Here is a 72089-nt window from a genome sequence, read left to right on the forward strand (position 1 = left end):
TTCCCGTTTGTTTTTACATATATTTGTTTACAATGGACTTTTCACTCTTTAAAGCCAAACCATACATACAAACTCAGCATTTGAGCGGTTGTTTTTAGGTGCGTTTATGCCATCTTGCAGCTGGCAGCAGCATTGAAGAGAAGTGTTGAACGATTGTTCACACCTAGCACAAACAGAACGAAAGCTTGCCGGTACTTCAGCTGCAGATGGAATGTTTGAAATGCTTGTTTTTTTCACTTGTTCTTCTCCGCTTAGGATCGGCACACTGTTAGTCATGAATGGATCTTACTAGCCGCTAACGCGCTTCGAAAGCTTTTTGGCGCGCATTTCACGCCATACAGCGACGCCCGTCAAAAGTATTTGGAATGTTTTTCTTAGTAACCATCTCAGCTGGCTGCTTTCCAATAGAATAGCCGCAAATATTTTAACTAAGAGCTAAACATTTACTTGACTCATTTGCCACAGGTTGTGCTTTAGGCCCACACCGAAGTGGTTGCCTTACACAGCTTGACATATTTATGGCAGACTGCTGTAATATTGATGCTACAATTTGGAAGCGTCTAGAAAAGATTCGTTTAACTCGCACAACTCGCATTTAAATTCATACTACTTACGTACAGCAACAAAACGAAAGCACATTAACATTTTTACCAGTTTGGGCTAGAAAAAAGTTTGGTTTGCTGTTTCATAGCTTATTAATTTTTTTTTACTATAATAAAAGCAAACGTGAAGTTGCTGCATAATCACGTCATTTTCGTGCATTTATATATGAAGTGAATGCTCAACATCGTCAAGCAAAAAAATAAAAATAAAAAAATAACTAGATTTTTCAGCAGCTGCGCACTTGCATTTTAATGTACTAAAATTAAATAAGCTATACAATTGCATATCAAAATTTGTCCAGAAATTCCAACTGAAAACCGTGCTAGTAGATGAAAATCTTTGGTGAATTTTTACAAATTTCGTATACAATTTAAAATTTGGACGTATATGGTTTTTATTAGTAAACTAGATGACCCGGTGAACTTTTTATTGATTTTTGATTTTATTAAGTTAATTTTTTTAATAATCAAGTATTTCAATGAAGTCTTAATAGATTACACTCTTCAGTTAAGCACCTTGTGATACACACATTTTTTGTCTTATTATCAGGTGCAAGAACAAACAACGAAAATGGTTTTCCGACCCGTGAACATGCCACATATAATTGTCCATGTGAGAAACATTGATTTTCTAGATTCAGACCACAAACTTTCAAGGATTGGCCTTGTGATTTGTTAATGGTCATGGCGAATGCAGGACGGATCGGAAATTGAAGTCTTTTAAACTCAAACGGAAGATCGGTTGGGATCATCGGGATCCTCGGAATAAGAACTTCTTCACCTTCGAATTTTCCTTTGAGTATCGTCGCGTTATTCATCAATTTATTTACCACCAAACGCATACCGTTGCATAGTTTTGGTGGGCTTATGTTTCGAAGCACGATTACTACGGAGCCAACTTTTAGGCGTAATTTGTGCGGTGGTAAGCCAGGCACATCCAAGGAGTTTAAAAATTCAATTGGATAGTTGGTGGCTTCATCTTCAATTGTTACACAGTCAATGGATTTGAATGAATGCATTGTTCCAATGATATCATTTAGAATTATGTAGCTTAGGTCATCCACATCTTTATTCTTAGCCGCTAAAATTGCTCGCTCACTCAACCATTCATTATTTTTGTAGTTATTAATGATGTTTGGGAATACTTTATTAATAAGTTCGTCTTTCGATGAGACAAAGATACAGAAATTCTGAGGAAATGAAATCAATCCGCTCGATTCGTCGACAGGTACTCGACCATTACCGATAGTCAGTAATTGCACAGAGAAATCTTCAGTAAATGCAACTCTCATGTTTGTTGTCAGCTGAAGTTTCTTCACATAGCGTCGTCTTCATATTTCGTCGGCAGCTGTTGATCTTGGAATTACTGGTAGTATTTGGCGGAAGTCGCCAGACAGTAAAATCATTGCGCCTCCGAAACATCTCGAGTCATTGCGTATATCTTTCAATGTTTGGTTAAGTGCTTCTAATGCACGTTTATGCGCCATTGTGCATTCGTCCCAGATGATGATTTTCGATGCTGATAGAATTTTGGCCATGGCTGCGTTTTTTGAAATATTACATGTTGGTTCTTCAATTTTTTGAAGATTTAACGGCAATTTTAATGCTGAATGAGGCGTACGGCATCCTTCTAATAATGTGGCTGCTATTCCAGAAGAAGCAACTGCAAGCGCTATGTTGGATCTCGCACGAACAGTGGCTAAAATTACTGACATGACATGACAGGACATCAAGGAAATATAAACCACCATTTCCATCATCAATTGCCTTCATTAATGTATCATAAACTTTTGGCGATTCAACAGTGGTGCATTCGTTTGAACTACTAAATCTAATTCCTGGTGATCATATTCACGTTCCCGTTCCAACTCTCGATTAAATGCGTCATTCATTTCACGATTTGTGCGCTGGCATTCCAATACTGACTAATAAACTACCGCACATAAGGTAACACATGTCTTCGATCAAGAGTAAAGCCCGATTATGTATCTCCTCATTCATCTTAAGATCCGAATTTCTGGAATTGACACGAATTTGAGGTAAAATATCTTTTTACCTTATTATCCTTGTATTTATGTCACAGGTTAGATGGGTTAGATGGAAAGCATGTCGAAATGATGATAGCAAATAATGTGCATATCTGACTTGGAGATGTACGGATAATGGCTTCAACGATTGTCGTATCTCAATGGGTATCGTTTTCTAGTAAATTGAGTTCTTTACATGCACGATATGTTGGGACTAGCAGTCCGTAGTGACTCAAATGACTTTGACCCACGCACATTTACCAGTAACAACCGCAAATAGAAGCATTCACCATTCTTTGGATGAACTGTATACATACGACCAAGAGCATCAGTAAAACGCACATCCACAACGTTTCGTATCCTTCTTGCATTACGGCTTTGTCGTCTTGGTAGCGGCATTTATAATGATGATTCAAAGAGAATACAAATAACTGTGATTATAATAGGACTATGAATAAGTTCGTGCGGTTTTACAACAGATGGCGTAACTTGATTATTATTCCATCGATCCACATTTCCAAACATTCATTGGAGAGCTACTGTCGTAAGGCACAAACGTCAGTATAAGTTTTTTATTTGAAGCGTAAACAACAATATTTTTACCACACTTGAAAATGTCGAATTTCGTGCCAAATAATGTGTTTTTGCGGGGAATTCTTCTTCATTATTTTAATATGAAGAAAAAAGCAGCCGAAAGTCATCGTATCTTGGTGGAAGTTTATGGTGAGCATGCTCTATCTGAGCGAACGTGCCAGAAGTGGTTTGCACGCTTTAAAAGTGGCGATTTTGGCTTGGAAGACGAAGAACGCGAGGGTGCGCCGCCAAAGTTCATGGATACCGAATTGGAGGAATTGCTCGATCAAGATCCGGCTCAAACGCAAGAAGAGGTTGCAAAAACTTTGGGAGTTGATCAATCAACCATTTCCAAACGTTTAAAAGCCATGGGAATGATCCGAAAGGTAGGCCATTGGGTGCCGTATGAATTGAAGCCAAGAGACGTTGAACGCCGTTTTATGGCATGCGAACAACTGCTTCAACGGCACAAAAGAAAGGGTTTTTTGCATCGAATTGTGACTGGCGATGAAAAGTGGGTCCATTACGACAATCCAAAACGTCGGGCAACGTATGGATACCCTGGCCATGTTTCAACATCGACGTCGGCGCAGAATATTCATGGCCTGAAGGTTATGCTGTGTATCTGGTGGGACCAGCTGGGTGTTGTGTATTATGAGCTACTGAAACCGAATGAAACGATTACGGGGGATGTCTACCGACGACAATTGATGCGTTTGAGCCGAGCACTGCGAGAAAAACGGCCGCAATACGCCGATAGACACGACAAAGTTATTTTGCAACATGACAATGCTCGGCCACATGTTGCACAAGTGGTCAAAACATACTTAGAAACGCTCAAATGGGATGTCCTACCCCACCCGCCGTATAGTCCAGACCTTGCGCCATCCGATTACTATCTCTTCCGATCGATGCAACATGGCCTGGCTGACCAGCACTTCCGTAATTACGATGAAGTCAAAAAATGGATCGATTCGTGGATTGCGGCAAAACCGATCGAATTTTTCACAAAGGGAATCCGTGAATTGCCAGAAAGATGGGAAAAAGTAGTAGTAAGCGATGGACAATATTTGAATATTTCTGAAAAAAATTATATTATCAAATTTTCTACTTAACCATAGACAAAATTACGTTTAGCTGTCATTTGCGTTTTGGTATTCCATATCAGATGCGTTTTTGCTATACCACATTTTATAGTGACTTCACGGAAATGCGTTCGAATGGCATAAAAAGTATCCTATGTCCATCTCCTGGTTCTAAGTTACCTCTCCACCAATTTTCAGCCAAATCGGTTCAGCCGTTCTCGAGTTACAAATAGTGTAACTAACATGACTTTCTTTTATATATGGGCATTTTCACGGTAACGGACGCGACATTTGTACGCTTTTAAGCGCGTCCAAAACAATGAAGGCAAAGTAAAAGTTTATAAATATTGATATTGTTTTAAAGGGCTGACGGAGCGCTAGATTTTAGTATATACGGGAAAGATCTTTTACAAATAAGTACGTAGTTATAAGCAATTATAAAGTGATACGGACGCGACAAAAAATAGAAGTTTTTTTGAGGTGCATTCAGAAATATACAAAATTCAGCAAATTAAGGATTTTTATATATATACAATATATATGTTAATAAATGCGAACAGTTGACTGTTATTCGTAGGTTTATGAAATATGATAATTTTCTCTTCGTTTTTTTTAATTGAGTATAGAAGAAATACGGACGCGACATAGCGGACGCAACAAAATTTTCCATGAGCTAGGAAATAAAATTTTTTTCTTTATAACACTTTAATTTTATTGAAAATAAAAACTTAAGTAATATTACAGTAAAAACGGCTTAAAAAATTAAGAAGAAAGTTATTAGTTTTTAGGATGGTCTATTTTAATTAATTTCTTTAATGAATAGGCCGTCCGAGCAACTTCAATACATTTACTGTCGAAATATGAAAACCAATGCATACTTTTAACTCCTTTGATATTTGGAACATTTTGCCATAACTCTGACAGTTGATTAGAAAAACTATCAATTTGTGTTCCAGAGATATACAAAATTTTAACTCAATCAATGTTGTTCTTAGCACATTCATCGAAGCATAAGGCATCACCGAGAATGATATTTCTTGCTTTAATGATTTGCCAGACTTTTCGTTTAACTACGGCACATATTCCGTCTACAGCACCTTTGCCATGTGAAGTGGCGAAAAAATTCCACTCTAAGATTCCGCAATGAAATTCAGCTGCTAGTCTTGGAATACTAGAAAGAATAAATTTATTTTTGAATTGGGAAGTGCTTCCATCAGAGAAAATATAAATGCTGGTAACTCCTTTGTACTGGTTTTGTAAGATATTGATAATTTTGGAAATAAAGCAGTAAACGTCGAATTTACTGTGAGTCAATCTATCACTGATAACAGCATAGGACTTGGTTTCACCAAGAACGAAAGCTACGCACGTAAACACTGTTACTTGGTTATAACTAAAGTGGGCGTCTTGAATTTCGTTTTGGCATGTCAAGCGATAATTTTCAGCAAAATCAACTTGAATAACAATTTCTTTAGCTGCAAAATTTTTCTTTTTAATTTCAAAGTAATTTTGTTGGTGACGTTTAATAAAACAATGCATTTTAAAAGCTGGTAGCTGCATCTCTACATCATGAATTAAGTCGCTTAAAGGACCTATAGTGTAGTTTAAAGTTATGCGATCGTCTACTTTTCTCCACTGTTTCCATTTGAGTTGCGTATCAAACTGATTAATAAACTGTATTGGAACTATTGTAGATCGTCTTTAATATCGCGTACACAGCTGTCACAAGTATTAGCCATGCACTTTTCATTCATAACGTCGCAGCAAACTCTTGTAAGAAATAAATCAGCTTTGGCAGGAATCTGCGGTAGAAGATTTTTAAATTATAAAAACATTATAGTATTGCTTTGAATAAGGGAATATTACAAGGAAAAAAGTTGGTATATTTGGTCAAAAGAGTTAGATTTTTGTAAATTTTGTATATTCGTTGTATATTTCGGCTCAAAATTAAAAGAAAAGAAAAATTCTTTTATATTTATAAAGTAAACACATTTGAGATTTATTATTCATCAACAAAAAGTTTTCAGGAACAGTTTGAGTTTTGCACTCGTGGTTGACCTTTTTGTGAAAATGCCCATATATAGATGACCTATCTTATATATAAAAATTAATGTTTGTCTGTATGTCATCGATGAACTCAAAAACTGCTGGACCGATTATTATAAAAATTGGTATATACATACATATATGTATTTTTCCACGGAGAAGGTTTGTAGAATATGCTCATTGATGCCACTCGCCACCAGGTGGCGCTGCAGAGTAGCAACTTCTGCCCCGTTCAACCGATATTAGCAGCCAAAAACATCCATGTCAATACCATCAACTTCACCATTCAGCATGGAATAGCCTGTAAATCGACGACATATAAGTCCATCCATATTGTGGAGAATCAAGACGAGGTTGTCAACTATCCAACTGAATTCTTGAATTCGCTTGATTTGCCAGGCATGCCGCCGCACGTTCTTACATTGAAAATTGGCGTACCCATAATTCTTCTTCGAAACATAAATCCACCACGACTTTGCAACGGAACGGGACTCTCAGTCAAGAAAATGATGAACTATGACTGGAAAATTCAAAGGTGAAGACGTACTGTTGCCACGTATCTCAATGATCCCGACAGATATGCCATTCGAATTCAAACGTTTACAGTTCCCGGTGCGACTCGCTTTCGCAATGACTATTAATAAAGCACAAGGACAATCGTTATAAGTGTATGGATTAAATTTAGAGAATCCATGCTTCTCACATGGACAGCTCTATGTGGCTTGCTCACGTGTCGGATAACCTTCTGATTTATTCGTCTACGCACCAGATGGAAAAACAAGAAATATTGTGTATCCCACAGCACTTCAATAAACATCGAATTGAAACTAAACTTTGTTATGTCACAATTTTTTCGAAATAAACAAAATCAATAAAATGGTTTGGTAAGAATAGAATATTTGTGTACTGATTTTTCTTCAAAGTTATTTTTCTTAAATTTATTTTAGTTGTTGACGTAGCAACGCGCGCCGGGTAGAGCTAGTACTTTTATAAAAAAACAGTGAAAATCCAAAAAAAGGAGTAAGAAAAATAGTCAAAACTCGTCAAAACATTGATTTGCTGTCATATATCGCAGGTTGTGCATGCGGATTCTATACTACTCACGCCTATTTCAAAATTGGTCTAAAAGTGGGAGTGTTTTTTTTAAGTTTGTACTTAAAACACCTTTTTTTATTTATTTTGTTTTTTATCTGAATGCATTTCCGGAAGATTTGGCCACAACAACACTGTAATAGGCATTGATACAGAGAGAAACAAAGAGGATTGGGAGTTCACCAGATCTTTGCCCCAGAGCGGCGAAATAAATCCATTGTTTATTCATATTTCAAATAAAACAGAAAACATTAACTACTTGAAACAATCGAATTTCACTTGGTTGAATTTCGATCACTTGAATATGCTACTCATACGCCCTGGTGTACAAGTAATCTATACTAATATTATAAAGAGGAAAACTTTGTTTGTTTGTTTGTTTGGTTGTAATGAATAGGCTCAAAAACTACTGGACCGATTTTGGATTATATTTTATTTTGGAAATATAGCTCGAGGTATAGGTCAAAACGTGGGCCCGGGTAACCTTCGGATGTGTATGTACAATATGGGTATCAAATGGAAGCTGTTGGTGAATGCTTTAGTCCAGAGTATTTTTCATGCCGCTCCGTGACTAGGATCTCGAGATAGAGAAAAAAAAACCTGGACCCTAGAATGTGTTTGTACAATATGGATATCAAATTGAAGCTGTTGGTGAATGCTTTAGTACAGAGTATTTTTCATGCCGCTCCGTGACTAGGGTCTCGAGATGGAGACCAAAACGTGGACCCTAGAATGTGTTTGTACAATATGGGTATCAAATTAAAGCTGTTGATAAGTGCTTTAATACGGGGTAATTTTCATACCTATTGATGACTAGGGTCTCGAAATATATGCCAAAACGTGGACCCGCCGTGTCTTTGCACCGAATTAAACCAAACTTACACACATTATTAAGTAGGTATTGAAGATGATTTCCGTATAGTTTGAATACCTATTGGTAGATAGGGTCTCGAGATATAGGTCAAAACGTGAACCCGGGTAACCTTCGGATGTGTATGTACAATATGGGTATCAAATGGAAGCTGTTGGTGAATGCTTTAGTTCAGAGTATTTCCATCCGCTCCGTGACTAGGGTCTCGAGATGGAGACCAAAACGTGGACCCTAGAATGTGTTTGTACAATATGGATATCAAATGAAAGCTGTTGATAAGTGCTTTAATACGGGGTAATTTTCATACCTATTGATGACTAGGGTCTCGAAATAAATGCCAAAACGTGGACCCGGCGTGTCTTTGCACCGAATTAAACCAAACTTACGCACATTGTTAAGTATGTATTGAAAATGGGTTTCGTAAAGTTTGGTTGTAATTCGGAGCACTGGCAACGAGTACAGCGTTCTTTTGGACCAGCCATAATGTCGCTTACTTTTTTAACGCTTGGGGCGGAACTGAACTGTCAAATTGACAGTGTGAGTTACAATGTGTCAATATTTCTTTCTGATTTGGATGCCATAAGGAAAAAACGTAAGTGCAACATGTAAAAATTGTTTGTGAATTTTTTTGGTGTGGATTTTGGAACAGTGAATAATTTCTTACGAAATTTGAGAATTTAATGTGAAATCCGAATGAAATTATGTGTTCGTGGAAAAAAAAATTTTTTTCGTTTGTTTTTTGAAAAATATTAATGGATAATGGTTAAAAAAGCTCCAATGCTTAATAAAACATATAAATTGAAACGAAAAATTCATGGATGATCAGGAAAAAAGACGATTGTTTATTCATATGCGTTGATTTGAAATTTAAAAACAATCTTCTTTTTTCCTGATTTTCAATTTATATATTTTATATTTACTCAAAAACAAAGCGCTTGAATAAAGAATAAAGAATAAAGAAAAAAATAATATGAAAATCATATATTTTCTGTTCTAAACCATATCTATTCTATTTAAGTGTGCCCGGCGAAGGGGGCCGGGTTTGCTAGTATCTAATAAAAGTCGAAAATTCAACTAAATTATAGCTATTAAATCAATCTTCTGCACCTACTTGTGCACCTCTCGACATATTACAACCACCGAAAGAGAAAATAAGATTTACAACAAATAACATAGTTTCAGTTATTTATCAACTTAAACTTAAAAAAGCACAAGGTTACAACCAAATCACTCCAAAGATGCTAAAAGGGCTTGCCAATAATGTCGTTCTTCATATCACCTACTACTCAGAAGCTTGGAAATGATCTCAAATCCCTATGATCGGTAAACCTGGTAAAGTTTAACCTGCTAGTTCATTGTCTGTACCTTCGAAGCTATTTGGAAATATGCTCTTGCAGAAAATAATGCCCTTTATTCATGAAAACATTATTATTTCTTAACACTAATTTGGACTTAGCGCAAAACATTATACAACTGAGCAAGTTCATCGTATTGTGCCCTTTATACGAAAGTTGTTTGAGAAAAAACTATACTGCACTGCACTGTTCTTAGATGTAGCACGAGCGTTCGATAAGATATACTAGTTTATTACCTACTTGCTGCAAAACTACTTCACTGATAGAGAATTTGTTGCAAAGCAAACATATTTTTTCTCTCGACATGGTATGATAGACGCTTCTACTTTATACGTATTAAACACATCTGATATGCCAACGAGAGGCAAACAATGACATCGATATTTGCCGATGATACTGCAATACTTTGTCCTAAAACAGACCCACAAGTGGGTCTATTGCATGCAGCAGCAATAGAGGCATGACCTAAAAAACTGGAGAATAAAAGCTAATGAAACCAAATGCGTGCATATTTTTTCTGCTGTAAGGAAAGAAACTTGCCCTGCAGTTGCAATTAATGGTCAGAATATTCAACAACAAAAATGAAATAAAATATCTTGGAATTCACTTGGCGGATTCATATTGAAAAGAAAGTGAATAATATCAAGCTTAAAAAGGAAAACCTATAACGGATGCTTAATTCGAAATTAGCATTACCTCTAGAGTACAAAGAGTTACTATATAAAGAAATGCTAAGCCCAATATGGACAAATGGCATAGAAATGTGGAGAACTACTACGCCTTCAAATATCGAAAAACCTTCAGGGAGTGCAATCTAAAGCCTTGCGGATAATTACGGGAGCTCCCTTGTATATCGAAACGCTAACATTCACAGAGACATTTGCATACCTCGTATGGCCGATGAAATTGCACGATTGAGCAAAACCTACCTACAAAAGCTAGAAGATCACCCCTGTAAACTAGTCCGAAATCTACTTCTAAATGAAAGTTACACAGGATTGAGAAAAAAAGACATCTTCAAGTCTGCACTATCTTAATTATCTCATTGCGGACGCAGATCCGTCCACGAAGGCAACGAAATTTCGCACTTTTCGGCTTTCAATATGGCCTCCTCGCCATGAGAGAAACATGAAGTTTGAACGGAGACTGCAAATTAGGCCTTTCCGGATCGCTCTATTCAATTCACACACATCCATCCACAACCAAACAAAACAAAAAATCCCACACAATCGTCATGAGGGACAACGGAAGCTTTAAGGGAGGCTGGAAACCCGTTCTTTCTAGGTTCTTCCATTCATTCACTTCCACCACATTCACATCCGATTTAGTGACATATGCACATAAATGGCTTTATGGAGAGGAGACTACAAAGTTATGGTTTTCGCGGATGGCGTGGCACTTATTGTCAGAGGCAAGTTTTTAGATACTCTGATGGAATTGATGCAGGGTTGTCTAAATCTAGTTGTGAAATGGACTACAAATTGTAGTCTCTCGATAAATTCTCTAAAAATCGAGTTCGTCTTATTTACGAGAAAATATAAAATACGTAGAGTCTTTCTCCTTTCAATAGCGGTTGTTTCTTTAGTGCTCTTTGACAGAAGTATTTGGGACTCATTCTTAACAGAAGCCTAATGTGGAAGCCCAACATTGAGGAGAGAATTAGGAAGACAACAGTCGCCTTGTATGGTTGTAGTGGTACTATCGGCAAAAGATGGGGCCTCTCGCTTAAAGTTACACATATAGTTGCGTTATAAAGTCATTTCTGCTGTACGGAGTCTTTGTCTGGTGGAACTCGCTGGAAAGGATGGCATCAGTTAAGAAGCTGGAGAGGGTCCAAAGGTCTGCGCTAATTAGAATCAGTGGGGCGTTTCAGACCACTCCTACTCTAACGCTCAATACTAAGCTGAATGTGGTACTCGTGGACATTGAAGAAAAACTGTCGCTGCAAATACCGCAATCAGATTGAGGTGTTCGGACCTTATGATAAACTTAAGCTAAACATTCCAACTTTAGGTTCATCCCCATTGTGCTGGATTAATGTACACCCTTGCTAGATCCGGACGGAATTTTATCTATTTGTATTCCCACAAGGGAAGAGTGGGCGCAGTGGAAAATTTGAACGCAAGGCATTGCAAACATGTTTACGGATGGCTCGAAGTTGGGCCGAAGAGTTGGTGGGGGAGTATTCTGAGAAGAGCTCCCCATCAAAGCTCAAATTTAGGCATCCGGACCACAGTTGTGTTTTCCAAGCGGAGGTAGACGCAATTAAGGAAGTAGTGGGTTGGTGGCTTACTTCTGTAATTACAGGCAAAGAACAGCCAAGTGTCAATTAGGAGTTGTTTGTTCGTTCAAAATTAGTCGGGGACTAATGCCTGACTTCTCTTTCAATTGCTTTTAAATACATCGTTATTAGGCTAATTTTAGGGTTCCCGCTCACAGCGGTATAGAGGGAAACTGCTGGGGTGATGGGCTGGCTAGGCAGGGGACCCTAGAGATGGTTTCAGAACAACGCTTTCAAATTGAGGAATGTTACAAGGAAAAAACTATAATAATTATAAATCTGTTCGAGAAATTCATAGAGCCCTGGCGGCATCATCAGTCCTTATTTCTTTCGAAATGAGGAAAGAGTTGCCTTTACGACCTGAACATTTGGTTCAAACTTGCCATACAGTGCGCTTAACAAAAACTGGCCTCAAAACAAGTTTTGTGAAATTCAGCTGGTTAGAGTTTTACTAATACGGGCGAATACTTCTTCAATTAGGGAATTATGAAAATATTTTCAAAATGCAAAAGAGTTATTACGCATATCATATTACGCATTTCATCAAAATCAGATAGTCGTTATGCTAATTTTTTTTACTTGCCAATTTTTATACCAACGCCAAAATCATTCTACTAATACCAGCTAAACAAGATCGCAAACCAAATTTAATTTTCATACGGAATTACTGGCACGGTGTGAGTAAAACAGAAAGCGGCCAATTAATATGACAATAACCACTTTTTGCAAAATTAAAGCGCAATGTCATTACCAATAAAGGCAAACTAAGTATCCATCGGTATTGGATGATACAATTTCGATAAGTTTATGCAGTGCGGAAAGGCTCTGTCAGCGCTAACCAATAATGAATGACATATGGACAGGTACACTTACTATTAACCCAGGGCTTATTTATGTAAATTGTGTGTATATACATGCATACTTATATACAACTTGGTATACTTATATACGCCTGTGGTTACACGTGAGCGTTTTTACTGGCTTTGCCCCCACACCTGCAATTTTATTTATTTATATAAAATTAGCTTACAACATAAATCTTATAAGCTATTTTAAGTTAGGAGCTATAGCAGCGAGGCCTTAAGCTTGATAATTTTATATACATATGCATACTTCCATTCTTAAACTTAGTAGATACAATTTTATTTTAAATCTTATGGTAAAGATTGGTTCTTTTGAGGAATTTTGTTATTAGGGATATTGACTCAAGAGAAGGGACTGAGAGGTGTGAAATTGGGTTTGTGTTAGTGAATATTTGTTCTCTATGGGTAGCATACAGGGGGCAACTCAGTAGAAGATGAGTTACTGTGACTAAGATATCTGTGTTGCAAGTACAATATAATGGGTTTGTGTTATTCATAAGATGGCCATGTGTTATTTTCGTGTGTCCTAACCTAAGGCGTTCGAATTTTATAATGTCTAGTCGTGAAGGTTTTTTATTAGTTTTTTGTAGAAAATCTGTTATATTGGTCTTTGTGTAGTTAACGTTTTTATACCAGTCATTGGTTAGATTCCATTCAAGGAGTTGTTTGTTGTAGAAGTGTTGTTTAATATGATTTTTAATATCGAGTAAGTTGAAATTGTCTGTGCTAGTTACTGGGCTTCGATGAGCTTGTTTCGCGGATTGGTCAGCGAGGCTGTTCCCAACAATATTATTGTGCCCAGGCACCCATATTAAAATAATTTTTGGGTAGTGTTGTGTGATAATGTGTCTGATTTTGTTTGGGTAATAGTCGCTGTTATTTATATTGGCTATGGAATTAAGAGCGGAGAGTGAGTCTGAGCATATAGCAACCTTTTTTCTCTTGTGCTTTACTAAATTTATTGCTTCAGATATGGCAATAATTTCGGCTGAATATATAGAACTATAATATGGAATAATTGATATTTTTATAATTTCATTTTCTAGGGTTATGCTATATGATGTATTTTGGTTTATCTTTGACCCATCAGTATAAATAAAAGTATAGTTGGAGTATTTATTTTTAACTTCGTTGAACATTGCATGATATTGAATCGGATTTGTGTTGTTCTTGTTGAAGATATGCAATGAAGTGTCAATTGCTTTTGGGTTAAAGGACCATGGGGGATGGATATGAATATCGTATTTAGTTGGCTTTAAAAGTATACCTACTGCTGAGCAAAGTACTGTTGTTCTGCTTATAGCAGGCTGTATTTTAAGGGTGGTTGTCCTCTTTTTTAGGTTATTGACGATATTGTAAAGCGGGTTGTCTTGCTTTGTTATGAGAGCTTTAAATAGTTTAGCAGTTGTTAGGTCTCTTTGATTTTCGAAATTCAATATTTTTGATTCAAAAAATAAATTTGCGATTGGTGTAGAGCGCAGGGCTCCCAACGCGGTTCTTATTGCAGCGTTAAGTAATGACTTGATTTTGTTTATGAGATAGTTAGGAGCATATCCGTAAAGAAAAATGCCATAACTGATTTTGGGTATAAATAATATTTTTACAATTGTTAAGATAGATTGAGTGTCGCATTGAAATTTTGGGGAGGCTAGACATTTCACAATGTTTAATTGTGTGACCAGGGAAGTGCTTAGGTGATCGATGTGGGAGTTCCATCTGTATCTCTTATTGATAATGATTCCTAAAATTTTTAACTCATCACAGGGAAAGAGGTTTATGTTTCGTGAAAGCACAGTACATTGACAATTGTGCTTTCGACAGAGATGAATGTACCGATTTTTTGTTGGTGATAAGTTTGCTCCTGAGTAATCGCACCAAGTTAAGATGTCGTGAAAAAGGTTATTCAGGTCAATTATTGGACACTTTTCTTTATTTGATTTAATAATAATGTTAAAGTCATCTGCGTAGGCGCAAAAGTCAATTTCTTTATGGAATGATATTACAGAGCATAGTTTTTCATACGCAATCAAGAACACAATGACAGATAAAGGGGATCCTTGGGGAATACCATTGTCTGTTGACCAGAAATCAGAGAAATGGTTATTTATTCGTACCATAAACTTACGATTTGACATAAAATTGATAATATAATTGGTGATTTTGGGGCCAACCTTCCATTTTACGAGTTGGTCAACTACCGTGTGTATGCCGATTTTATCATACGCCTTTTCAAAGTCAAGAGAAATAATTGTTAAATGGCTTTTTGATGAGAGCTTGGCTGCAGCTAGATAGTCTAACAGTAGTAGACTATCTGCTGTAGATTTTCCTCTCTTGAAACCCATTTGTCGGCTATTCAATAATTTGTTTTTTGTTACAAACCACCAAAGCCGATTTGCTATTATCCTTTCTAGAACCTTAGCGAAGCATATGTTTAAAGATATCGGTCTGTATGATTTTGCTTGTGTTTTATCTGACTTTGGTTTTGGTATTGGTATAATAATGCTGTGTTTGAAGGACTGCGGGATAATTTTGTTATGAAGAATCGCGTTGAATAAATTTAAAAGGCGCTTTTTAAAAATTTCAGGAGAGTTTCGAATCATTGGATATGTTATCCTATCTAAGCCTGGAGTTTTTCCTTTTAGCTTAGTTAGTGCAGATATCATTTCCAGATGATTTATATCTTGTTCTAATATATTCGCATCTCTACAGGGTTGTGCATACACTTGAGATTGTAAGGTCGCTCTTTTCCTGTTTTGAAAGCTACTTGGAAAATTTTGGTCCGAAGCTGAATTGCTCCAGTATTTAGCCAGCTCATTAGCGATATCTTTTGGATCTGTGTGAGATTGATTGGGATTGTTTAGGGACTGTAGGCAATGTATACCGTGGGGGAGTTTGTATCCACAAAAGCGTCGTATAGTCATCCAAATTTTCTTTGTGGGGGTGCTAGGACTAATTTCTGCTGTAAACTTTTGTATCGAACATTGCTTGGAGGTTTTAATTTCTCGTTTAAAGGCAGATTTTGCTTTTTTATACTCAATTAAATTTAGTTCAGTCATGTTCGATCTGAATATATGAAACCGCCTGTTTTTCTCAGCTTTTAATTTACCTAAGTTATGATTCCACCACGGCACTGATCTTTGTTTTTTATTATTTAAAGTTTTTGGTATAGATTCATTAGCAGACTGTAGAATAATTTTCCTAAGGTTGGGTGCTTCTGCATTAACATTACGGCTGATAGGTCGGGTTGACTCGAACTGTCTACATTTCTTTTCAAATAGTTCCCAGTTTGCAAGATCAGTTTTGAATGAAGTCTTACTTGCTGCGTTCGGTTGGTTAATAGGTGGGAAGAGAGAAATGAAAATTGGGAAGTGGTCGCTTCCGTTTAAATCATTGTGAGTCCTCCAATCAGCGTGAACGGCAAGATCGGGGGTACAGAGAGTCAGGTCTATGTGCGTGAGTGTATTGTGTGTGGAAAAGTGTGTTGGTGATTTGTCGTTTAGTAGAACGAAGTGAGATTGATTAATAAAATTTGACAAGATGTTGCCCTTCCGGTTGTTGACGCGTGAACCCCAGCTTTGGTGCCAACAATTAAAGTCGCCAGTGATAATGCCTGAGTGATTAGTTTGATTAAATACAGTTTCTAGGTTGCGGTAATGAAGATTGTAAGATGGGGGACAATAGGCTGACGTGATTCTGAATTTTTTTTTTTGAGTGTATTTCTAAAGTAATGTTGTCAAAGTCCTTTTCAGTTTGAATTATTTCGTGTTGTATAGATTTATGTATCAGTATAGCTACACCACCGTATGATGGGTTTGAGTTGAATGAATACAAAAGGAAGTTGTTTGGAATTGGGACGTTTTGGAATTGTGTCGGAATGTGGCTTTCTTGGATAGAAATAATTTTAGGTTTATAATTATTAATAAGAATTAGCAGTTCATTATAATTATTAATATATCCGTTTATGTTCCATTGTATGATAAGTAGTGTCATGATAAATTGTATGAATGAGTTTATCTATATTAAGTATATATGTATGTGTATAAGTATAAATGTATAATAGAATCTAAGATATAAATTGAGTAACTAAGTTATTGATCTGTAGACATTGATTCTGATGAATCAGAATCGATATCTGCAATAGGTAATGTTGAATCGCAATCTTGCTTAGAATTTCCCTTCAACTTGTTGATTTTTTTTAACATGGCTTTTGTTCTGTTAGAAATGTTTTTAGGGTAGATTTTAGTTTTATTATCTTTTGTTATTTGTTGCAAAGTGCTTTTAGTTAAAAAGTTACTATTGAGTATATCTGAGTAGTCTGTTTGCTCTCTCGGTTTGGTACATGCTGGTTGTGTTGGTTGAGATGTGTATGGTGGATTCGAAGAGTTGAGTGGGAGTGTGGATTTACTGCTGTTGCTGGAATTTGGTATTATACTGTTTACTGAGGTGGTTTCTGCTATCATTCGTGAGAGTGTTGGAGAGTGTGGTGAATCTGCGCTCTTGTTGTAGGTAATTGGTGGGTTTGTTTTTGCTAACTTTGATGCGTATGTTGCTGTGTTGAGTGGGTGACGTTCTTCGTATGTGGCTATCGCTCTCCGCCTATCGACTTTCTCTAGTGTGATGATCGCTTGGATTTCTTTCTCTTTTATGAATACCGGACATTTCTTATCAAGTGCATTGTGGTCAGCATTTTCTGATCCATTGTTGGTACAACTAACGCAAGCTGATGGGTCAGTGCACTTATCATTAGTTTCGCGGTCAATGTGAGAAGTTTTGGCGCAATTTGCGCATATTTTAGTGTTATTGCAAATTTTTGCTGAGTGACCATATTTTAAACAGTTCATGCATCTTAGTGGGAGAGGGATGTAGGGTCTTATTTTTATTTTCTCATATCCGATCAAAATGTGATTTGGTAGTATGGAGTTGTCGAATGTAAGAATAAGTAAGCCTGTTTCGACTAGAATGCTGTCAACCTTTTTCTTGATTTTCCTTACTTCGCTTACTCCTTGGTTTTTTAGTTCGTTTCTTATTGTTTCTTCTGATATACCTATTAATTCACGGGAGAAGATGACACCTTTTGATTGGTTGAGGGTATTGTGTTCACATACTTCCACTTTAATATATGGGGATAGGGCAGACAGTTTTATTAATTTGCATGCCTGTACAAATGTTTTTGTTTTGATTAGAATACTTCCATTCCTCAATTTCTTGCACATTTCAACTTCGCCACCACATACTGAGTCAATGACCTTTTTAATAAGAAAAGGGGACACTTTTGAGAGAGATTCCGCGCTTTCGATTCTGTTAATTATCAAGTATTTAGGAGTTTTTGAATTACTGGTTAATAATTTATTTTGATTAGTTTGGTACGAGAGCTGTTCTACAGCTTTGTCTCGATCAGGAGGATCAGCCATTTGGTTAAAGTTTGTTGATTCGTTATATTTACTTGGGTTTTCACTCAAAGAAGCGATAATGTGTATATTAGTAAGTGCCGACAAGTTACACGAGAAAACCGAATGAACTTTTCCGCGTGGGAGTTAGGCGTATACTGACCTGCAATACTGCTGGTGTTTCTTTCGTTTGCTTGCCTTTCAGCCTTGGTTTAATATTGAAAATTTATTATCTTTCCCGAGGAGTGAACATAATTTTTAATTAACGACAATTTAATTGGCAATCAAAAGCGAGAGGGAAAGTGAGAAAGTATTAGTTGCAGCAAACGTAAAATTTACTAAGAGTTGGGTAATTGTGAGAAAGTGTTAGCAAGCTCACAAAGATATGAGGATATGAGTTGCGGGAAGAAACTGCTGATAGAAAGTGCAAAGCGTACATCTAAACCGTTTTATTTTATAGAGCAGTGTCGATTATTTTTGCTAGAAGCCATTTAATAATTGCTACTACACAATGGAGGTGCACAGTGGGCTGGAAACAATTTATTTGGGGATTGAGATGAAAAAATGAGTTGCCTGGGAAATGCGTCCAATAATAAATTTAAATTATATAACGGGTGATCAGATTGGAAGTACTTTTTTCAGTAGGATTCTTTGGACAGATCACGCGTGACTACAGTCAAACTAAATACATAATTTTTTCATGGAAAGACTTGGGACTCAACAAAGTTTATAAATCGTTCAATTGAATTACGAGAATCGACACTCTGTGAAAAGTGTACAACGCGTGCACTATTCGGAATACCATCGGCAAAGTTGAGAATAATTTTACATTACTGGATGATACTCAACAGGTTAGACCACGCACAGCCCGAAGTGAAGAGACTATTCCGGCTGTAAATAAGAGTTTTGCGGAATACCCGGAAGAATCGACTCGGCGCCGATCACAACAGATTGGCCTGTTTTATAGCATTATTTGGGTAATTTTACGCAAAGATTTTGATTTGAAAGCATATACAATAAACTACAGCAAGACCAAGATTTTAAGTCGGCCGATCTTCAAAAGCGTCATAATTTCAGACGTTGGGCTATTGAAACACTCGCCGAAGAACCACATTTTGGGACCCGAATTTTGTCCAGCGTTGATGCCCATCTTTGGCTAGGTTAATAAGCTAAGTTACCGCATTTGGACTGCAGTGCAACTCGAAGCCATTTAGGAACAGCCATTAGATCCATTGCAAACAACCGTCTGGCGCGATCTTCAACCACGAAGCTGGTGTCAATGTAACAGTGAATGGCGAACGCTATCGCGCCATGATAAACGACAATTTGATGCCAGAAATCAAAGCCCGTGGTCTCCAGCCGTCAGCGCAACAAGACGACGCTACTAGCCATACAGCCCGTGAAAGAATCAACTAACTGCGTCGTCGTTTCGGTGAGCAATTCAACGTTCGTCTCGGACCAGTGGATTGGCCACCAAGATTGTGTGATATCCACCTTAGGACTTTCATTTGTGCGGATATGTAAAGTCTAAATGCTTTGTGGATAAACCAGCTTCGATGGAGACATTACTAAAGTTTTTCACGAGATGCCGACCGAAGTCCTCCAGCTAGTCTCGAGTCATTCAAAATCGGTGTTTACGGATGGCCGAGTTACGACGCAGTTGCTGTCAACATTTTAAAGGGATTATCTTCTACACAAAGTAAAAAAGGTTGCCCAATCAATTTGAATTTTCGTATTTTAATTTAAATTTAAAATCACATACCTCAAAATTTATCACCCTATATAAGTGATATTTTAAAAATATTGTATGGTTTTTTATGATGATTTTTGTCAATGTTTTTTTCGATGAGGTGCCATACTTTTTCTTCCATATAAAGCTCGGATTTTCTAAGAAAAAAAAGCCTAGCACCCTCAACAAAAAAGAGTGCGCGGTGGTAGAATTAGGATTAAAAGATATTAGGATTACAAAAAGAGAATTAAAAGCGAAATTAAAAAAAATGTAATGGATTATTTCAAATGTTGATCGTTAGGCGGATACACTCTTAGTATCTGACTCCACGCCACTCGTCGGAAAAGTGACATCGAGACGCGATTAACCCGGCAAATGATATTATATTTTAGTGCTGTGATGCTCGCTGGATTTGTTTGATAGACTTTACTATTGAGGTCCCCGAAGGAAAGAAATCCATAGAGGTGACCTTGGTGGACAGGAAGCCACAGGATATGTCACCGAAAGGGTTTATCAGTTTATAAGGGAAGAAACCACGTAGTATCGCCATGGTTCTCTCTGGCCATGAGAGGCGTGGATGCTGAAACCATGTGCCATGTGTAGTGCCGCCTCTCGGCAGATAATGGCAAACTTCCGAATGTATTTCTGCCATATTTTTTTGGCTGATATGTTAGGTTAGGTTAAAATGGTTACCCAGGGAGAGGGCACACCTTGACGAAGAAATCAAATTTGGCCTTTGTGATAACATTGCAGAGAAAATAAGGAGGAGGAAACTAATAGAACGGAAGAAAGAGAAGTGGGATTTATGTATGGTGACCGAACGATGACGGAATTAAGGTTGTATCAACCGCTCCATGCTGTTTGATGAAGTTCATCAAGTGGTTAATATTCAAGAATGCTATATCAGTAGGTGTAGCAAAGAAATGAGACCTAACATGTATAGTATAAAGCTTAGCCTCGCGAGGGTAGCGTAATTAAGGAGAGTGTGCTGAGATGATTCCCGCTCATCAACCATATAGCTGACGTAAAGAGGATTCGAAGCAATGTTGACTCTCATATTCTGTTGAGAATATTGACGATGTAGCGTGAAGTGCTGCTTAACAACATGCAACATCGGGTGGCTAATAAGTATACTTGGGCAAGAGACCTGGTCTTATACTAGAACAGAATGGCTGACAAAAGTGTTTAGAATCCGATCACCACGCATACAATTTCTTTACAGATGGATCCAAAATGACGGGGGGAGTAGCAGCGGCTAACATCTGTCCGCAGTTTGACCTCCAAAAGTCTTTTAGACTTCCTCCTGTAGCATATCTCAAGCTGAGATCTACGCTGTAACCAAAGCAGGTGAATTAGTGTTGGAATTTACTCTCCTCGACACTCGCACAAACATCTGCAACGGTAGTCCAGCTGCTATTAAAGCAATAATGGCTGTAATGACTTGCTCGGAATGCGTGCAACGCAGTAGATCGAAAATGGACGAGCTCTGCAAGAATAGACAGGCTACAATTTACTGGGTACCAGGGTACAAGGGAATAGAGGGAATTTAGAGAGTTGACGAGTTTACTAAGGTGAGTACCCGCTTGCTTAAGTTGGGTACCTCGAACAAGTACTCCTCACTCCCAACACAAACTCTGGAAGCACAGTCTATATCGGAAGCCTCAACCTCCCACAGGATTACCAAAATAATGCTACGCACTTGTAACATGAAAACAACCGACTTTATTTTATCACTTCCAAGAAAATAATACAAAATACTTGTTGCACTACTGACTAAAGAGGGGTTGGCCCAGAACGACGCATATAACTTATGCGAAAAAGGACTGTTCTGCTCTAAGCAAAACTCGTTACAACTATATTACCTGGGATCGGTATATTTTTCATCTCGGAAGAGTATTGCTGACAAAAATAAAACTCGCCAAGACATGTATCACGAACTACAAATATATTGTATTTAGCACGACCCCTGCTCCATTGGTAATACTAAGAATCCTTATGGTCTATGTGAAATCTATTCAGATCAGTCAGATATATCTAAACTAACCTAACATAACCTTGAACATAGATATCTCGATGTTCCCAACAACTAGGCATTCATGAATCGACTGTTTGGCGGATTTTACCTGTAGCCGTGCGCATGGTGGACGACATTTAAATGATGTAATTTTTCATAATTATATAATTGTTAAGTGCCGTATTTTACATGGAAATAGTGAAACCTGAAAGAATCTAAATTTACTGAGAAAAAAAAATACTAAATTCGCCTCGAGAGTCTTCAAGTTGCTCAAGTTCTTCAAAGTGGTTTTAACAACTCTATTCCATTTTATATGAATTATTCATTTTGTTGGATAACTTTTCTTCACTGGGCACTGTACTCTACTGGCGCTGTTGTAGCAAAGTCAGATATGCCATTCGAAATATATTCTTCCCCTTCATTGCCTCAGTACGTAAGTATGTTTGTGTGTCTGCACTCATTTAGTTATGTATGTAGTTATGTATCTGTGTACAATATAAATATAAAATATAATAAGAATACCCTTCAGGTTCCCTTCTAGTTGAGGTTTAATTGAGGCATGAAATTCATTCTCATTATTTCTCGCGCGCTTCAATGGACCTTCAATGCACCAGCAGCTTTACTCGACACTATTCGCTTTAATTTCTCATAAACGCCATTCATAATCGAGTTGTTACGCAGCAACATTTTAATTGATTGCAGTCTTGCCCATTTCTTGTTATTAAGACCACCGCTGCAAAGCTATTTTATGGTTAGGGAGTGTTGTTAGTGTTTTTTTGTGTTATTGAGAAATTGAACAGTTACAAACGATTGAGTTTGTTGCTATAACAATATTACATGAAAATGCCGGCAATTATTTACGCACGCATTTATTTAACGGCTGCTAGTATCTTGGAAAAAATAGTTTCAAAAATAGATAAATGCAAATTAAGTTGCTTTCATTTTTTTTAAATTGCTATCAATTAATTGCGCTAATTTTAAGAGTTCGCTCAATTAGAGATGCAAATTTTTAATTGATATTTATTAGGAATCAATTTAATATACGCACTAATAGATTTTGCTGTGAATAATTGAGGAGAAAGTGATTTAATTGTGAGCTGAGAAAATTGATGTATCTTAAAGTAGTCTCGACTTTTCGCCTGAAGTTCATTAATATTGAATATGATTGAAAAATAACTAATACGTTTGGAATAGATGTTAAAGAATTAAATATTAAAGCTGAAGCAAACTGTATGTATTCGGTACTGAGTAACGGATGCGCTCTCTAGTACCGAGTAACGAAACGTTACACACGAATATATTCCGTTACTCGCATTTTTTGTAGTATGAGTTCAGTTCACGTAGGTAATAAGTTTATACGTGTATAAAAACCTTTGCTGATGTGCGTTTGTTTGCGCAATTAATTTAATTTTTAAAATGATAGTTAAAGACATTCAGCCTTTTTCTGTAGTTGAAGACGCGGGTTTTAAAGATCTTATTAATTACTTAGAACCAAGTTATAAAATACCTTCAAGATATATATTAAACAATACATTGTAGGATTCTCACTACTCCGAAGTCCAAAAAAAATTAAAAGTATATAGAATTGGAGAATGCTAAATATGTATCGATTACCACCGATGGCTGGACTTCAAGAGCAACAACTTCTTACTAAGCTGTAACAGTCCATTATTTATTAAATTGGGAGATTAAGTCTGCATTACTAGGATGTTTTGAATGCCATGAGCGACATACGGTCGAATACATCAAAAATGAGTTGCATAAATTGCTCTGCTATTGGGAAATACACAATAAAATATTTGTCTGCGTTACAGATAACGCAGCGAATATGAAGGCTGCTATACGATTGACAAATTATGAGCATTTACCGTGTTTTGCTTGATTTATTTACTTCAAGAAACTTTAGAAGCGTCTCTTGGAATCTTACACAACCCAGTAGAAAATCTTTCAGAAGGCGAATGGCAGACACTGCCAGAAATAATAAAAATTCTGAAGTCATTCAAAGAACTCACTGAAGAAATGTCTTCAGAAAAAAGGTGACTGTTTCAATGGTCCTGGCTTCGACGGAAAGTATGACCAGAACTTTGGTCAGTTTAACTACGAATAAAATAACAGATACTGGAAAGAAACTGGAAAATAAAATACTAACGGAATATAAAAGTAGGTTTTGAGTAGGTAAGGAATTGTTACAGGCTATCTAAAGCAGCACTATTAGACCGCGTTTAAAGAAGCTGGCATTTAGGTTTGATTTATCAAGTTATGAGTCTGCGAAAGATGCATTGAAAACTGAGCTGCAAAACGAGTTCAACTTTCATCAGCAATCTATAGAACCTACTGAATCAACGTTAGCTATAACTACTAGCAACACTGACGCTGATAACGATTCAATTTGGAAAGATTTTGACGCCGTGGCGACGACAGTGTCAGCTTCAAACTCTGTAGTTAGCAGCAGTATTATTACACTAGAAATGAGTGTCCTTTGAAATGGTGGCATGCACGGGCAATTCTATACCCGGAGCTCTCGAGCTTGGCTGATAAATATTTATCAGTTATGGCTTCTTCTGTACCATCTGAAAGGACTTTTTCGAAATCGGGCCAAATATTTAGCGAGAAACGCAGTTCTATTCAGCCAAAGAGAATGGAAAAGATTTTATTTTTAAATATGAATCAAGGATTCTTGCAATATTTTTTTTAATATATTAATAATTTAGTTTATCAAAAATATTTTGTTTGTTTTGTCTAAAATATGTTTTTATTTAATGTTTAATTACAGTTCAGGAACGAAAGATTTTTGTTGTTTAAATGTTATTGTCAATAAATAATTTTTGACACCTATTTGTTGCTTTTTCATTATAATTAGGAGATTCTGCCACTATTTCATTTGCAGTTCTACACTTTCTTGTGACGTCGTAACGTCACGTACGCGTACCATACGATATAACATATTTGATTCGTTGCGTTATGGATAAGGTATTAAAAGAAGAGAGTAACGTAACGATACGATAGTAAGGAGTACTCATCGTTATAGTAATGAACATATATTGAAGCTAAAAGCTTATTTATAGAGAGTTGCTTATGCGTGGAAGCAATATTTTTGTGCTCTATAGAAGCTGTATGTGTTGAAAAAGGTAAATATTTTCCAAAAGCAATTTGTTATTTTCACACTTGTATATTTACTACGATTGTCTTATTAATTAGAAAAACCTTTATGGGGTTAGGCGTAGTCAGAGGCTCGAAAATATGATGACTTTCAATAATTTTTGTTTTGTTAGTCAGTTGATTTATTTCACAAAAATAAAAACATAGCATTAATAAAACATGTTTCGACTTGACTTTGATAAAATTTCAAAAAGAAAAAATTAATAATTGTAAAAGTTATCGCTGTTTGTGTGGAGCCCGTTTCTCCAGAAGTCCCTTGCGGTGATCATCGGAAGACCTTGGAGATTCATTTAAAATCAATCGGACAAGAGAAATTATTTATTAAAATTATTAAATTATTAAAATTATTAAAAATTTTATTAATAGGTAGTCTTGTGCCTCTTTCAAGGTTTTTTTTTCAAAATTAACAATATGGCGGCCTCAGGAAAATTTTTTCAGATTTTCCAGAAAAACACCGACAATTAATTGTTTAAAAAAAATCGAAATTTTGAGAAACAAATTCTTCGATCAGGCACGAGTTTTTATGTTTTCCAAAAGCAGTATAAATTGTATTGAAATCTACCAAGCGGTTTTTAAGTTACAGTGATCACCAGTTCAAAAACATAGTTTTGAGAAAAGCGCATTTACAGTTTTGCTATCGATTTATGTAGAGTTATACGAATTATTTAATTACTTACACTGTCTCATCTATTCACGGGCCATGTAATAGTTCTTCTGCCGTCATAGCAGATTCCCAAATATTGCCTACGTGGCATTCTACTTTCTCGAGTGTTATCATTAGCGCGCTTATCTGCCACTTTCATACGTGCGGCATCCATTTTTTCAGCATACGAACGCCGGAGCGCCCGAGCGCCTTTTATTAATTGTTGAATAACTCGAAAAGTATTTGTCGGATTCACTTCAAATTTTCACACAATATTTTTTATTATACATACTTTAAGAAAATGCAAGAAAAATTAAATTTTTAATTTTTTTTTAATTCTGACTACCCCTAGCCCCATAAGAGGTTGCTCAGAGGACAACGAAGTAAAATGAGCGGGGACTGTGTGGATTTTTCTTCGTATGTCACCAAACCAATCTCAGTTTTTTCGTTACCAAAATCCTGGCATGACCTCGATTACGTCAGCCAATCAACTGATTCTTTCAAATTTACTGAGAGCCGGTGCGCGTATTTATTACATTTTCTGAAAAAAAAAACAAGGAATGTTTTACAAGTTTTAATAGAATGAAGCATTTAATTTTTTTTTTAATTTTAAATTTAATTTGACATTAAAATTAATTCTGGTTTTAGAATGCCTTAAATCGAGTGTGTGGACAAACTTAACAAATTCGAAATGGTGTGTGAAATATGATGACAAAAAGTAAGGTAAATTTATTTGTCAAACTTCGCGGGACTAAAATTTCGCTCTAGTTATTTTTTTCATGAGTTGGCAGCACTGTTAATAACATCTGGGCCAACTGTCATGTGAATGTCATTATCAGTAATATATTTACGCTTGTGTTTACCAAACGACCAAGAGTGCATTTTTCGATTTTTACAATGTCTGATTTGATTGAGCAGAGAAGTGCCATCAAATTTTGTTTGCGGAATGAAATTTCGGCTGCGGAAACGTTTAGCATGTTGCAGAAGGCATTTGGTGATTCGACCATGTCGCAGAAAAATGTTTATAAGTGGTACAAAGACTTCAAAGAGGGTCGAGAACGTGTTGATGACTTGGAGTGCTCCGGACGACCATCGACGTCAACAGATGACCAACACGTCAATAAAGTGAAGGAGTTAGTGCTCAAAAATCATCGGTTGACTGTTAAAGACCTTACTGATATGATCGGAATATCAGAAGGATATGTGAAAACCATTTTGAAAGACCATTTGGGCCTACGAAAAGTCAAATCTCGTTTGGTACCGAAAACTCTCAATTTCTTGGAAAAAAGTCGTCGCGTTGATGTGTGTGAATCAATGCTTTCAGACTATCAGGACAAGCTCAAATGCATCATTACGGGAGATGAGACTTGGATTTATGTTTACAACCCTGAAACAACCGACCAATCAAGCGAATATCGTGCTAAAGGCGAGGCCAGACCGAAAAGATCACCTCACAGTCGTTCAAAAATAAAGGTAATGATGACAGTCTTTTCGATTTTCGTGGTGTGATGCACTATGAATTCCTTCCACCTGGCCAAACTGTTAATAAGGAATATCATTTGAGCGTTATGCGTCGTTTACGTGAAGCAATTCGTCTAAAAAGACCAGAATTATGGGCCAACAACTCTTGGTTTTTGCATCACGATAATGCACCGTCTCACACTGCACTCGTTCTTCGTGACCATTTCGCCAAAAATTCCACGCATATCGTTCCGCAACCACCGTATTCGCCTGATTTGGCTCCGTGTGACTTCTGGCTATTCCCAAAACTCAAGAGACCACTCCGGGGAACGCGTTTCGAGTCGATTGAGGAGATAAAAGCTGAATCGAAGAAGGTGCTGATGGCTATACCGGAAATGGACTATTTGGCATGTTTCGGGGATTGGAAAAATCGTGGGCATAAGTGTATTTCATCGAGAGGGGATTATTTTGAAGGGGGTGAAATTGATTTACAAGAATAAATAAAGATTTTTCATTTTACAACCAAATTCACCTTACTTTTTGCCCACAGTATTATAAGTTTTAAAAATATTTTCAAATTGATTACGTGACTTTTAACATTTTTTATAACCATTTTTGATTTGCTGTTCTGGACTTAGATTTGTAGTCAGCAGCTTTGAAAACAGCGAGTAGTGCATTTTCGGCAAGAAATAACGAATTAAAAAAAGTGTCGCACGTGCGAATCCATGGAGAAAAAATTTTTAGAGGTGTACTACCTAGCAGACCGTTATTCGGCTCTGAGCGAATTTGACAGATATTCTGAACTCATTTGTTTTGTGTTTCATTAGCTTAAAGCTAAATTTCGTGATACACGAAACGAATGACCTAGAATTCAAAGTTACCCTCAAATCTTTTTTTTCACCATATCTAACGAGTTAACCTGGTATCTATCATCCTTGGTGCGAATCCACTATGGTGAATTTGTCACCTTCAGTCACAAATTTGAATTCAATGCATCAACGAATTTTAAAAAATATTTTTCCATTTTTAAAGAGTTAAACACTTGAATTACTTCATTTGCTTATCTATACTAATATTATAAAGAGGAAAACTTTGTTTGTTTGTTTGTTTGTTTGTAACGAATAGGCTCAAAAACTACTGGACCGATTTTAAAAATTCTTTCACCATTCGAAAACTACATTATCCACGAGTAACATGGATTACATTTTATTTTGGAAAAAAATAGGGTTTCGTAAGATATTTGGACTTTTCGGACACAAACTGAAAAAAATCTTATATATAAAATAAAGTCAACTTTTTGTGTGTGTTCGCTAACCGGCCGTGTCTGCCCCGAATTAAACCAAACTTTCACACATTGTTAAGAAGGTATTGAAGATGGTTTTCGTATAGTTTGGATATCTATTGGTGGATAGGGCTCGAGATATAGGTCAAAACGTGGACCCGGGTAACCTTTGGATGTGTATGTACAATATGGGTATCAAATTGAAGCTGTTGGTGAATGCTTTAGTACAGAGTATTTTTCATGCCGCTCCGTGACTGGGGTCTCGAGATATAGGTCAAAACGTGGACCCGGGTAACCTTTGGTTGTGTATGTACAATATGGGTATCAAATGAAAGCTGTTCATAAGTTCTTTAATACGGGGTAATTTTCATACCTATTGATGACTAGGGTCTGGAAATATATGCCAAAACGTGGACCCGCCGTGTCTTTGCACCGAATTAAACCAAACTTACACACATTGTTAAGGAGGTATTGAAGATGGTTTCCGTATAGTTTGGATACCTATTGGTAGATAGGGTCTCGAGATATAGGTCAAAACGTGGACCCGGGTAACCTTCGGACGTGTGTGTACAATATGGGTATCAAATTAAAGCTGTTGATAAGTGCTTTAATACGGGGTAATTTTCATACCTATTGATGACTAGGGTCTCGAAATATATGCCAAAACGTGGACCCGCCGTGTCTTTGAACCGAATTAAACCAAACTTACACACATTGTTAAGTAGGTATTGAAGATGATTTCCGTATAGTTTGAATACCTATTGGTAGATAGAGTCTCGAGATATAGGTCAAAACGTGGACCCGGGTAACCTTCGAACGTGTGTGTACAATATGGGTATCAAATTAAAGCTGTTGATAAGTGCTTTAATACGGGGTAATTTTCATACCTATTGATGACTAGGGTCTCGAAATACATGCCAAAAAGTGGACCCGGCGTGTCTTTGCACCGAATTAAACCAAACTTATGCGCATTGTTAAGTAAGTATTTAAAATGGGTTTCGTAAAGTTTGGTTGTAATTCGGAGCAGTGGCAACGGGTACAGCGTTCTTTTGAGCTAGCCATAATGTCGCTTACTTTTTTAACGCTTGGGGCGGAACTGAACTGTCAAATTGACAGTGTGAGTTACAATGTGTCAATATTTCTTTCGGATTTGGATGCCATAAGGAAAAAACGTAAGTGCAACATGTAAAAATTGTTTGTGAATTTTTTTGGAGTGGATTTGGAACAGTGAATAATTTTTTACGAAATTTGAGAATTTAATGTGAAATCCGAATGAAATTATGTGTTCGTGGAAAAAACAATTTTCTTCGTTTTTTGTTTTTTTGAAAAATATAAATGGATAATGGTTAAAAAAGCTCCAATGCTTAATAAAACATATAAATTGAAACGAAAAATTCATGGATGATCAGGAAAAAAGACGATTGTTTATTCATATGCGTTGATTTGAAATTTAAAAACAATCTTCTTTTTTCCTGATTTTCAATTTATATTTTATATTTACTCAAAAACAAATAGAAAAACAAAAAATATTGTTTATGCCAAAGCGCTTGAATAAAGAATAAAGAAATAAATAATATGAAAACCAGATATTTTCTGTTCTAAACCATATCTATTCTATTTTAGTGTGTCCAGCGAAGGGGGCCGGGTTTGCTAGTTTAGTTATAAAAAGCTTGCGCTTCTACAGAAATATATTAATTTACGAGTACTATTTAATTTAAAGGTTTTTAAGTATGAAAATTGTGCACGCATTTGGAAACAGGCAAACCCACTCGCAGCTGACGTAGCCCGTGACCCAAAAGCATATGTTGCACAAAATCTTACCGAAAAAGACACACACGCACACCTATTACAGAGCACACATCTCCATACATGCATGTATTCGCATGGTTGTTGGTATAACCGCTACTACATGTTTACCTTTGAGAGTCCCATAGTCGTAGGTAAAGTTTTAGCTGCATTTTAAAAATAAGTATGTGCCATTCGGGAAATTGTACATCAGCACAGCTATGAATCTGCTGTTAGAACTCGCAGTCTCGTCACAGGGATGAGGTGCGCGCGTTGTCGGTGATAACATCGTCTGGGTGCGACTTGCAGGGAAGCGCGCTTTGAATGTGCGTTGTATACACATGAAAGTGTATATATGTATGTGGGTATATGTTGAGTACACGTGTGTGTGTGTGTGTGTGTGTGTGTGTGTGCTATGCTTGCTCAGCTTGCGGACGACAAGAAGTACGAGTGACATAATGACCAAACTTATCGCATCACATCACACCTCGTGGGACTTCCACGCGCCGTGCTAAGCGAACGCACTCGCTTTGAAACCGTAAGCGTGCGTTATTTGACATTTATGCAATGCGCTATCTTAAGGGCCAAATAAACGAAATAAATCTAACAAAGTCCATTTTTAACAAAAATTTGAAAAATTGTGTATTTCACATGAACGGGGATGAGAGGCGAGTGCAGAAAAGTTATTGCAGTGGATTTGAAAAACAAAAAACAAAAATTAAAATGAACTTTACTTATATATCATACTAGGTTGTTCAATAAGTTTTGAATTTTTAGTTTTGGAAGGTTTAAAAGCAAAGGAAATTTGTGAATGAACGTCAAAAGTGTATAAGGACTTTTTGCCGTCAATTAGTGCAGTATAGAAATGGGTTGCTGAATTTAAATGTGGATGTGTACGCCTTGAAGACCTTCCACGTGAAGGACGCCTAAAAAAAAAAAAAAAAAAACAGCAACAACAGCAGAAATCGTAGAAAAAAAAGAAGGTATCGCAATGGAAAATCGTCGAGTGACTGAAAGAGATTTAGTTGAAGCCCTAGGCATAGAAGCCCTAGGCGAAGAAGCTCTAAGCATAGAAGCTTAGACATCTCATTGGGCAATATTTTGGCTGAAGCACTGGGTTTCACACAGCTAGTGCACAATAGGCGCCGCATTCGCTAACAATGGAACAAAAACACATTCGAATGCGACTTTCTCAGCTAAATTTGGAGCATTTTCAAAAGGATAAAGTCGACTTTGTGCATCGATTCATCACTACGGTTGAGACTTGGGTCTATCCCCATGATGCCAAATGAAAACAAGCGGCTAAAGAGTGATATGTACCTGGTTCTTCCTGGTTCGATATAAGTTCCAGACCAGAAATCGGTCGAGTAGGTGTTAGCATCAGTTTTTTGGGATGCGAAAGGAATTTTGTTTGTGGATTACTTGCAACTTGGTAAAACAATAAATGCTGAATATTGTTATAACCATTTAGCCCAACTGAAGGAAAAAATTCGTGAAAAAGACCCAGTTTGCAAAAGAAAAAATGTATTTTTCATCAAGACAATGCAACATGCCACCAGAGAATTTTCAGAAAGGCTAAAATACATTCATGAATTGAAAATCGAATTGTTGGAGGAGCCATCGGTTTCGCCAGATGCGGCCATTTGTGACTTCCATCTGTTTTCAAACCTAAAAAATGCATGCGTCAAAACATGATGAGGTCATAACAGCTGTGAAAGCGTAATTTGCAGTCCTTCCAGTTTCTCACTTCAGACATGGAGTTCATAAATTGCAATCTCGTTGGAAGAGGTGTGTTGATATTCAGGCAAACTATAAGAAAGAGCATTTGAAACCATAAAATAGGGGTCTTCTTATCGAGCCGTAAAACTTATTGAACAACTTAGTACATATGTATGTATCTTCAATCGGGTCCCAACGCACTTCCTATTTCTTATAATTATGCTGCTGCTGCATTGGTAATTATTTATAAAGTGATACACTGACCCTTCTGATAAAAGATAGTCAGCTCTTCTACACAGAACTTCAACTTGAATAAAAGAGAAATTTTCTGTGGTTTGGCAAGCCAACTGCGCCGTTTATTTGGCCCGTTAAGATCGTACATATGTACGAGTATATGCAACATGAAATTTTAAACTTTGCATTCTACTTGTATGTATGTGTGAGTTGTATGTAGTAAACCTGTATAAGTAGCTTCGTAGTAGGAAACTCCCTTGCTTCTTATGTCATTATGCTTCGCTCACCGTTTGCTTCGTTTTTAGTTTGCACTTTTTTCCCAACGCGCTTTAGCTGACACACTTTTAGAAATGTTTTAAACTAGGTAGTTACTCGTACAGCAAGGTGCCTCACAATCTATAATAAAAAAGCATGAGTCATAAACCTTGAGATCTTTAATGAGTTCCACCAAAATATTTCGGTTATTTGACAGCTGAAGATGCCTCTTGAAAACGAGTTTTTCTTGAAAAATCTATAATATTTTATGTAATTACTCGTAGCCATAGTTTGATATCAGGTAATTTGAAAAATAATGATAAATAATGATAACGCTTCACCTTTTGTTGAACTGAAATATTCTTGTGAAAGTTTTAAAACATCTCAAACTTTGTTAATATTTTTGGTGAGCCGCCTTATCATACAATTGCTTTATGGTACATATAAGTTTGAGTTGTGGATAATCTTGATGTTGTTTGTAAGAGATAAGTGAATTTTATATATACAGTCATTCTGGTAGTATTTACTTTTAAGTATATAAACACTTCGCTTTAAATAATGTTTTAGATAACATCCAAAATTCCATGTGAGTTATCTAGATCATTTTTACAAGAACATTTCATTCCATTCTTTTCTGTGGCTTTTATTCCATTAAAAAGTACTGATTTTACCTTTTTACAGTTGACTTACTTCAGTGGTTTTAAAGGGTGTTTGAATAGGCGCATGACAATTTTGAGCATTTTTTTGCATGGTGAAATTCGTCACGATAATCAGCCCAACAGAAAGTCTGCTTGTACTGTCTCTATCTTCTGGAAATGTATGTAATATTGAAAATGCTAAAAATGTACGTACCACTTTGATCAAAAAGTCCCCGAAACAATCGCCAGGTGACGCTCTAATCTACTGATTTGGGTTCTGTTTTGTTTTGCTAACATCCGGGCTTAACATTCCTACCAAAATTTTATCGACATGACTTGACATTTGTAAAAGTTACGCCGCCGTGAATAAATCTAGCTCTGCACGTGTTTTCGTTTTTTTATAATTTTAAAAATGGATTTCAATTTGCAACAAGTTCCAGCGGGTTTGTAATAAACTTTGCTTTAAAAATTGGATGAAGGGCGCGAAAAGCTTAGAAATATTGGGAAACTGTTTCGAATGGGCGAACTCCTCCTCCTATTTGTGGCATTTGTCTTGATGTTATTCCACAAATGGAGGGACCTACAGTTTTAAGCCGGCTCCGAACAGCACACGATTTTTTACGATAAGCTTTTTCATAGCTATAATACACTCGGAGGTTTGCCATTGCCGGCCGAGGAGCGACCGCTATTCGAAAAAACGTTTTCTAGCTTTTGGCTGTTACATGCCCGAGGACTCGAAACTACGCATTACCGAATGGTAGTTACGCACCAATCCTCTTTGTTGGAAAACTTCCTCGCGCCCCTGTCCGGAAAACGTTTGACAAATCATTTCGAGAATTCCTAATAAATACATAAACATTTTAATACAAGTTTAGCTAAGATGCTCAAAACGGTTTGGTAGAGTAAAATTTTCAAAGCTTTTTGAGTTACCCTCTTTTATTATTTATTTTAACCACCGGGTATACAATACGATCATCAGACTCATTTTGACTTATGGAGCTTTCGTGTGATAGAAGACGATGCGGTCACAATCGCGGCAGTCATGCAAGAGAGCATGCACGGTCATGCAGCAGTTCTACTATCTGTGGAATACTTGCAAGACGCATCCAAAACAGACTATAGATCTGAAGAAATATTATAAAATGCGAATACCCGGCAGAAAGGATTGATAGACTAGAGCCTTAACAGATGATGGAGGTCCCCATATTTATACTAATGGCTCAAAGATGGGCAATGGCACTACATCGGCAGTGTACTCGGAACAATTTTTCTTAAATTGCTCCTTTAGAATTCCAGAACGGCGTGGTGTCTTCCAAGCTGAGATCTACGCTTTAAAAAAAGCAGCAAAAATGATAAGATGAATGGATTTACTTCCAGCAAATCTTACCATTTTTATTGATAGTCAAGCAATGGTTCGCGGCCACTCTGGAGTGGAGAAGAGTGGATGAGTGTGCAAGGAAAGGCTCTGAGCTTGACCTTCAGCGAGTGGTAGAGGACAAAAGCGTTCCTATAAATGAGCTCTACACTGCTATTGACTTGAGCGTAATCGTAGCTGGTCTCTGACTACTTACTATAGGGTCTCCAAAGCACTCTGTCCGAAACTAATCTTAAAAGAAAAAATGGCGCTTTGATTCAATAGATGAACTACCAGCGTCCTCACAGGTATTATAACGGGTCACTGCATTATTGGCACCTTAGCCAGTAGAATAGCTACTGGCGACTGAAATTGAATCGGTACAACACCTCCTCTGTGAATGACTTGCTCTTCAAAGAAGCCATTTCAAATATCTTGGCGATTATTTCTTTGAAGATCTGGGAAATTTGCAAAATGTTTTACTGGTCGGACTAGATACCTTCTTAAAAGATTTAAGTGGCTTAAGCAACTTAGTTAGGGGATGGAAATCAAATACAGGTATAACATTGGTCCTTAGGGCCATCGACTGTCTTATCTTAGACAAGCAATCTGGCTAACCTAACCTGACCTTTACTTCTTTTTTCCTGACCTTACCTTCTTTTTTCCGAGACTTATATATTGGTTACATACGTCCAGAATTTTCAAAAAATAAATTACAGACTATTATTTCTTATAGTTTTAGGCGTATTCCTGGGGCACAAAATCTAACTGCCCGACGAGAGTTTGGCCGTTACTTTTGGAGCCTTTCAGCTTGTCGGTTCTTTTGTTATTCTAAAGTATGTATGTATAGGGACATCAATAAAACATTATGAGAGTATGTAAAGGATCGATATGCTAAGATTTGTGAAACTAACTGTTTTTGATCATTCGAAGCGAATAGTTGTGTATCGTATTTGTGATTTTCGAAAATGCTAAAACGTCATTGTTTAGATTGTAAAGGCCAAATCAGATGGAGAGTGAAACAAAATACACTACATAGTTTGGCTGGAAAACAGTTCACTGCGGTTTTTAGAGCTATTTCGAAGTGTGTGGTCTCTCGAACATGTGGTGGCAATATAAAATTTTTACAGGCAAGCCCGCGTGGACTTGGTCTCAAATTAAATATTTTTATACAGCGTAAGACGCTAATATCAAGAGTATTTTTTCATCGCCTTTGATAAACACTGCATACGAGATAAATCAAGGCTTCACATTGGCTTTTTGACTGGTAGGAAAATGATTGAAGGCAATGCAGGTTTTTTGTTGTGTCATGGATTTAGCATACTGTGTCGCACAAATAAGCTTTACTTCAATTATGAAACATATTGAAGAAGCTTCAGCAACCGTTGCTAAAGTATCTTTGAAAGTTGCTGCTGAAAAATATATATTATAAGTATACAACAAATGCAATGTGAGCTACTCACACTCAAAATGGGACAGTTAGAATTCATCGGCGAAATACCGTTATATATTGAGTTCAAATTGTAAATCGCTTGTTTTCCATAGTGTTTGATTAAATGTCGACTAAGTGGTATCGTTTTTACAAAATGCGTCTAACAACAATTGCTGAGCGGGAAATTATTATAAGAAATTACAAAAACAGAAAGTCCATTCGGGAGATTAGTGAAATAATTGGCAAATGAAAGTCTACAGTATAGGGAAAGAGGTAACGTGTGTGACAAAAAACGTAACTTAATGTAACAGAAGGAAAATTGATGATCGAAACTCCAGATTTATATTACGATTAGTAAAGCAAAACCCTAAGATATCTGCCGTAGACCTAAAAAAACAACTCCAGGAGGAAAAGAACGTTGAAGTTTCTGCAGAAACTATTCGCCGACTTCTTAAGAATAACAAATTTTATGCAAGAGTTCCCCGGCGAAAGCCACTTATTTCGAAAAAGAACCAAAAGGCTAGGTTACAGTTCGCTAAAAAGTATGAATATAAGGAATTTGACTTTTGGTCTAAGGTAATTGAAAAAAAAACTTAGCTATTTCAAAGCCTCCACATAATTTATTTTTATTGCAAGTTTTATTCACAGATGAAACAAAAATTAATATGTTTGGTTCATACGGGAGGCGTTTTGTGTGGAGAATGGACGGAAAAGTATTGCAGGATAAAAATATTAAAAAGACGGTGAAGTACGGTGGTGGCTCAATAATGATATGGGGTTGCATGTCGGGAGCTGGCGTCGGAAAAGTGCATATTATTGATGGAATCTTGGATAGTAAAGGGTACATTAACCTATTAAAACAAAATGTTCATACCAGTGCTGAAAAACTTGGGATTCGTAGTAACTTTATATTTTACCAGGACAACGATCCGAAGCACACGTCCTGGAATGCTAAAAACTGGTTACTATACAACTGCCCAAAAGTATTGGCTACTCCTGTTCAGTCTCCCGACATGAACTCTATTGAGCATTTGTGGGGGGAACTTAAAAAAAGGCTCGCCTCACGGTGCGTGAGCAGTAAGTCGCAATTAAAGCAAGCAGTATTGGAGGAATGGGAAAAAATCGAGCCCACATACTGCAAAAAACTAGTTGAAAGTATGCCACGTCGCTTACAGGAAGTAATAAAGTACAAAGAAGATCCACGAAATATTAGCTCATATGTGCTCATAATTTATTTGAACTAGAAAGTAAGTGTCCCATTTTGAGTGTGAATCTTCTCTTCATATTTATCTTCATCGAAGAGTGTTTATAAATAAATATAGAAAACTTGAATTTATGTCTTAGTAAAAGTGTAGAAAATAAATTGGTTTTTATATGTGAGGTGTCCAATTTTGAGTGTGACTCACTGTAATTTAGAATTATCTTAGGATCGAATTATTGTATCCGGAGATCGCACTTGGATGAAGAGAGGCTTTTCCTCGTTTTTCGGACTCTCAACATTAATAGGTTATTTCTCGAGAAAAGTTGTCGACTGTTTGGTAAAAAGCAGATATTGCAAAGATTGCGAAATTCACGAAAGCACAAAGGTACGGATGAGTATGAATCGTGGTTAGAAAATCATCATGAAAATTGTGCAGCAAATCATAAAGGTAGCTCTGGGAAAATGGAGCCAGATAGCGCTGTGGAAGTGTTCCGGAGATTATTAGACAACTATGGGGTTAAATATGAATATTACATAGGTGACGCTGATACAAAAACTTTTACTAGTATCACGAATGCTCAGCCGTATCAAGACCTTGAAGTAAAGAAGAAAGAATGCGTGGGTCATATCCAAAAACGTATGGGTAAGCGTCTTTGCCAACTCGTCAATGACAGTAAAACATCGACGTCAATTACGAAAGAAGAGAAACCAAGGACTACGAAGTTAAATTCAAATACATCGAGTCAAATCGAACGAGTAAGCGTGGGAGGAAAAGGAAAATTAACTGCCAAACTAAAATACGAGCTAACTATTTATTACGGTTCGGCAATTAGAAATAATATTGCCTCTCTGCAAAATATGAAAAATGCTATTGTATATGGGCGACATTCCACCATAAATCATCAACGGACGAAAAACCTCAGCATTTTCATTGTCCACCTGGAGAAGAAAGTTGGTGTGATTGGCAGAGAGCAAAAAACCGAAGGCACGTTTAATGAATACAGGCATAAAGCAACTTTACTTGAAATTATACTGCAGGCAACAAAACCCATCTATGAATCAGTAAGCGACGAATAATTACTTGAAAAGTGCTTAGGTGGGTTCACACAAAATGTCGATGAGAGTGTTATTTCAAAGATTGCACCCAAATGTAGTATAGGTAGTCGGAGAGTAGTTGAAATAGCTACCAATGTTGTTGTATCTACTTTTAATGACGGAGCAGAGAGTTTATTAAGAACGTAAAGATTACTTGGAATAATAATTGGATATGAGAAAATTTGTCTCGGAGAAAATTCGAACCGTCTAAAACACGCAGGAATCACGGCTATGAAAGGAGCAAAAGAGGCCAGAACATCTCGCCGACTGGAAAAAAATAAACAACAAAAATTGTTTACTGATCAAGGAGGCATACGAGGTGTGTTCAAAAATTATCGCGAATTTTTTGTTTTTTCAAAAATTATTTATATATTCATTAATATCTATTTTGTCCCCTTCAAAGTAATCCCCATGAGATACTAAGCATTTGTGCCAACGTTTTTTCCAAACTTCGAAGCACTTCAAAAAATCATTTTTTTTATCTTGTTCAGCTCCTCCTTCGATGCCGTCTTTATATCGTCAATTGTAGTATAGCGTCGTCCTTTCATGGACCTCTTCAGTTTCGGGAACAAGAAAAAGTCACAGGAGGCCAGATCTGGGGAATACGGTGGATGTGGCATCATTAGTGTGTTGTTTTTGGTCCAAAAGTCGTGCGCAAGCAACGATGTGTGAGCAGGGGTGCTATGGTGTTGCAAGAGCCAATTTTTGTTTTTCCACAAATCCGGGCGTTTCTGGCAGATTTCTTAGCGCAAATCGCGCATAACTTGAAGTTAATATTCCTTATTGACCATTTTACCCTGTGGCAAAAACTCATGATGCCCATGATGCCCATGACGCAATCGAAGAAAACGGTAAGCAAAACTTTTACATTCGACCGAACTTGGCGCGCTTATTTCGGTCTTGATTCGTGCGGCAGCTTCCATTGAGATAATTGAGATTTGGTTTCCACGTCATAGCCATAAACCCACGATTCGTCACCAGTTATTTCACTCTGGAGCAAATTTGGGTCATCGCGGACAGAGTCCAACATCTCATTCGCAATGTTCATGCGATGCTGCTTTTGGTCGAAATTGAGCAGTTTTGGTACGAATTTTGCGGCGACCTGTCTCATGCCCAAATCATTGAAAAAAGTCGAATGGCACGAGCCATGCCCTCTGCAATTTCTCTAACGGTGATTCGACGATTGGCCAGTACCATTTTCTTCCCTTCATCAATTTTTTCGTCTGTTGTTGAAGTGCTCGGGCGTCCGGCACGCTTTTCGTCGTTCACATCTTCTCGGCCTTCTGAGAACATTTTGTACCACCGATAAACGTTGCTTTGGTCCAAAGTAGCTTCTCCGTATGACACAGTCAACATTCGGAATGCATCCGCGCACTTAATTTCGTTATTCACACAAAATTTGATACATTTTCTTTGATCCATCTTTTTTAATAGGTAAAAATTGAAGACGAGCAAGCAAAGCAGCTGTCAACAATTAACTGAACATTTGAAATGGCTAATAGCGAACTCGTCGGCATGAGTGAGAGACTTGAGTACCAAGATATCGCCACAAAAAAACCGAAATTCGAATATATTATACGTAACCTGCGAAAATTTAAAATTCGCGATACTTTTTGAACACACTTCGTATAATATGAAGCTGGAATGGGCGATTAGACGTAAATAAATTAATAAAATAGTTTTAAGTTCTTGCTTTAAATGCGCGCCATCTCGAGCGAAATGTACTTCAAAGTTTAAACTCGTTTTTCTCGAAACTACTTTTTCTGGCACGGTCTGCATGATAACTCATACAGTTTTCCATATCTCTTGATGCGGTTTTTGTTTTAAATATTCGAAAGTGTTTTCTCTATAGTCTGTTGAGCTGGATTTTTGGGATTTTTACTAAAAATGTATAAACATAATTAAAGTGTAGAGAAATGATGCAGACCGCGGAGCAACTTTTTTTCCATTGTACTTTGGGTCACGTGATTTTTTATATATATACAAATTTTTGTGAAGAAAAATTAAAATAATTTTTTTTTATAAAGCTTAAATACTAATAAACAATGCATACACGTTTTTTATATTTATTTCTAATTTGATCCCTTCTAAAAACAGTTTTTCTTTTAGCGCATTTTTGGCACTGCTGGACGTATGCCATCCCTTAAGAAGCTGTGCATATTCATGATGGCTCAAGGTAAGTTAAGGCTCCCTCTGAATTTTACTTCTATAACCGCGTTGATTTTAATCGTTTACTTCTTCCTTTCATTTGATATTCCATATTAGATAAACAATACAATTACACAGGATATTCACTTTACATAAATCGTGGTAAATGCCTTACAAGTTTTACACAATGCTGGTCAGCATATTTGAGTGGTTAAGAATTACTGTATTGTGTCATATAATGCAAGTGGGCGGTGTGGTGCGATTTCAAAATGCAACAAGCCATTTACAACTTACAAGTTTCAAGTTGCAAGTTGCAAGCAGCAAGCAGCAAGCTGCAAGTTGAATGAGTGTTGCATAAATTTAGCAAACTTGGAAACAATAACTTATTGTCATTAAAAGTTACGATATGATCATTAAATTTGAGTTACAACCACGCAAATATTTATAAGGAGCCACAAGCTGACAAACGCACAGCTACACACAAACATACCCAGATAGTACGTATTAAATACAAACAAACGCTTTGTGGAAAATGCCTCCACAGCAAGATGTGGTATATTGTAAATGCATGCCACCCACTCCATTAAAGTTATGATGTAATTAAAAATGCGAAGTTTTTTACGATTCTCTTACCACTCCACTTATTCGGTTCTTCTTCGCCTTCGTCTTCTTTCTAGTCCTCTTTTATATGGCTGTTAAAAGTTTTGCAAAATACTAGTATATGAGTGCTGCTACGAAGGAGTAAAGTTTGATTAACAAGTGTCGCCTGGACCACTAGAACAGAAATACCGCAGAGAGGCACCAACAACTCGAGTTACATAGCCACTCATTGCGACTATGGCTATAGGAAATACGCTAATACAGTTATGCACTATATGACACTGGCAAAGCTGTGCTGGTGTTAGTTCAGTCAGCTTGCAGTGCTCGGCTAAGCTTTGATTATTTTTTTTTTAATGTAATATTAACTGAAGGCAAATTGTGTGCCGCAAAAGATTGCAGTTGTTCTAACTCAATATTAATTTTGTTATTGCCAGCAAAGTTGCTGTCAAGTTGTTTTTAATTATAAATAAAAAATGTTCGCTTCTCTGAAGGAGTGCTGTTGTAATTGCTTGTGACAGCAAATTCACGAATAACAAAAAGGTTTAAATAAAAAATGACTTGCAATGCAAGGCTCAGCAGAATTAACTATTTGGTGTTCCACAAAGATTTGAATGTAGGTCATTTCAATTATTGAAATAAAAATTTATTGGATGCTTTGCGCTGGAGTGTTGGCAAATGTACGCATGTGGAGTGTTTTCTTATCTCGAGGGCGTAACGGTAGCATTACGAAAATGTGGATAGATCCTCTGGGAGAATGCTACACATTTAATATCAAAATATATAGTATATCGGTGATTAGATGGAAGGTACTTTTTCCAATAGAGTTTTTTCGTGAGACCACGCGTGACTACTGTTAAGCTAAATGCATTATTTTTTCAGTATTCATTGACATTTCATCATGGAAAGTCTCAACAACTTTTACAAATCGTATAACTGTGTTACGAAAATCGGCGGTCTGTGAAAAGTGTTCAACGGCGCACTCTTCGGCAAACCATCGGTAAAATTAAGAATAATTTTACATTATTCGACAATTCACTACGTGAAAAGGAGGGGCTGTCGATCAACCCTAACAAAACCACAATAATCCCCTTCACAAGAAAAAGAAAGTTAGAGTTTCCTACATTGAAAATAAATGAAACAGTGATAGAAGTAAAGGAAGAGGTCAAGTATCTAGGTTTAACCTTAGATAAAAAACTCACTTGGGAATCACATATAAATAATATAACAAAAAAAGCCACGAAATCCTTGTGGACAACCAAAAAATTACTAGGGAGATCCTGGGGCCTCAGCCCTAGTATGGCCCCCTGGATATACACCCAAATGGTTAGACCAGTCATACTGTATGGGGCACTAGTATGGTGGAGCAAATCTATCCAACAAACAGCGATAACCAAACTGGGAAAAGTACAAAGGCTTGCTTGCCTATGCAAGTTAACACCGGCTACGTGTTTATCCACGAAGCCTTGCAAATTCCAGGAGAAGCTATCATTTGTTTTTCTAACTAAATTGAAATCAACAACAAGCACAGCTATCCGAAGATTACGATAGTTAACACCGGCTACGTGTTCATCCACAAAAGCTTACAAATTTCAGAGGAAGCTAACTCTTGTTTTTCCAACTAAATTTAAAGTAATATGAAACTGCACCTGCTTTTGAGCTGCTACAATAACAAGATGTGCTACGTCAATATCAAGGGCAGCTACCCACACACTATTCCCACAAGAAATGCTGTCGATAAGTCTGCTACCATGCAAAACATTTAAACAAACAAAACAACATGTTGAATTGCATCAAATAACTGTGGCAATAGCGGATGCGCTGGCAGAGGCAATGACGACAGCGCAGCAACAGAGCAGGGTAGAATAAACATTATAATTATCTTCATAATAACTATTTAAAAATTGTAAAATGACTTTCCCGGCAGACTGGCAACGTGAAGCATCACAACTCGGCAACTCCTAATAATAGGAGGAATAAAAATTAATTGCAACTTATAAAAGTTTTTCATTTAACCAATATCGGTAAACCAAGTGTTCATAAAAACACAATAACGGTAAACTGGCGCCCAACGTGGGGCCACGCGTAAAAAAATCCTTATAAAAGGATTAGAAGTTTTTTAAAAAAAAAACGTAGTCGTGGCCGAATTTCGATACCTACAAAGTCCGGGTAGAAAAAACGTTGCAGTCATAAGCCGGGAAGTCAAAATTTCAAATTTAATATAATATAAAAAAAGGGGTCGTCTACCAAAGGCGATAACAAGTTCTCATAGAGAATTAATAACAATTAATTAAGGCTTTGCACGTCACGCAGCGACGTTGCCAGCGTTGGACCACAAAGCAGTGAAGCAGTTTAGAAAAGCGTTGGACTAGAAAGCAGTGAAGCAGTTTAGAAAAGCGTTGGACCAGAAAGCAGTGAAGCAGTTTAAAAAAAAAATAATAAGATGATAATTTTAAAAATGTAAGTAGAGTGTTTAGTGAAAAGCGGTGTTATTTTTTTTTGTTTTGAGCAATAAATCAGTGCTTGTAATTTTAAAAAAAGTGTTAACCAGCCAAAGCAAGTTGTGCTCATTTACTTTATAAAAAAAGGGGGGGCCACTACCGTCTGTTGAAATCCTTGCTAGGGACATAATCGGAGTTTTTTTTGCTTTTTCTCTTAAACAATTTTTTTTGTTTTTTTTTTTGTATTAGTGAGTGATTGACTATGGATGCAGCCACTCTACAGACTTTAATGGCAGCGGCCATAAGGACTGCTACCGAACAAACTAAAAGGGAATTTCAGGAGACCATTAACAGACTTACTAACAGACTTGCGACCCTGGAAACCACCCCTGCTACAGTAATAGAATATGCACCAGTGAAAATTACGGGAAACGTTTTGTGTGATGAATCACTTGATGTCATAAAATCACTTCCTGAATTTAACGGGACACAATCCCGATATGTGTCATGGAGGAATGCTGCTCAGGCTGCGTACAAATTATATGAAGCCTACGATGGTAGTTCGCGTCATTATCAGGCAGTGGCTATAATCAGAAATAAAGTTACTGGGGCAGCCGATACTGTCCTGGCATCCTGGCGATTATCGCCAGATTAGATTTCACCTACTCTGACAAGAGACCTGTTCACATGATCGAACAGGAAATGTCAACCTTGCGTCAAGGTGGCAAAAATATTTTACAGTTTTACGACGAAGTAGAACGAAAACTGACCCTGCTTGTTAACAAGACCGTAATGACTTATAACGGAAACGCTGAACTGATCAGCACTTTGAATCAGAAATATCGCCAGGATGCATTGCGTGTGTTCATTTCGGGGCTTAACAGACCTCTATGTGACATTCTATTTTCCTCGAGGCCTGCGGACATGCCTACAGCACTCGCTCTCGCACAGGAACTGGAAGCCAATCAAGCCAGGTCGTCGTTTGCCCAGTCGTTCTTCAATAGGAATGAACGGTTGCCAGGGGCTTTCCAGCGAACAGCCCAGCATAATACCCAAAATTATCCTCAATATCGCAAAATCGAGACAGGGCGTCAGGATGTGGTACCGATGGAAGTTGGTCCAACTTTGTCACACCATAGACAGAACAACCCACCACCTCGTCAACCAATTCAATCCAGAAATGCCACGGGTAGTCTTCCTCAAAGGAATCTTTTCAATTCACACCGGACCCAGGGGGCATTAAATGATAGAGAGGCGGCTCAGAAAAGGAGGATCGAAAGCGATAGAAGGACTTTCCCTAAACAACAGCGCATAAATCATCTGGGAGAGCCGGAATATGTGGACGAGGAACAGGGATATGATGAGGATTTTAATGATAGCCAAAACGTAAATAAATTACAGTTCGACGACCAATACTTAGACCAACTAACGGACGAAATCAATTTTCTCGAAAATTGGTTGTACGAGGAAGGAGAAGACTTGGAAGCAGATCGTGAAGCACTATGCTCCCAACTTAATGATGAATCACTTCCCTATAATACAAGGATAGTAGGGACTATAAGAACTACTAATGATGACCCAGTCTATTCCAAGGCGATGGCCTCAGCGAATTTTGTCAACAAGGAAATCTCTGATCTCCTGCGTGATGGTATAATAAGACCTTCACGTTCACCCTATAATAATCCGCTATGGGTCGTTGGAAAGAAGGGTATTACTGAATCGGGGGAAAGAAAGATGCGCCTAGTTGTTGACTTAAAAAAAAAAAAAAAAAAAAAAAAATACAAAGGGCCAAAAAAAAAAAAAGAAAAAAAAAACAAAAAAAGAAAAGAAAAAAAAAAAAAAAAAAGGGGCAAGGTGTTTGTAAAGACAAACAAAAGAATTGGAATTGGGAATAAGTTGACAAAATTGTACTTGGAAAATAATGTTGAGCGGGACTTGGGAACTACGGTCATGATAAATGGGAGAAGAGTTCACAAGGCAAACTTGAGGTAACGCAGTTTTTTCTTCTTCGTTTTTTTCCCAGATGCTTGCTTTTGGTGGTTGTTGCTTGGAGCCAGGCAAAACTGTTTAATTATACCAACTCACATTTTGTGTTGATTTCTACGGGGAAAGTTGCTGTTCATGACCAATACGAAATTTTAATACATAGGACTAACTTGACAAACTATGAAGCCATAGCATCGGACACGGAGGGACTGGTTGCACAATATCCAATATCTCCTGCGAAGAAGTTACTTCAGGCGGATGCTGATCAGATTCTAGCTTTGCTGGAAACTCTTAAGACCCATCATCGGCACTCGCGTGGAATTAACATTCTGGGGACTGCACTGAAATACATCGCCGGAACGCCCGACTTTGACGATTTTAATGAGGTAGCGACTAAAGAACGTGAACTTATAGAGGCTAACGAACAACAGATTATAGTTAACACTCAGTTGCAAACGAGAATAAATAATCTGACACGAGCGATGAATGATTTGTTGAAAACAACGAAAGAAACAGTGGTGGATACGGGTCATTTGTTTGGGTTGGCTACAGCAAGAAACAGGATGGTACTGGCAGACCTAACAAACATTGTTCAGTCGGTAACATTGGGAAGGCACAACATAATTAACCCTATTATTTTAGATAATGAAGACATAAAAACATTGCTATTCACCGAACGCTTTACTAATGTTACTATAAACGATATTTTGGTAGCTTCCAAGCTTAAAATATTACAAGATAGTGATAATATTTTCATTATAATTAAATATCCCAAGATTTGTAAAATTTGTAAACAAGTAAGGCTTTTGCCCGTAGTTCATGATAGAAAGATAGTTCAGTTAGAAACACAAATAGCAGCACACTGCGACTCCGAATACCAACCTCTAACAGGCTGCAAAAATACAACAAACCTTACATTCTGCCAGCCACTTGCTTCGGCCTCATGCGTAGAACAACTGTTAAACCATAATTCAGCACACTGTAAAACAACGTCAGCAGACCACATCGCCGCTGTCGAGGAAATTGATGATGGGTTGATAGTGGTGAATGATCAGTTGGTGGAAGTCACTGAGGGAACAGGTTCTGGAGTTACCGTAAGGGGCACTTTTTTGATAACGTTTGAAAGAAATGTCACCATAAATGACACAAATTTTGTTAATTGGAAAAAAGTCGTATCATCGCGCCCCGAAGCCCCTCCCGCTACAACGATAATGTTCACGGATCATACAAGGACATTATCTTTGCCATATCTTGAAGAAATTCAAGCTAGAAACCTAAAACACATTACATCATTGCAACAAGAAATTACAACAAAGCACTTGATATCAATCACTTCATTGGGTGTGGTAGCAACTGGCATCCTGATTATATTGATGATTTACCTTTGGTCCAAAATACAGCGGAAACTGGCTATTATTGAGTTGATAAGAAACACAGATACTTCCACCCCGTCCGACATGTAATTGGCACCCGAGGACGGCCGCTCTTAAAAGGGGGAGTAGTTAACACCGGCTACGTGTTTATCCACGAAGCCTTGCAAATTCCAGAAGAAGCTATCATTTGTTTTTCCAACTAAATTGAAATCAACAACAAGCACAGCTATCCGAAGATTACGATAGTTAACACCGGCTACGTGTTCATCCACAAAAGCTTACAAATTTCAGAGGAAGCTAACTCTTGTTTTTCCAACTAAATTTAAAGTAATATGAAACTGCACCTGCTTTTGAGCTGCTACAATAACAAGATGTGCTACGTCAATATCAAGGGCAGCTACCCACACACTATTCCCACAAGAAATGCTGTCGATAAGTCTGCTACCATGCAAAACATTTAAACAAACAAAACAACATGTTGAATTGCATCAAATAACTGTGGCAATAGCGGATGCGCTGGCAGAGGCAATGACGGCAGCGCAGCAACAGAGCAGGGTAGAATAAACATTATAATTATCTTCATAATAACTATTTAAAAATTGTAAAATGACTTTCCCGGCAGACTGGCAACGTGAAGCATCACAACTCGGCAACTCCTAATAATAGGAAGAATAAAAATTAATTGAAACTTATAAAAGTTTTTCATTTAACCAATATCGGTAAACCTAAGTGTTCATATAAAGCACAATAACGGTAAACTTGCATCACAGGGGCTATGAGAACTACCCCAACAGCTGGCATGGAAGCACTCCTTAATCTCCCACCACTTCATATAGCAATCCAAGAAAATTTCAAATTAGGCAACCTCACCGGTCACCTAAGTATCCTAAATAAAATCAAAAACACAATAAGCATGGCTTAAGTCTCAGACCACAACCACAACCACAACCAACCCTCTGTCTCACAAAAGGATACGCAGTTACCTTTCCTGAGAGGATCGAGTGGAAAACAAACCCAAAATGGATGAATGATGATTCATAAAAATGGTACACTGATGGATCAAAAACCCCTTATGGTGTAGGAGCAGGAGTAGTGGGGCCCAGAATCCACAAATCATACACTCTCACCAGGGACACCACCATCTTCCAAGCGGAACTATACGCAATAATGGAAGCAGCAAACATCATGCAACGTGGAAACCACAAGAGAGTAAAGATCAAAATACTCTCAGACAGCCAATCAGTTCTAAAAGCTTTAGATAGCTATATCTACAACTCGAAAACCCTCTTAGAATGCCACAAGGCACTCAATAACCTGGCATCCAAAAATAATGTCTCATTAATTTGGGTACCGGGACATGAGCGATATGACGGCAACGAAAAGGCAGACTCTCAAGCCAAAAAAGGGGCAGATGCAAACTTCATCGGACCTAGTCCCATGTTCAGATTCAACAAAAACAGCCTGAAACAAAAAGTAAAATACTGGGTCAAAACTCTATTAAATCAGCATTGGAACAACGGAGAAGGTCTTAGACACTCCCAAAAAAATTCCTAAGCTTCTACACTAAAAGAGCTAACATGGCCCTCACGTTAAACAAAAAGAGCATTCGCACTCTCACAGGCGCCCTCACGGGTCACTTCACCTGCAACAAACACCTACATAAATTAGGCATAAATAACACCAGCACCTGCAGATTTTGCTGCGAAGATGAGGAGTCTATAGAACATCTCACTATCGAATGTCCGGGGTTGACGCATTGAAGGAAAAGGTTTTTAAACCAGTTCATGCTTACAGATGAATACCTTCAATCACTCCCTCAGAAGGAGCTGGTACAATTCATAAGCATACTTAACAGTCAATAGACAGCATAGGGTGCACAATAGATCAATATGGTCGCAGTGCTAAAGGGCCATACCTTAACCCTTTGCTACCATTAACCATTAGACTACGTGAAGTGAAAAGAATATTGCGGCTGTAAATGAGAGTTTTGCCGAAGACCCAGAAGAATTGATTTGGCGTCGATCTCAACAGCTTAGCCTGTCTTATGGCACTACTTGGGGGATTTTATGCAAAGATCTTGGTCTGAAAGCATATAAAATACAGCTAGTCCAAGACTTGAAACTGGCCGGTCTTACAAAGCGTCATAACTTCAGTCATGGGGCTATTGAAAAATTCGCCGAAGAACCACATTTTGGAACCCGAATTTTGTTCGGCGTTGAGGCCTATTTTTGCCTTGGTTAATAAGCAAAATTGCCGTATTTCGGCTCAAGAGCAATCCGAAGCCATTCAAGAATAGCCATTGCATACATTGAAAACAACCGTTTGGTGCCACCTATGGGCTAGAGGAATCACTCAAAGCCGAAGCTGACGCCAATGTAACACTGAATGGCGAACACTATCACGCCACGATAAGCGACTTTTTGGTGCCGGAAACTGAAACTCATGACCTTCACAACATTGGGTTCCAATAAGGCGGAAGCAGTTTATCTCTCGCCTCGGACCAGTGGATTGGACACCCAGATCGTGTGATGTGCCATGATAATAAATGCTTTGTGGATAGACCAGCTTCGGTTGAAGCATTGGAAGCCAACATTACTAAAGTTATTCACGAGATACCGACCGAAGCCCTCCAGCGAGTCACGCGTTATTCAAAATTGGTAATTACGGATAGTCGAATTACGACGCAGTAGCGGTCAAGATTTAAAAGGGATTATTTTTTAAAATTAAATGCCATAAAATAATAAAGATTGCCCACTTAATTGGAATTTTATTTTTTTTATATTTTAATTAAAAATCCGATACCCCTAAACTGATCACGCTTTACTATATAGAATTGACGCTTACTCCATTTGTAGGTGTTTGGCCGACCGCCTCCTTTTATTTGTTGGGTGTGTTTTGATGTTGTTCCACAAATGGAGCGACCTACAGTTTTAAGCCGACTCCGAAGAGCAGATGATGTTTTATGAGGAGCTTGTTTTTTTCATGGCAGAAATACACTTGGAGGTGTGCCATTGTTTGCCGAGGTGCAACCACTTTTAACAAAAAGTTTGCTGTTTCATGCACTGGGATTCGAACCTACGCATTCCCGAATGGTAGACACGCACCAGTCCATTCGACTGCGGCAGCTCCTCTGGAACTCTTTGCCATTCGGATTTTTTTAAAATTGCTTTTTCTAGGAATAGTTACGGTATCAGCGCCTCCGTATCTAGAACCAGTGCCGAACTAAACGTAGTCTCTAATGCTTTAGATTTTGATTTCACGGAATCAAGTCCTAGTTTAGTTAAATATTTGCGAATGTTTTTCTCTGTGCCACATCACTCGTGTTTTAGCATAGCTCATTTTAATTTGTTGGGTATGGAAATAAATTTCCGCCCTCGTAAAAGAGGTACATATCTGCTGATAGTACATATTTTTGTGTTCGATCTAGTAATATACAGATATTTGAAGGTGTATATGTGAGGTCTCGATCGCACGTGTCGTATATTGATTCATCTTTTCCGTAATCACGCTCCACCAAATACAAAATCGCGAAGGGGCACCGAAAAAATTCGAAGATACTCAACTACAACAATCATTGGATCTAAAGAGTTGGATGTTGACAGATCAACTGTCGGTAAACGTTTGCACGCGATGGGAATGGTCCAGAATTCAGGTAACTGGGTGCCACATAAATTGAAGGAGAGGGATACGAGAGACGTTTGTTGCCGTGAGAGATGCTTCTCGAACGGCAGGAAAGAAAAGGTTTTCTGCATCGCATCGTCACTGGCGATCAAAAATGGATCTATGTTGGAGCCTGGCAGATGAACCTGGTCCATCGACAGCGAACAAATTGTCAATGCTTCAAAGGTGATGCTGTACTTCTGATTTGTTCAGAAGGTTGTCATCTATTATGAACTCCTTAAACGATGCGAAACCATCACTGGCGATCCTTACCGACTGCAGCTAATGCGTTTAAATTGAGCGGAATGGGGAATGTGACGATAGACATGACAAACCGATTTTTCTACATGACAACGCCAGACCACATGTTGCTAAATCGACCCTGAAATATTTAGAGTGTCTGAATTGGAAAATCTTGCCCACCCGCCGTATTCGCCAGGCTTTTCGTCATCGGATTACCTTCTGTTCAGATCAATGCAGTCAATTCTTATTGGAGGGCGGTCCCCTACTTAAGAGAGCATCGCACACTGACTCAATGAATATATCAAGGAAAAAGGACTCGAATTTTTCGTTAGAAGAATCCGTATGCTACCTGAAAGATGGAGTAAAATTAGTAAACTTAATCCCCAATAAATAAATAAATAAATAAATAAATAAATAAATAAATGAATAAATAAATAAATAAATAAATAAATAAATACATAAATAAATAGATAAATAAATAAATAAATAAGTAAATAAATAAATAAATAAATAAATACATAAATACATAAATAAATAGATAAATAAATAAATATAAGAGAAATCCACCGTTCTTTGCCACATTAAATTTCACTTTAAGCTGCTCAGGTAAGACACAAACTCGCAAAGATATTATCACTCATCCTTTCGTAGCTGCAATCTCTTTATTCAAGATGTAAAGTAAGAATTTTACGCCCATGCGAAATTCACAACTGCTTCGAAAAACTGGTACCATCAGGTGCACCCCTACCAGATGACATTCAAAGTTGCTTCACAAAGGAAACCTAAATCATGCCTGAATTGTTATGAGCAAAGCACCTAATAGAAACGACAGCATTAAGCTGATTGAAAAAGAAAAATCCAGTACAGTACTGGCAGCACAAAGAAAAAAAAAAGAAAAGAAAAAAGGAAATGCAGGAAAACACGCTAACAAGTGGAATGATTGAAACAAAGTATCTACGTGTTCTAAATATATTCATTGCTTGCTCATTGCCTGAGTGACTGGCTGCCAAGCGCACACAAGCACGGACTTGCTGTCTCCGCTGCTGAGCTGATACAACATTCGTAATGTCCATACAATTATTGCAGCTGCTCGAATACCGCACACGTACGTCAAGTGCAAATCGCCAACACAAGCCACACAATCACAAACACTAGTACACTACTTGTACACCATACAATCGTACCTATAACTACACACATACATACATACATATGCGCACAGATTGAAACGCACATCCGATGCGTCAAAGAAACTGCAGTGATAAGTGTTAGCTGTGTTGTCTAAAGCAACAGCTGTATTAGTTCGCCGCACCAGCCGCACATCCTTCGGTTCTTTCTTTGCTCTGCTAATTTCCGCCTCCTTTCTTAGCTTTCTGTTCTCTTCTATGTACGAGTACATTTGTCCACTTTGTGCTAAATTTAAATTTTTAACTGAACAACTGTAAGCCGTCACTGCATTTTGATGTCACTTTAACTATCTTTGTTTTCCGTTTGTTGGCTTTTGTTTTTTATTCAGCCATCATACTCGCATACGGCGTACTCGGTTTGTACACTTGTAGCACAAAAAGTAAATCAAATTTTTATTAGCGTAAAAATGTATATGTATACAGTTATGGGCAAAACTATAGCACCACCCCTCCTAGTGTGGTTTTGGTGAATGTAGATTTTTTCAAAACAGTGAAAATACAATTTAATTTTTTTTGCATTTTATTACTTATACTTTACTATATATTCACTTTTAATAAAACATCATACTTGTAACTAATTTTTTTTATTTTAAAAATTTAACAGAAAATAGTATATAGCAGTAAACATTCAATGGGCAAACCTAAAACACCCTCATTGTAGATATTTCAAAAAATATAACGTGGCGTCACTGCAAACGTCCTTACAGTTAACAGGCTATTTGATGGATATTTTCTTTACCGATGGGTCCAAGAATGAAATAGGTTCTGGAGCGGGATGGTACTTAAACTAGAGTAATAAGTATCACTATGTTATGGGGGGAATGGCAACTGTTTTGCAAACGGAAATTTTAGCCATTCTGAAAGTAGCAGAATGGATAATTGAGAGGAGATGGAGCGGGAAACAGATGTGTATAAGAGTGACAGTAAGGCTGCACTAAAGGCTCTGAAGAAGGCAAAACAAACGTCAAAGATTATTCAATAACGTAAGAAGAAGCTTAATTCTGTTGCAAGACAGTATAATCTTGTACTTGTATGGGTTCCAGGACTCTGCAGGGTTCAAGGGAATAGTCAGAGTCAGTTCTGCAGGAATCAAGAAGTGGATCAGCGATTCTTTATGCAATTTATGTAAAGAGCGATGGTCCGGTGTGGAACGCTGCAGAACTGTAAAGTATTTTGTGACAAGCCCGAACAGAAAACTGTCGGACTTTCTTCTGAAACTTGGAAGAAGGGACATTCGGTTGCTGGTCGGTATTATTTTTTGTTTGTTTCCTTGTTCACTCCTCCCCGGAGCATAAGGCCTCGACAAGACTCGTCTTGCGCGGGTTTCGTTAATCTATTTTATTTCTGAAAGGGTAGGTGACTAGCCTGCCGCTACCAGTCCTAAACAGTGGGAATCCCCACTTGTCCTTGCTTTAGAACAACGCCTTTTTACTGCTTGGAGCGCCATTTGTGTCTCACATTTTTCTGTCCGAAGGATCACACAGATGGTTGAGGACTTCGCTAAATTTGGTGTGTCTGCGCTATTACCGCAGTTGCCCGCTTCTTCTTGCTGGCGTCACTGACGAAATGTGTAACTGGGTGTTTTTCTTTGTTTTTGTTTGTTTTAGCAGCCACAATGCAATTAATGTGCTGACTATTGTGCGGGAGTAACGATGGAAAGGATAAGTGCATTACGTGGGCCGTGCAACCTCTGGGAGGGTAGGATAGTGCACTTATATTACACTACCGAGGCTACTCGGTCGGTATTATAACAGGACACACCACATGGGGTCAGCATATTACCGCCATTGGAATCATTGAGGACCCAATATGCTTGTCTTGCTTTGAGGAGGCGGTTGGCACTGAGCATTTTCTCTGTGGTTAGCCTTGCTCTAGACGAATTTTAGGTTCCGATGTCATGAACAAGTAATATTCGTTCTCTCATACTGGAGGATATTTTCAGATTTATCAAAGAATCTGGAAAATTCTCATAAGGCTAACTATCTATTCCATCCTATATTTTTCCTTCTTCCTTTCTTCTCTTTTTTCCTCCTCGACTATCTACCCTTTTACTTTCCAGAGCTTTAAATACAATGGGCTGCTTAGCCTGAGTATTTTGGGAGTTACCAAATCTCTCGGTACTTCTTGGTTCGACCATTCAGATTTCAGAATTATTTCAACAGGGCTTCACCCAAACGCGTTTGAATGAAGTTCTGAAAGATTTGAGTTAGTTTCTGCGTGGCATTAGAATAGTAAAAATGGCAAGAAACACAAAATCAACAGAATTTGAAAAAAAAGTCAGTGATTAAAAAAATGGTTTATCTCGGCATAAAATTCGTGCAAAATCTTCGATCAACAGATCAGTCATAATGCGACTTATAAGAAAACCGTAAGTGGAGGAAGACCGTGAAAAACTTCTCGGGAGGATTACTACTCGTATTTGATAAAAATACACATTTAAAAGGATTCAGTAGTTAATTCTGTCAAAATTAAAAAAAGTTTATGTTTGTCAGTTAGTAAATTAACAAATACAAGGCGGGCAGTTGAAACAGGTTGTTCAGTCAGCGGCCGGCTAAGAAGAAGAAATTCATTTCAGACTACAGTTTGCAAAAGCTTACCTTGGATTGAACGTCCCAAAAGTGGAAGACTATTTTATTCTCGAATGAATCGAAGTACAATATAAAAGGTTCCAATGGTATAAAACAAGTGAGAGGGCCGAAAGGGTACATGCTCAACCCTAAATATTGTCTTGTAACTACCAAATACTGTAGTGATAAAATAATGTTATGGGGTTGTTTTTTTGGACAAGGGATCAGACCAAACCGACATTCAACAAAACCAGTTGTTGCCATACGCTGGAGAGTGGATGCCATTGAGGTGGAGGTTCCAATAAGACAACGATCCTAAACACACACACGTCTAACCACTGTAAGACTTGGTTGCGACGTAATGCCATTAAAGTTTTTAAATAGCCAGCTTAGTCCTCTGACCTCAACCCCATTGACAATTTATGGGAAATCGTTAATATGAAATTTAATAGGGCCAAGGTCGAACTATTTTGAGCTGTAAGAGCTGTATGAACGGCAAATCGCAAGAAGTTATTGACAACTTAAAATCTTCAATGACTAAAAGATGCGCTGAAGTCATCCAAAATAAGAGATTTTCTGCAAAATATTAGCATGGAAATTCATTTCTTTACACCAATATTTCGGGTTCTTTAATTTTGTTCATTGAATTTTTGATTATTATGAACTATTTTATGTTAAACTTAAAAAAAAAAACCAAAAACGAAGAAGAACCACAAGTATGTTGTCCTAGTCCTATTAAAAGTAAATATGGAAATAAAAATAAAATGCAAACTTTTTTTATGTCTGATTTCATTGTTTTGAGAAAATAAGTAATGGCAAAAAATGCACTAGGTGGTGCTATAGTTTTGTCCAACACTGTATATACATATATGGCATGTGAGACACGTTATAGTTACAGTTGTCACATCTTTCCTTTGCAGTGACGTTTGCTTTTCAATATTTCGGTCATGTTGGAAGCGAAAATGTGCGTTTGAAAAGAATACTTAATAAACTGGGTTGTATAAGTTTGAAATATGAATGAAAAGATAGGTTGATCGCCTGCTTGAATTTTTGCAAGAACATAATTTAATAAAATTTTATTATTTGATAAATGAGCCTATCTTCTAGGTAACAATGATAACATTAGCCTATCTTCTAGGTAACAATGGAGAGATATAGAATATTCTTTAAGAGGTCACAGATGGCTCCAAATAAGTAAAAGGATTCTGATATTGCGAATCCTACTCATGATGCTGCGGCGGCGGTTGATTCTTATTTTTTATATTACATTTACTTTTGCTTTTTCTCACGGAGCTTTTTACACTATTCATTTACTGAATGGCTAATTGAGGGGATGTAACGTGGAAGACAGACCACAGTTTGCAGTGTCAGCCAGTTGGCTCGAGGTACATTAGAAAATTCTCCTTTCCAGAAATGTAAATAGAGGCTTAATTTAGTCACGAAGAGGAACAAGTTTGAGTATTTGGCGTTCAGAATAATGAACTGGCTTATGAATTGGCAAACTGGTGGCATCTAACGCGATCTGATTAAATTATCGGTTCAGCTATGGTAGTAATCGTTAGATTGATCTAGTGGATTTTCGATCACTCAATGAGTGAGTTGAACTTGGAATTCATGCAGTAAAAGTGAGTAGATTTCAAAGTAATTAAAATTTACCGACATATGCATCGATTTTTACTTGTTACTAAAGTTTCTAATGAACGATATTTCGGAAAATTAAAGTAGTACATACATAGGTACGAAGGTGGGTGTAATTGTTGTAGTACCCAAGTACCACTAGAGGCCCGTTTTGATACCATTATGAGACCTCCAACAGGCAGATGTCTAGAAGCAGTCAGAGCAGTGGATGTAATGGAGAAGGTTGATGGGATTTAGTTGAGAGCACTGCACCAGGATGTCGAAGAAAGAAACACCCAGTGACTTTAATCGTCTAGTTGCCAAACCTGAACATTTACAGAGAAAGTGCTCAACAGTCTTCTTCACTGACAGGTCCCCACAGCTTCTGAAATGGGGGTAAACATAGATTTTTTGCGTGTGAGGCAACCGTCCAATGATCGGTAAACACATCTACGAGTTTGGAAATTGAAAGGCGAGGAGTCCCAAGGATTTTATGAGCCCTGCCCCGTCTATTGTAGTGAGCCCAAATCGCTTCCGAAATAGCACATGAAGAAATGTAGCTCCATCTTTTCTACGCTTTCCTGAGAATAAGTTGAGTGATTTCCCTTTAAAAACAGTCACGGAGATGCCGATGACCGGGGTAGGTCTCTGAGATCATTTCAATCCTCTTCTCGGCGAGCTCATCAGCATTTTCATTTCCCTCTAACATACCTATGTTCTGGAACCCAGATCAGAGAAATGTTACTTGCACACCCAAGAGATTTGATCTCCTCCTTACAAGAGTTGACTAGTTTGGATCTACACCACGGTATCGTCAGAGCCTTAATCGCGACTTGACTATCAGAAAAAATGTTAATATCTTCCTCGCTCTCACGATCCCTAAGCAATTTGCATTCTTGGAGGATCGCGAATACTTTTGCCAGAAAAACACGAGCAGTATCCGTAAGTAGCAGAATACCCGTGCTCTGACTCTCGATTTTATCTTAGCACCGTTAGTGAAGACAGAGGTTCAAGCTTCATTGCAGATTTCCCTTTGTTCCAATTCTGCCTACTTGGAAATATTGCCCTGGCACGACCCTCAAACTACAGCTTGCGGATAGAGAGATCTGTTCAAAGTTCGGAGAAATACAGTGTTAACTGCCCGAAAATGCTTTCATGTCCCTGAGAGAGATTGCCTCCAGAGACCAACCTCCTTTAACCTGATTGCACTTTGACTCGCGATGGAAATAACGTAAAAGTCGATCGTAATCTGCAGCAATTTCTACATGCTACGGAGGGGCCTATACATGCAGTCCCTTGCATCCTCCCCAGTTCAGAGATATTATAGCCCTTACGAAGAGCTTCCCACCAAACTAAGCATCCATATGTTGAAATTGGCGGAACTACCACGCTCTACATCCAAAGCACGATCTGCGAACATATATTTGCAGGAGTATAGAGCCATATAGAGCCCTGTTTACCCGATTTTAAATGGAGTTTGGAGTCGATCATCACTCCAAGATACCTTACTTCCGATAAAAGTGGAGGAACCTGATTGTTTATTTCGGTTTCGTAATATTTGTGTTTATATTAGAGCTCAAAATACCCGGGTGGTGCGAGTAGCTCGATATTCGCTCGAAACTCGTTCATTGCTCAACCGCACAAATGTTTGTTCGACGTTTTCGAGCTATTAAACAATTTGAGCAGCTAAAGAAAAATTGTCAGTTCTATTTGCCAGCATTTCACTGCACTGTTCTGAAATAATTTGTAAACCTTTAAAAAGAGGTATTGACCAAAAAAGGTCAAAATAATCAAAAGTATTGCTCGAACTACTCGAAAAAGCTCGATGTACTCGAGCTTACGCTTGAGTGGATACTCGTTTTTCATTAACTCGGGCTGTTCGAAAATGTGCCAACAAAAACGAGAGGGCTAGTTTATACAAGGTTGCGCAAATCAGAAGAATTATAATTTTTTCAAATGGCGTCGTAGGTCAACCATATTTGACATATTTGAATTAAACAGCTGCAGTACACAAATTTTCTTATTCTTCTTCATCTTAGGGCCACAGTCCTTGGTGAATCATTGCTTCCTTCACAGCTTCTTGTCATCGATCTCGATTTACAGCCACTTCCCTCCAACATTGCACGCGCATTTTCCTAAGATCAGCTTCCACATCTTCAAGCCACCTTATTCTCGGGCGTCCCCTTTTTCTTTCTGCAATTGGGCGTAGATCTAGTACCATTCTCGTTCAGCGCTCCCTTGGCATTCTAGCCACATGTTCTAGCTATCTAATATACAAATATATAGGCAATTAATGGAGCACGTAAAGGTCAAAATAAAGACTTCCGACGCTGAAAACCATTTTTTTTATTTCATAACAAATTTATTCAAAAACAAAATTGGATGATTAATTTTAGTGCAAATAAATGTATAAGAAATCGGGTCTATTAGTTCCGTCAAAAAAAATTATAATATTGTAATTACTTGCATTTGTCTAATTTTCATGGGCCGTCATCCCCTTTAGTATATGAAAAAGAAAGTTCCACTTTTAGTGCTTCTTGCCGCTGCTAAGTAATTCGGAGCCTTTAATTTGAAAAATACAACTTGATATCCTTCCATTAGCGCCAAACCCGCAGCCAGTGCGTATTTTACCCTTTTTACATTTTTATCAGAAAAACAAAAGCATACTCATTTAAAACGAATGTCTGCTGCTGACAATTTGAATAATTGAAGACTCACCAGTTCAATAAAATCCTGCTTAAAAATTTAAAAACTTTGCTACACATAACAACCGTGAAAAAAACTTAGATGTATCTGCTATTGACGTTTAACAAATTTATAAAAAAAGTTCAACCTTTTTGTAACACTCTTTTTTAATACGTAAAAGTTTCTACTTAAATGAAGGTTAAATAGAGACAAAGAATGTTAAAAAATTAACGATGAGAAAAGAATAGATTCGTTCCATTGAATAAGTGAATTAACGCAGAGTGAGTAAATGGCCAAGTGGACCGGATTAAGATAAAAAGTAAAACTTTCTTTCATACACTAAAATTGCGCAAACGCAAGAGCTAGCAAAAATATGCATGCAAATTGATATACAGGTATGCTGCTCTTTTGGAATGTAGGTATGTAGGTAGGTGGATAGGTAGGATGTGCGATTCACTTCAATCAAAGCTGATTTTAATTAAAACACTTAAATTATAGCTCTTTGAAGCGTCGGCGGCAGTAGCTCGCGTTTACTCATGCAATCAGCAACAAAATACTTTAATTATACATATACATACATACATATATATATATGCATAGCTAAAAGTATTGCACGTATACGTGAATATGTTTGGTGCATCCATGTTGTAGGCACGAGTATGAGGGCACGCAAGCCGGTAACACAAATGCATACAAGCCCGGTAGGAAAATTGATCAGCTATCAGCTGATGCTCTCCAAAACTGGTATAATTTTTAGATTTTAGAGCTTAGATTATATTTTTGATGAAAAAAGTGCCTTTTTTAGCCAGCTGCCAGCTTCTTGCTTTCCCGTGCGTTCGCGTATTATTTCGAATCGTTTTAAAATATTTAGGAATATCTTTTGATAAAACCCGTGGATTAATTCCAAAACGCCAACGTCATTTCATTTTCTGAAAATTTTATGACTTCGACCGCTGTAGCTAAATGGGTTCGTGCGTGACTACCATTCGGAAGTGCTCGGGCTCGAATCTGCATGCATGAAACACCAATGCCAAAAACAGCTTTTTCTAACAATGTTCGCGTCTCGGCAGGCAATGGCGAATCTCTGAATGTATTTTTGCTTTAAAAAAACGTTCATAGCGTTTTTATATTTTCCTTTATTTTACACTGATTTGTTTATTCTTAAGGTTAAGTTCAAAGGTTAAGTTTTCATTCGATAGAATTATTTCTACTCCACAAAACTATGTTAATTGTATTTTTGAGTTATTTCATTTTTTAACTAAAATAGTTTTAAGGCTTAGGAACGAAATCCAGGAGGCAAAAATTAACATTTTCGACACCTGCTCTTCTTTGCTTTTCATCGAAGTCAAAAAGCTGCCGAAACAGCCCGGAACATTTGCGACGTGTAGGAAAGGTGCCATAGACGAATTTTAAGCACGGAAATGGTTTGCAAAGTTTGTTTGAATTCGAAGAAGAACGTTTCAAATCACTTTTGAAGGAGAACTGTCGCCAAACCAGTCGGGAATTGGCAGAAAAAAAACTGCGATCAAAAAACCATTCTCAATCACCTTAATTCAAGGGGATTTATCGAAAAATTGGGAGCCGGGTGCCTCACGAGCTCAACGAAAAAAAAACAAAGAAAATCACCTTAAATTGCTTCTCAGCAACGCACCCGCCATCGAGCAACACGCGGTCATAAACAGTGTTTTTTTTCCCGAATCGTCACAGAAGATGAGATATGGTGCTCATACATCAAAATGAAACAAAGAAAGGAATGGGTGGCTCCAGGAGATTCGCCAAAGCAAAGAGTCAAACCGAATCTTCATCGAAAGAAGATCATGATTTGTATTTGGTGGGACTGGGAGGACATGGTGCACTAGAAAATGCTCGAAAATAATGCCAGGGTCAACAAGGATGTCTACATTGCCCGGCTACATCACGTGTATGAGGCCATTCGACTGAAAATACCTGAAAAACATGGTCAAACCATACTCCTTCACGACAACGCCAGACCCGATGTTGCACAAATCGTCAAAGCCGCACTCGAAGAGTTCAAATGGGAGGTCCTTCAGCATCCGGACCTTGCACCGAGCGATTACCATCTTTTCCACTCCCGGTCAAACCATATGAAGGACGTTATCTTCGATAACAAAGAAGTCCTTAAAAACTGGCTCAACAACTTCTCGATGATCGTTATCCTTCAAACTTGAGATGTGCTTCATCGAATTCAAAAGACCTTCCGCTGCGGGACGTGTCATCGACGTCAAAGTCACCATTTATGAGTTTTACAAACCATTTCAGTGCTGTGGACTCGCCAATGACAGCTTCACCATACACATGGCAAATGTCCCGGGCTGCTTCGGCAAAGAAAATATGAAAACGCTATGAACTTATTCCCCTATCTAATATATCGCACCCTAAATACAAAAGGGTCACAACTCAAAATGTACCTTCTGCTCAAATATGAACGAGACGTTATCAATAAAACGGTCCGCGGATGACATATGGCAAAAATATATTAAATTTCTTGTTTTTTGGTAGGACTGCTATAAGCTTATATGCCAAATTTTAGCGTGATATGTCACATAGTTTGTTTTCTGTGCTACTGTAAACAAGTCAAGCTCGAGTGTGGAAAATTTTGAGTTTTGACCCTTTTGTATTTAGGGTGCGATATATGGCCTCATCTGCGGTCGGCAACGCGCAGGATTCTCTTTCGTCAACTATTAATTACTAATACTTTCAAATTAAAAGTTTCAATTCTTGAATAACAATCCATATTTTTGTTAACTTGGGTTACGGATATAAGAAAAGGATGCCTAACGATGATAAAATGATAATAAAAGGTATAGTTTTTATCCGTTGTTCAGACAGAAGGATCGAAGTAGCTAAATCACATCCTCTCTTCATTAAAAATAATTTTGTGCATTTATGTCTACATCCATCTTTATTCTCTACTCTATACTTGTACTTATATATGTGCGTATATCTCTAACAGTATTTGGAGTAAAGTTTTTCCTACAGCGTAGGCTCATTTCCTTTGCAGCTTTCATTTAGGGGCACCACTTTTATGTAACCGCACACCTACATACTCACCTACGTATGCATCATTAACGTCTCCTAACTTTGTGCACATCTCTCCTTTTTCGCCCTTGAAGGGCTTTTCACACAGCTGGTGTTGCATGCAACTGCGTTAAAAGCGTCGCTCTTGCCACTAGCCCGCCTGGCCAGCAGCCTATGCCTTCCGGAGCACGTCGCTTGTCGGTTTGCTGGTAATAATTTTTACATGTTTGTTTATTTGCTTGTGTTCTGTTCGCGGCTATCATTTGTAAGTGCATATATGTATGTGTGTACGTATGGGTATATGTATGCGTATAGACACACTCATGTATTGCTCATATTAAATTACGTTTATGCGCAGATTTAATTACAAATGCAAAGTAAGCACTTTTGCAGCTCAGACGCATGCTGTCGCCATTGCTGATGCCCCCTATTCATCTGCAACCAACTCACATCGGGACATGTTGTGCATATCCATCATTTAATTTTGGTGCACATAAGCGGAAACGCAAAGCAGCACATTTATGCCGGCAATCGGCAACAGGCAACAGCAGCAATTCATTGATGACGCAGACGCGATGCGCCGACATTGATGAGGTGCAAGATACATGAAATCCAAAATAGCACAAAAGTGGTGGAAAGCAACCAACTGCTGCAGAAGGTGGTGGTCGCATAGTTGTGTTGATTGTGATTTAGCACAGCTGTTGCTTGTGGTGGCGATACTTGCGTATGTATGTATTTGCAAATACATCATTGAATGGTTATGAATGAATCATAGGAAGCTCATACCGATCTCTGCTGCATGCCTTGGAAGGCAGTTTGCGTTATGCACATGCACCTATGCACGTTTACTTGTCGGTCCGTTGTTGGTTTGGTTTGATTGTTGCTTGCCTGACTGTATGGTTGGATAAGCAGATATGCTTTGAAAACAGCCCGTGTTGTCGGTGCTTTACCGACATTCACTTTACGCACAGCCATACGTCAATCCGCTTCCTGTTTATCTTTGGTAGTGGCGCTCTTTGAAGTTAGCTCATACTTTTTAAGGAATGAGACTTTTTTGTTTGAATATGTGAATGAATGCCTTGAAGAAATATGTTCAAAAAAGTTAAAGGAGCCTGAGGCAAATATTGACAAACGGAGAAAAATACATTTCTTTTAAATACAAAAATTATTAGGCTTGCATAAATTTTACGATACTGTTAGAAAACACATACTTATATATACGAGTACAGGGTGCATACGGTATTTGAGAACAACTTGAGAGTAGAACTAATCTTCTATAGTATTATTTTAAAACATGGCACTTATTCTGACTAAACAACAATATGTGCAGATATGAAATATATGTATATCAAAAGAAAGGTTTTGATGAGCATATTTCCGGAAAATTATAAAAAGTAATTTGTTCATGAAATATTTGCGTGTAAAGTTATCAAAATTTTCATATTGATAACAGCGATGTCTATGCAAAGCGGGATGACACACAAATATACGCATATATATGAGTACGTTTGCTTTGTTTAGCTCTCTTTCTAATGAGCACAGCATTGTATGGTTACCGGTTACATACTTTGGTACCGAGAAGTACGCTAACTGGCATAGTTGGTAATTGTTTAAAGCATTGCTCTTTGTGGAAATTTTTAAAATCATTTAAGCTCACAATCGATATGCGTATTCAAGAACCCGACTATTGTAATTTTCTTTTGCGCATAGGACACGGCGGAGGGCAAGGCAATGCATCAGGAGTAAAAATTCCTGATAAAATTCTTTTAAAAAACGGAAACCTCATTGACTGGGTTTTCCAACCAAATAATGGAATAATAGAAATCGATAATTTAAAAGACCAAGCCATATTATGTCCAAAAAATGATCAATGTGCCATCATAAACTCGAGTACAGTCGATATGCTACCTGGCCAAGAGCGCACATATCTCAGCGCTGATACGATTGTTTCACAAGATCAGGTAAGATTCCCTGTGGAATTTTTACACTCCTCAATTTTAGCGGAACACCGCCGCATAAGCTTCAATTGAAAATTGGAACAGTGATAATGTTGATTCGCAATTCAAGCCCAGCAGAAGGATTAGTGAATGGCACACGACTTATCATAAAACAAATGCATCCGAATTGTTTGTACGCGGAAGTGTTATGCGGAGAGGCTCAGGGAAGGCGATTTCTATTGCCTCGTATAAATTTGCAGCCGAGCGAAACCACACTTCCTATATGTTGAAGCACCGCCAATTTCCTATTATAATAGCCTTCGCCATAACAATAAATAAGGCCCAGGGGCAAACATTATCAAGGGTGGGGCTTCATTTAAAGGAGGATTGCTTTGCTCACGGCCAACTTTATGTTGCGTTAAGCCGGCTTAACGAAAACTATAATAAAGTACAGTACTATCTCGATAATCCGGACACCCTTAATGTTAGGGGTCGTCCGGATTATGGGGGTGCCCGGATTATAGATGATTTTTGTTTTTCAACTAAACGTTGTTTTTTTGAAATGAACATAACACAATTCAGATATATGTATGTACATAAATAGTTTTATTAAGTACAGTACAATCATACTTACATAATAATATGTACATCTGTACATAATCAAACATTTTTTTTATTTAGTATGTACTACAGGGTGGCTGATGAAAGCCGCTACCAAAAAAAAATTGAATAACTTTTTTTCTTTTTAAGTTATCTGTTCCATTTTTGTTTTAATTTGCAGATTGATCTTTAAAATTTATTAAAATGGATAACTGGGACACGCAAACAAGAATTTGGATAGTCCGCCGCTATCACGCACTGGAGTCCGTAGTTTTGGTACAGAGAGAGTACAGGCGGATGTTTGGCGGCGATCCCCCGAACAGATGGACCATAATGAGACTGGTGAATAATTTTGCTGAGCAAGGAACAGTCGCAAGAAGGCCTTATCATAGAAACCCACCAGTTCGGACGGAGGAAACGATCGCTGCTGTAGCTGCAGCTATACAAAGCAATCCAAGGGTTTCAACAAGAAGCTTATCTGCTCAACTTGGTGTCAGCCGACAGTCTTTGCAAACAATAATGCACAAAGATTTAGACTTATTTCCCTACAAAATTCAAATGGTTAACAAACTGAATGCAGCAGACTTGCCGATTCGCTTGGAATTTTGCCAGAAGATCCTGCAAATGGTGGAAGAAGACCAAAACATGTTAAACTGCCTTTTCATGTCTGATGAGGCCCATTTCGATTTAAACGGCAATGTGAACAAACAAAATTGTCGAATATGGAGTACTTCTAACCCACAGATACTCCACGAGACGGAATTGCATCCTCTTCGCGTGACAGTGTGGTGTGCGGTTTCTTCACGCTGTATTGTCGGGCCTTATTTTTTTGAAGAAAATGGTCACACCGTTACGGTTACTGGAGACCGTTATTTGAAAATGCTGAAAGAATTTTTCTATCCAGAACTACGCCGAAAGAGAATTCCTTTCAACTCTGTGTGGTTTCAACAAGATGGGGCAACGTCTCACATAGCCCAGACTGTTATGACAGAGTTGCGACGAAAATTTCCCAATAAACTGATTTCAAGAAACTCCGAATTTCGTTGGCCTCCCAGGTCGCCTGACCTTACTGCACCTGACTTTTTCTTGTGGGGTTTATGTAAACAAGAAGTTTATAAAACAAATCCAACAAATTTGGATGAACTAAAACAATCCATTCGGGCAACAATTGCGGCTATTCCTGTCGCAACTCTCAAAGCAGCAATGAACAACTTTTTACTAAGATGCCGCACTTGTGTCAACGAGCATGGGGGGCATTTAAATTCAATTATTTTTAAAACTAATATAGTTAAGCTACATTTAATAAAATTTAATGACCTTCAACTTGAAAAAAAGAAATGAACTCCATACACTAAAAAAAAAGGTATTTGAGTTTCTTAATGTAGCAAAATTCTTCAGCCACCCTGTATTTCATTTCACATTTAGTCGCGAATTTTCTAATGGCATCACGTTTCTTTTTTATGTCAAAAACAGTAGATTTGTTGACACCAAATTCTGTTTCAAACCATCTTAATGATTTTCCTTTATCAAGGAGATCTAAAATTTCACATTATTTCTGAAGAGTAAGGGTTTTATGAGCCATCTTTTTATTGGGTTAGTGCGTTGGAAGTTACATCCCTAGCTGACTTGCAGTGAAAGCTTGATGACATTCGGATCAGTGGAAGCGAAGTTATTGCGCCCAAAAGTGTTAGTATGTTTGTGTCATTGGTATAAAAAAGTTTATGGCGGTGATTGTGCGGAGCGGTTTACACGTTTCAGAGATGGTTGTGAGGACATAAATGACAATGAACATACGGGCCGCCCAAAATCAGTAATGACCGAAAACTCCATCGAAATTGTTCAAAAATGTACCAAAAATGAACCGAAAGCATCGTTGAAATTCATGGAACCGTAGTTGAATATCTGCAAAACGTCGATTTATTGCATTTCAACTGATCATTTGGGCTTACGAAAGGCCTGTGCATGTTTCATTCCGCACAAGTTAACTGAGGACCAAAAATTGCTCAAAATTCTACATTCGAAAGACCTCATTAAAGAGGCAAGAAAAGACGAGAACTTCCCTTTAAACATTGTAACTGGTGATGAAACGTGATGTTTCCAACATGAATTTGAAACTAAGCGGCAAAGTGCCGAATAGAAGGCCTCAGACGAGCCACCACCCAAAAAATCGCGTTTGGACAAGTTAAAAATCAAGTCGATGCTCATTTGTTTTTACGATTCCAAGGGAATTATCCACAAAGAGTTCATGCCAACGGGGCAAACCGTCAGGGAAATTGTCTATCTTGGCGTTTTGAAGCGTTTGTTGCATCGCATTCATCGAATTCGCCCTGAATACCGCGAAGGAGGAAGCTGGCGCTTATTGCATGATAATGCACCATCTCATCGATCCTCTCTTCCTCCACGTCACTCGGCCTTCAACTTTTCTTTTAACATCAGATATGTCTTCTCTCTATCTTTTCTTCGGCCGACATCTTCTTCTATCGCCTTATGGACTTGTTTCGAAGATCTTTTCTACAGTTCTATTATTACTCAGACTCAGAATGTGACTGTACCATCGAATTCTTTGAGCTTTAACGTATCTCATAACAATTACACCTCTGAAGAGTGTGTCTAACTCGTCATTGCACCGAATACATAAAAAGTATCATCTTCACATCGTACAGGGACAAATATTTTGCTGAGAATCTTTCTACCTAGAACGATATATGCAGCGCAATTCACTCGAAATCATTGAGTAAAGCAGTGGGGTGATATGGCATGCTCTTTATTGCTCACAACCCCTAAACCCAAAACAGTGGCTAGAACTTCGTGTGCACGACACCACCTCCGTTTTCAGAAAGCCAGCTCATCGGCTCTCTCAAATCCTTCTATTCCTTTGTGTCCTGGAATCCAGTACATAGTGACCTTCCCATTTCCTCTGAATTCATATATTTTGATTCTGCACTGTTGAATACATTCCAGTTAGTCATGGGAGCCATAATTACTTTAATAGCCGTTTGGCTTTGATGAAAATGTTTGTCCGAGTATAAAGATGAGTCGGAACTAATTCAGCTGCTTTTGTTGCGCCATAGATTTCAGCTTGAAATACACTTTTGTTTGTTTTTTTGCTGACTGTCTTGTACATTGGCCCCTTAAAAAACATTTTGAGAATTCGTTATATGGAAGCAAATGCAAAATGCAAATGCTTTACACCTTCGAAAAAAAAAAATATCAAAAATCAAAGCGAATTTCAAGCCCCTTTAAACGTGCACTTTGTTAGATCAAAACTCAATGAGCTATAGAACTGCATACCCGCAATTTTTCCACAAATTCTAATTGAAAATTTTAAAATTTTATAAAGGTTTTCGAGTTTTCTTAACTATGGAAAAAGTTTTAAAGTTTAATTTGTGCGTTTTTTTGTAATATGAACTGTATATATATAAAAATATCAATAGCAAAATAAATAAATAATCTAAACTTTGCAATATATCGCTTTACTATTATTGTGAACACTGGTGTATGGATATATAGAGTGATTTGAAAAATTAGTAGCGACGTATTTGCGTTCATATTTGGCCAGTTGCAAAATAGCAGAGAAAATAAAAGAAAAAGGATATTCAATGACAAGTGTGCGCACACAAGTATACACGTCCTTATAAATACGTATGTGTGTGTACAAGTATATTTAACTGTAATAAATACGTGGGTAAATGTGAGGAAATTTCTTTCTATCCAAATGCTCGTATGCCACAACAGCCACTTGCGCTGTTTGTTTCCTTTACCACTGCCTTTATGGGGTATTTTTTTCTGTCTTTGTTTTCTCTTTTTCTTTCTTTACTTGGTTGGTTGGCTATCAGTGGAAGTAAGTGACCATGCTAAATGATGTTACGCGCACCATTAGCATCATTATCAATCTCCAGTGGCAGCTACGTTTCACTATGATTTGTAATAAAGTAATATGAATGAAATGTGGCAATTTTAGCTTTTAACCACCGCACGGTGAATGTTTCAAATTTCCAATTAATTACTTCTTGGACAACTCATGAAGGAGTACCAAAGAAGGAAGAATATTTGAAAGTGCATAGAAAAATTTTGTGAAAAAAGTTCGTTTGCAGTAAAATTCTGAAATTTTAAGGATCTCTCTCATAACTTGGAGCGGCCCTTATTTTTATCTGGTTATAAAATTATTTGCGAGCTTCGGCCGCAGCAGTCATCTGTCTTATTTGCGAACTTGTAAGAGTTTTTTTTTAATCTTGTAAAACAAATTATGGCCTTAATCATGCATTTCAATCCTTCTAGCAGACTTGCCTTTTAAGGCGTTTTTCAATAGGTGTGCTTCAACTTTTTTCCGATAGGGAGGGCGAACGACGCAATATTTTTTATTTTTCGCTTGTCATTTGTAAACTTCATTAGTATACATTTCATCGTGGAATGCTACACACTTGAGCAACGATTGCAAATCGTGCAAATTTTTTATGAAAATAATCGTTCTGTTGCTGCTACTTTAAGATCAGATTTTTCCAAAAAATCATCTTCAGTGATGAAGCTCACTTTTGGCTCAATGGCTTTGTCAACAAGCAAAATATGCGTTACTGGGCAGAAAGCAATCCACACGTGATTCATGAGGCACCGTTGCATCCCGAAAAAATCACTGTTTGGTGCGGTTTACATGCCGGTGGCGTAATTGGCCCATATTTTTTCGTTGACGAGAACGATCGCCACGTTACTGTGAATGGAAATCGATACCGCGACATGATAAACGATTATTTTTGGCCGCAATTGAATGGTATGGACTTAGACGACATGTGGTTTCAACAGGACGGGGCCACAAGCCACACAGCACACGCTACAATTGATTTGTTGAAGAGTAAGTTCGATGAGCGCATTATTTCCAGAAATGGACCGGTCGAATGGTCGCCGCGCTCGTGTGATTTGACGCCTCTAGACTATTTTCTTTGGGGTTATGTGAAGTCATTGGTCTACAGTAACAAGCCGGCGACGATTTGTGAGCTCAGAGTCAATATCGAACGCGAAATTGCTGGAATTTCGGCCGAGTGTGGCAAAAGAGTGGTCGAAAATTGGGTTCAACGATTGGACTTCGTAAAACGTGCACGCGGTGGTCATGCAAAAGAAATCGAATTTCATACTTAAATGTATATGTTCAAACTCGATAATAAAAAAAAATTAGTTAAAAAGTCAAACCGTTTGTGTTTTATTCAAAAAAAAGTTGAAGCGCTCTTACTGAAAAATTGGGGGGCATCAGAATTCGTTTTAGAGGTATGGTTCTTTCGGCAAAGTTTCTTATTTTGAGCCCTAGAATATGATTTTCACAGAGCAATGGGCGATTTTTTTGCCTACCCACAAATCGACCCGGCCTAATGCACAGTCATACATACATATGCCACATTTCATGTTATTGTCTATTTATCTGTAACTTTTTTTATAAATTCCTCCTCTACCTTTTCAGTATTTGAATGTCACACATCCAAACAAACAAACTTTCGCATTTATAATAAATATTACTTAGTACGCATGTGGAATGCCTTCAAATACTAAATGTTTCAACTAATTTACGCAATCAATCGTTGCTCGGCATATATTGGTTTACACTCTGTTTAATCGCATAGTAAATAATTAAAGAAAATCCTTCAAGAATACGCAAATTTAAAATTTAAATATCCTTCTCCAGTTCATGTGCAATGCCGCTTGCTAACGAATATGCTGCTCTACAGCGATATGTGCTTGTGTGCGTATGTACGTACGATAGGGTTTGCATGCATTTATCTTAACGCCGAAAGGAAAACAAATGCTACAATGGGGTCAAATTATTGCTCAGTGGAGCAAGTGGCGCTTGTCCCACTGTGTCAGCAATGCATCCGTTCCATTGCATCATTGTGTTCGTGCAAGAACAACGCACATTACTACAAATGTATGTGTGTGGATATGTATACGAGTGCATATGGACAAACAAACAAATTGATATTTGCACATACTTCACTTTTATCCAGTTGCATGTAGTTTTGTAGGTTGTACAAACACACAACTACATTGCAAGTGCGAGCGTACAAGTATGCAAGCATAAATATGTATGTGTCTATGAAAATGAGTATATCGTACGGATGCCCATTCCTTCGATTTTTACGATCCCGAAATGGATCTCGGGATTTCGTTATTACAATCCCGGGAATCCCGGAACTAAATACGGTATTTAGATATTCAAAACGAAGCATCAATATTGTTTGCGAAGCTCTAATGCATAAATGAATAATTGGCGCGTACACTTCTGTTAGGTGTTTGACCGAGCTGCTGTTCCTATTTGTTTTGTGCGTCTGAGTCAGCAATGTTGTTTCACAAATGGAAGGACCTACAGTTTTAGACGGCCTCCGATCGGCTAATGTTTTTTTTTGAGTAGCTTCTTCATAGCTGAAATACACTCGGAGGTTTGCCATTGTCTGTCGAAACATTTGGTATGGGAATAAGTTTCCTCCTTTCTTAGCCAAAGTAACGAATTATTTAAATAATTAAATAATTCATGATATTATGTGATGTATGTGTTGTTGGAAGCTACAACTTTACTCCGTCTTTCAGGCAGCATATGGATTCCTCTGACGAAAAATTCGACTTCTTTTGCCTTGATCCATTCACTGTGTCAGTTTGCCATGCTCTTGTAAGTAGTGAACCGCTCTCCAATAAGGCTTTTGAACCACCTATTTTTTTGAGAATGGTAACACAAATGACATGTCAAATGTGTTTATAATTTACTAAAAGGTTTGACATTTACGTAATGGGACGCTATACGCTTGAACAAAATTGGGAAATATTGAAAACCTATCTCCAAAGTGGTGAGTCTTCTTCTTCTTTTCTGATTTTCACATCGGTGGCTACGTCAATAAGCAAAATTGTCGGATTTGGGGCTCAGAAAATCCACACGTTACTGTAGAGAAGCAAATGCATCCACAACGAGTTACTGTTTGGTGCGGTTTATGGTCTGGCGGCATCATGGGGCCATGTTTTTTCGAAAATGAGCGAGGAGCCGCGGTTACAGTAAATAACGAGCGTTACCGTGACATGCTCAACGAGATTTTGCTTCCAAAAATTAAAGAGGATGACATGGATGACATTTGGTTTCAACAGGACGGTGCAACTTGTCACACTGCCAAAGTTACACTCGAACTTTTGGCTACCGTTTTTGAAAACCGAATAATCAGCCGAAATTCCGATATCAATTGGCCGCCTCGGAGTTGTGATTTAAGCCCGTTGGACTATTTTTTGTGGGAGCCGTTAAGGACAAATACTATGCGAACCATCCAGACACGATTGATGCTTTAAACACGCAATCGAAGTTGCCATTCATGAAATTGGAGCCCAAACAATCGAAAATGTGCTTAAAAATTGGGTTGATCGAATGGCCTACTGTAAAGCCAGTCATGGCAGTCATTTGAACGATATTATTTTTCATTCATAAATAACAATGCTCAATCTACAAAATAAAAAAAAAGTTTGAAAAAATATTGATTAGTTTTTTTTTATAGCCGATTTAAAAAGCAAATTTTACATGGCCCACCCTATAGTAATCCGAAGGTGCGGGTGGGGCAGGATTTCCCAATTCAGTCCCTCTAAATATTTCTGGACCGATTTAGAAGGTGTGGCCTGGCCAGCAAAATCAGTTTGTCATGTCTGCCGTCACATTCCGGCAGCTTTTCATTGAGAGCTCGATTCAAACGCATTAGTTGCAGTCGGTAACGATGGCCAGTGATGGTTTCAGATGGTTTAAGGAGTTCACCCTCTGAACCCACCTTATATTTTGTTTTCGCTGTTGATGGACCTGCTTCACCTGTCAGGCTCTA

The sequence above is a fragment of the Anastrepha ludens genome, chromosome 4, assembly GCF_028408465.1.
Source record: "Anastrepha ludens isolate Willacy chromosome 4, idAnaLude1.1, whole genome shotgun sequence".
Taxonomy (NCBI): domain Eukaryota; kingdom Metazoa; phylum Arthropoda; class Insecta; order Diptera; family Tephritidae; genus Anastrepha; species Anastrepha ludens.